The following is a 72,089-nucleotide window of genomic DNA, read 5'->3' as shown; positions in this document are numbered from 1 at the left end:
AAAAAAAAAAAAATGTTCCATAAATAGTAGGAGAACCCCAAGCATCTTTTCAAGATTGGGGGATTTAATACTGAATTTCCTCCCAGGTTGCAACTTGTATTTTTAGGGAAGCTTTCAATGATTTTCTTTCCAGTGTAAATGGCAACAGCTTGGGATGACAGCTGGGGGGGAAGGGGGATGGAGGGAGAGATTTTCTTTTGAACCACAATAGTGAGAAAAAGATCAAATTTTCCCTCCTCAACTTAACTGTTCCATTCACACAATAAAGGTGACATCAAGTTTGTCTGCCAGGAAGCTCTGAGTGATGTGTGTTTATTATACTCTTAAACGTATAAAAATGATTCTGCAGATATACTTTTCGTGTATTTACCCAAAAATGTGTCCATGAATTTGAAAGGGACATTTCAGATGAAATGCCTTAATCTGCATATTTTTCCATACCAAAAAGGCACTATTTTTTTAAGCCATTTGTTCCTAGAGCAAAGTAATAATTTTACTAGCCAATCAAGTATTATTTTAAAAAAGACTTGTTAATTATTGGAAAAATTAGGACATCAGTGTCAGACTGTTTGGTCACTCAGTGCAGATTTTAAGCAATGGAATCTTCAGCAGCATTGACTACAAAGATCCATTAATGTTAGAACAATTTAATGAAATTCTCCCATTTATTGCAGGGGATTTTTAATTAAATCTATTGGTTGTTGCTACCCATAAAGCTTTAAGAATAAACACCTGCAGTGTTTTATTATGTAAAGGTGGTTTAATTGCTTCATATTTATCACTGACAAATCAAGCTCTATTCAGAAGATAATAATGACATGGTAATTGGATCCGTAATTGGTTCAGGATGCTTCAATATTGTACTAATAATCATAAATACTTGTGCTTCCGACTTTCATACTGGGCTGACTTTATTTGGTAGACTGCAAGAAATAATATACCGGATCTGTTATCAATGACACAGCATTGGTTTTTGTCAGCCTTACTAGGTAGTTCCAGTAAGGAGACACAATCGGATGAGGTAATTCTAAAGCTACATTAACAGAATTTTGCAAGTCTGAAAGTACAATTCTCTGTCTCTCCGCCCCCCAATCTACTTTACAGGCCAAGAAACTAGGGAAGGTCGTTTCTGAGTCTCTTATCCCACCCACTATACAGCTGCAGGCTATGCTGTCTCTTATGTGACCATTCCCTAGGCCAGTGATGGCTAACCTTTTTGCCGTTGTGTGCCAAAAGCGTGGGGAGTATGGGCGGGGTTGTCCTGCACACATGTGCCCACACCCATAATTCAATACCGCCCCGCGCTCCCGTGCATGCGCACGTGACCCTCCCCCCGCACTCCCCCTGCTTTTGGCACACGATGGCATGGTGGGCCTGGGGAGGCCCATTTTTGCCCTCTCCAGGCTCCAGAGGCTTTCTAGGAGCCTGGGGAGGGCAAAAATGGCCTCCCCCCCCCCGGAGACCTTCTGGAGGCCAGAAACAGCTCATTTCCTGACTTCCGGAAGGTCCCAAAATCAGCTGGCCAGTGTATGCATGCATGCTGGAGCTGAGCTAGGGCAACACTCGTGTGCCCACATATATGACTCTGCATGCCACCTGTGGCACGCGTACCATAGGTTCGCCATCATGGCCCTAGGCAATGTCTCTGGGCCCAGTTTTCCAAGGTCTTTCCCACATACAGTATGAGTACAGTTTGACCATATGAATAGTCTGTAACAGATATAAACAAAAATTAGACTGCGGCGAGGGGAAGCGGCTCGAAAGTCTAAGTGAATGAGGGAATGATCTGTCCATGACAAGGGCTTAATATCTAAATCCCCTATTCCTAGATCATTCAACCACTGACCAGAGACAAAAATCAAGTCCAGAGTGTGTCCTCCTGTGTGAGTGGGGCCTTGAACTAACTGGGTCAGGTCCATGGCCGTCATGGAAGCCATGAACTCTCTAGCTGTCTCCGACGTCTCACCGATGGATGGCAAGTTGAAATCCCCCATGACAACAAGCCGCCATGTGGCAGGGAGCCAGTTACATAGTCAGCAAGCCCATCTGCACCCCACGACCCCACTTCACAAAGAGGGACTCACATCTGGTTATCTGAGGAACAGTGGTCTCCCTTGGGCAAAGACTTTCCCTAATAATCGCAGCCACCCCTGCCCCTCCCCTGGGCCCTCAGCTGATGAAATGCACGGAAACCCAGTGGACACATTTCTACAAGGGGGACCCCCCCCTCCTGGCCCAACCAGGTCTCCATAATCCCTGCCAGGTCTGCACCCCCCTCCAATAAAAGGTCACAAATGAGGGGGGCTTTATTAACCACCGACCTGGCATTACACAACATCAGCCAAGGACCCAGGGCCTGAGATTCTGTGCAACCCGGGAAATGAGACATGCATTGGGGGCCGGAGTACGCAATCGCTCACAAACAGCGCGTGCGTACCGCCTGAACATGATATGGCCCCCTGCGTCCGCCATACCTGCCCCTCCCACTCACCATTTCAATTGAGCTGCCCTTTATCTCACCCCCCGGCACCCCATCGCTGTCCCCTCCGCTGTGCTATCTTCAATATAAATATTGAAGATAGCCAAGAATCTTGGCTCCTAATGTCCTAATGACTCCTCATCCTCTGCTGAGATGACTAAAGAACCAAGATATTAGAATTCAAGGCAGAGAGCACATGATCAACTCAGCCTAATTTTGAGTCTGACTAGTAACAGATCAACTGTAATAGCAAGCCTTTTTTTTTTCCCCTTCAAAAGATTGTTCAAGAAGTGATAAGGAAAGTTGGAGCCAAGGCTTTAAAATAGTGCCACAGTAGAGTCTTGGACAATCAGATGAAAGAGGTATCCTTTTTGAAGTTCTCAGTTCCCTATTCTGTCTCCCTGAAAAATGGCACTCATATTGTACTTAGGATTAGTAGTATGAAGATGCTAGGAAACACTCAGCGGTGTGCTTCACATTTTGTTACCACCGGTTCACCCTGCGCACGCATGCTCACTTTGTGCATGTGTGCACCTTCCAGGCATGCGCTCCAGCCTTCCACGCATGTGCTTTGCTCACTCATACGCCTTCCGCGCATATGCCCAACCTCAAAAATCTGCCTAAATAGGACGGCATAGAGCCGGGGCTTCAGCTACCGGTTCGCCCTGGCTGAATACCACCTCTGGAAACACTGACAAATAATAAATCAGATACTTGAAGAAGGTGTTGGGTCTAACATAGGTGTTGGTCCCACTGGTTAGCCTTTTCATTGCTGATTAAGTCTTTGCTGGACTGTTATTTCTGTAGGCTTTTGGGAGGCTGAGAAGATCAATTTATCCAGATGAAAGGGTGTTCTCGATCTGCAATCTGTTACTGTGCTTTTCTTTCAAGCTTTTTGGCATTGCGTCACCTGTCTATCTTTCCAAGGCCATTCAGCAAACAACATGGACTGGCATACAGGTTTGAGGAGGTTTGGACTATCTTCTAAAGGACAATACTGTGCTGAGCCATTTTGTTTCCAGTCATTTCATTCACAGGACTAGCTTTTGAACAAAGCTATGAATGCTTGACCAATTCACATAGGAGAGTGTCGAGACGAATCTTCTTCACGAACAGGATATTTGAATTTGCTAAGGTAAAATTGGTAAGTGAAATATGATACGATTACAATTCCCTTCATCCATGAGAATTAGGGTATAAAATGATGGATGTGTCTCCCACGAGTGAATCTGTAAACTGAAACCGCATTGTAGTGAGCTGCACATGGGGTCTTGGTTACCTTTTGTTATTTTCAGTAGGAATTAATTAATTCAGTCAACCTGTATATAACCATATGTTTTCTGTACATTTCTAGCTACATTTGTCACACAAATTCTTCTTTTATGTATGGTATGCCCCCCCCACTCCACAAACTGGTGGATTATTTACCTATGATGGGGAGATTTTTTTAGATTCTGGATTTTATGCTGTAACATTTCCCAAACAGTGTTACTTAGATTATGGGTGAAAAGAATGTCACCAGCACTATACAAAATGTGTCTTCTTTTGATTTATAGGAAGTTTGGATTCTTGGAACTGACTCCACCTAATTCCAGTCTGAATTCCTTCTCTGAGTTTTGTTTAATTTAATAACATCCTAGAATTCAAACTACGGTTGAAAAAGTGTCCCAGGATTTTGAGGTAATCTCTTTCCTTTTAAGGGATCCATCAGCAGCTAGAAATATTTGAGCTGTTTGTGGTTTCCCTTGTGTTGTAAAAAGAGAATGCAAAAAATATAGATGAGATACTATTTTTCTTATAACCAGTTAAGCCAAATAACAGAAGTACCGGAACAGACTGTATTGAGAATATTCCACTGCACAGCCAGGAAATAACCATTAACATATCCCTAACTGACATTTTCAGCAAAACTAGGTTTCCTTTTCAGGTCCATAATCTTCGGTGTGCTAGTCTGTTCATTTCAGCTGTGTCCCATGCTTGGTAACTAGATGACACAGTTTCCTTGGCATATGCTCACCTAAATCCCTTACGTTAGCATCTATTTTGGCTCTTTTCCATGTATACACAAGGAGGGATGACTCCTTTGCAGAAGTCTGGGGTTATAGCCAAAGCAAGAAACTGCAAGAGATGGTTTCGATTTCTGAACTTGAATGAAAGGTTTGTGAGCACCTGAGTGTTAAAGGACCTGGAAAGCTGCAATGCCTTGTCCTAGATACTATACACTGAAAATCCAAAATCCGATTGAGATAAAATATATTGTTGTACAGGTTCTACTATAAACCACATATAAGATAATCACAGTAATGATAATAGTAAGGTGACCAACTTTTTTACAATGAGAAGGAGGACACAAATAAATTGAAGAAAAAAATATCATAAATAAGTAAACAAAGCCACTTGTGTGCGGTGCACTCTCTCAAAACAATTCTCCTGTGCGGAGCGCATGCGTCTCATAATCACATCTCGCCACACTGTACCAAGCCTTGACGAATCGTCATGTCAAATACAAATCCGTCACATCACACGCAACGGATTGGATCGGCATCGATCGAATATGGAGATTTACAGATTAGTCTTCAAATATCGAAAAGGAAGACATGTAGGAGGACACTTTTCAAGAGAGGACAGAACTTACAAAAGAAGGACTGTCCTCCCTAAAGGAGGATGATTGGTCACCCTAATAATAGTGAGAAAAATGAAAGGTTTTTAACAAGTTTCTGTAACAGGCAAATAAACTCTAATTGACACTTTTGATAAAAGCAAGAAAAATTAAGCATTTGATAATTACCTAAAGGAGAGGATTTGGCTTCAAATTCAGCATCTTATTCAATTTCAGGTATTCTTATATGTAAGTGTGTAGATAAACAAAACATAAGTAGCAACTGCTTCTTAGTGCTACAAATTGAAGTATGTGACAGTTATGTAGAGTTATGTGACTGTTTCCATTAGCAAAATGGGCCTAGTATACAGAGATTATGATCATTGAGATGTACATTCTAACTTTACTCCAGGATTCTCCAGTTTATGTCCTTAATGGCCATCTTATGAGGTCACTAGATTGAGAGGGCACATGATTTATCCCAAAAGGTAGTTTTGAACCCAAACTTCTCTGATCCTAAATTCAATACCTTAATGTATGCCTCATACTTGCTCTCAGATACAGATACACTTAAACAGGATTCCCACAACTTTGTTAATAAGTTGCAGATATTTGAAACTAAAATGCCACATTGCTTCCTTGCAAAGCTTCCCATTCAATGAAGTAAACTGTTTTCATATCTCAATTTCCAGAGTCACATCAATTCTACTTGATTTGGTTTAAGACAATTCCGGAAACTGACTTTATACAGAGGAGTGTGGATTATGTAAAGCTCCTGTATTTACACTGTTTAAACTTAATAATTATCGATGACCAAAATCAGATAGACTCTAACCTCAATAAGAATATCTGCAACTCTTGCTACAAAAACGATAGCAAAGCTGAAATAATTTCAAAACATTCTTCAACTGTTCTTTACCTGTCTATTTTATGTTCTTTCAGCTAGGGCAGTGATGGCGAACCTTTTAGACACTGAGTGCCCAAACTGTGCGTGTGTGCATGCCCAAACTGAAAGCTGCATATGCATGCACGTGACATGTGTGAACACACACATGCCTGGACTTGCGCGTGCACACATGCGCATGCGCAGCAGAGACCCGAAGACTAGCTGGCTGGTGGGAGGCAGGGCATCCCAACACTGGCAGAGCAGCAAGAGGTAAGATCTTTTTCTTTCGTGAGCTTCTGTTTCATTGTTTGCAGGGAAACAGAAACTTACGAAAGAAATGCCACAGAGATCTGACCTGGGGCAACGGCGCGCATGCCAGCAGAGAGGGCTCTGTGTGCCACCTCTGGCATGCGTGCCATAGGTTCGCCATCACAGAGCTAGGGCATCTACACAGGAGATCCATACAGTTAACATGGTAGCCGCAACCACATAAGTCTGCCCCCATTTTTCATGGCCATTGGTCCTTTGAAAAGGGTGAGCTTTAAAAGGGTGCAGCTACCATCTTGAGTTTTGGGCTGTCTCTGCAGATATCCTTGCCTCTTGCTCTACCTTACCAGGGTCTGGACAGAATTTCATAGAAGATCTGTCTCTCTGTGTGTGTGTGTTCTGTCCTGTCCTCCATTTCCATGAGAGAGAATTGACAACACATGCATTATAACTTTATGACAAAAGAAAGTGACATAGGTACTTGCATCAGACATTGTGATACAAGTACTAAGTTGCACACTTGGTGCAATTGTGTCATGATGCATCTACTGTCATTTTAAGGTCACTCCATTTTGGTATGGATGCTACTGTCTACCTGATGTCTGAAATGTGAGGTTATATCAGAGGTGGGTTTTAGCAGGTTCTGACCAGTTCTGGAGAACTGGTAGCAGAAATTTTGAGTAGTTCGGAGAACCGGTAGTAAAAATTCAGACTGGCCCCGCCCCCATTTATTGTCTGTCTCCCAAGTCCCAGCTGATTGGGAGGAAATGGAGATTTTGCAGTATCCTTCCCCTGGAGTGGGGTGGGAATGGAGATTTTACAGTATCCTTTCCCTGCCACACCCACAAGCCATGCCCACCAAGTCATGCCACACCCACCAAGCCACACCCACAGAACTGGTAGTAAAATATTTTGAAACCCACTACTGGGTTATATCATCTATAACCAACAGTCTTGGAAACTACAATCTTGGAAACTACAAAACCCACGGAGCCTGGGATATAACTATGAATGGTCAATGAGGTTTCACCTGAAAACATTGCCAAGACATATAACTTTGATGTCTCTATTTTGGACAGATATCCTGAAGAACTTTCTTCCCAGATCTCCCAAGGCATAGGAGGCAATCAAGATGCCAATCAAAGTGCCAATATTGGGGAAAAGAATCACACTGAACTAGTTTGAAATACTTTTCCAGCTATGCATGATAGAAGTAGTCATTACTTGATTTCTAATAAAGCAATGTATTATGAGCTGTTGGTAGGAGATATAGTCAATCACCTCTGGGGTGATTGGAAGAGCTGGGTCTGCCTACTGAATGCAAAGTGTATCTTTTTTAAGATAAGGACTCTTCCATTAAATACATGATTGATCTCTTCAAGGGAAATTTGGATTCTGAACTCAGCATTGCTCAGAGTGCTATTTTTAAATGACTGGATTTTCTGCATGTTCTCTTCCTTGTAATACATACTGCAGAAGACATAATTGCTTGATTTTTTTTTTAAAAAAAGTATTTCCTTTTTTGGCAGATGGAGATATAAAACATGTTATTTGACAGAGAGGTTTGATATTCAATATTAGTTTAACTTCAGTGAAACTAAGCATGTTAATAATAAATCTATCAAATTAAAAATTAATCTTTTGCTCCAAGTCACATTTGTTTGACAGCTAAGCAACCAATAGGATTTTGTGTGTGCTACAGAGAGACAGAATAATGATGTGATTATACAAGGAAAGAATATATAAAAAGCGTACATGCATGTGCAATTTAGTGAAGAGCTCTGAATCTTTTTCAAGATCATAAGCCTGTTTGCACACAGGTAAGTAATACTATAGAAGTTACTTCTAAGTATGACATTATTGTGTGCTCTCTTTTTTTCTTACACTTCTTCAGTTGTTCCAGCAGGGGAAAAAAAAGCTTAATAGCTAATTAACAACAAAACAAAGGAAGTCTGTCTATAAGTACTTACCTTGAAATCAAATGAAGAAGACAACCAATACTAACAACTAATCTGTCCTCTGGGGCAAGGCCATCTTCTTAGTTGCAATCAGACAGCAAATGTAGCTAAGAAGCCGTCAGAAACCATCATGTGACTGGGGGCTGAAAACTAATTAATCTCCATAAAGCTGTAACTGAGGCAGGCAAGATGACTTGAAATCTGATTATATGGTTGCATTTAAAAGGGCAAGATAGATGCCTGAATTTTTTAACCACCTGAGCCTTTCATGTCACTCTGACCCTTCTGGAAATAGTAATAATAATAATGTGAAATGATCCACACTGAGAAAACTCCCGTTCATATAGAGCGTAGTTCGAGCTGCCTAGCCGATGCACATTTAGGCCTTTGGTTTAAAATTAAGAAGAAGCTTGAAATAATTGCAGATTTCATTGGGGATTCATCATTCAGATACTTTTGAGGAAGCTTGGCAATGAATGAAAGATGCTGGATATGTCTATCATCTCACAAATTGAGAAACTGAGGACTTGAAAGTGAAAGTGCCAGTTGAGATATGCAAAGAAACAGTAGACTGATCAGAAGAATATCAGACAAATGTTTGTTTCAGGTAGTTAGAAATGCAAAAACAATATGCAGGATCTACACAAATTAATATCCACCCAAGGAAGCCCTGGGGGTTTCTATGTCTTTGGTCCAAACATTGCACAAATCATTTGTTGTGAGAAACAATTAGAAAAAGAATGTATCCATTTGCAGAGCTTGTGTGTTAAAAGAGATTTCTGTGTGAAAGCTTACATTGTAAAGTTTTATGTTTTTAAAAAATACACCCAGGAAAAAGTTATGTAACAAAATCATATGAGGGGAATTTGTATTAAAATTGTTAGATATTGTACAAAAAATAATTCTCTTATGAAATTAAGAAATTAAGAAAAAAATCAGATGAATATTCTATAATAAAGTCTTGTCCAACCTAACATAGGAATTGTTGAGTTAATGCAAACAAAAAAAAACAAAAACGCACACCAAGTTAAAAACGAGTCATATATTTTGTGCTTAAAGGTTTAAGATACCATGGATATATCCTTTTAAAATATTATCTATTAACAGGTATATATTAGTGAGGGCTGTGGCAGTCTATCTGTATGTGTGAATATCATTAATTACAGCTGCATCTAATATGCATAATTTAGCACTTTATGGATTTGCCCAAATATCCAAATGGAATGTCACAAAATTTCTTACAAGTGCTGTGGTCTGTGTCCCAATGATTAGATGGGATCATAGCCTGGATAGGTGTGCTTTTTTTTTTAACCTACACAATTGTACTAAAAATTGGCAGGCATCTTGCTTATGATCTCTTGGAGTATATTTGTCTTCTGCAAAGGAACTCCTGACAGAATAAGAATAAAAGAATAACAGAGTTGGAAGCCACCTTGGAGGTCTTATAGTATAACCCCCTGCTCAAGCAGGAAACCCTTCACCATTGCAGACAAATGGTTGTCCCATGCTGACAAAGCATAGAGAAAACATAGAGAATAGCAATAGCGCTTAGATTTATATACGGATTCACAGTGCTTTACAGCCCTCTCTTAAGAGGTTTACGGAGTCAGTATATTGCCCACAACAATTTGGGTCCTCATTTTACCAACCTCGGAAAGATCGAAGGCTGAGTCAACCTTGAATTGTTGACAGTTGGCAGAATTAGTTTGCACTACTGCATTCTAACCACTGCACCACCACGGCTCTTCTGAATGTTGTCCAAATGCTGGCAAAGTATAGAGAAAACAGGATATTGGACACCAAATATTCAGAACAGATCAAGAGCTTCTAAGATCATCTTCTCTATTACTCAATATAGGACTATCTTCATATGTGCATTCACAGTTTCAGAGTCCTGGAGGTGGTCCAATATCTGAGTCAAGGCAGAGCTTCAATACGCCCTCACAATGAGAAAGGTATACTCATTTTTTGGTCTGATGATGAAGCTGAATGCCTTCATCATTGCCTGTTGCTGTTGTTGTTAGTCATGAAGTCATGTCGGACCCATCACGACCCCATGGACAATGTTCCTCCAGGCCTTCCTGTCCTCTACCATCCCTAGGAGTCCATTTAAGCTCACTCCTACTGTTCAGTGACTCCATCCAGCCACCTTGTTCTCTGTTGTCCCCTTCTTCTTTTGCCCTCAATTGTTCCCAGCATTAGGCTCTTCTCCAGTGAGTCCTTCTTTTTCATTAGGCGGTCAAAGTATTTGAGTTTCATCTTCAGGATCTCACCTTCTAAAGAGCAGTCAGGGTTGATCTCCTCTAGGACTGACCGGTTTGATTGCCTTGCAGTCCAAGGGACTCTCAGGAGTCTTCTCCAGCACCATAGTTCAAAGGCCTCAATTCTTTGGCACTCAGCCTTCCTTTTGGTCCAACTTTCACAGCCATACATTGCAACTGGGAAAACTATAGCCTTGATTATATGCACTTTTGTTGGCAGGGTGATGTCTTTGCTTTTTAATATGCTGTCTAAATTTGCCATAGCTTTCTTCCCCAGGAGCAAGTGTCCTTTAATTTTTTGGCTGTAGTCCCCATCTGCAGTGATCTTGGAGCCCAGGAAAATAAAATGTGACACTACCTCCATTTTTTCACCATCTATTTACCAGGAATTGAGAGGGCCAGATCATCATTGCTTACCCTCTTCTTAAAGGCAACTTTTTTTTATCTTTAGAGTTACATCAACATAGATTTAAATGGAACCTATTAAATATGTGCATACCCAGAGAGGGTGAGTCAGCCCAGAGGAGAGAGATACCAATGTCCTGCATGCATGTTTCTGTGTGAGCGTGTAGCTAGCTATTGAAACCGTGGGCCATGTGAATGGCATGCTTTGTGCATTATCCCACACAGCACAGGATGTTCTGGCACTCTGCATCTCACGTATGAGATTCTAAATCTTTCGGGTGTCAGAGGTTGGCCAGAAAGCAAAAAAATGTGTTAAACAAAAGTGCTACTATTGGGAGTGTCATTTTTAAAGAAATGTTTTATGGATTCCACATTTTATTGAAACAATTATGCCATATATGGTCAATGCTATGAGTGTCCCCCTCTTAAGCTTAACATTCCAAACAGCATCCTTCCCAGCCTTTTGGGATTATATCCCAACACTGAAACATTCCTCCTCAAACTTAATTCTCATTTGTCCCAATACCAGTGCTGACCTTACATATATAGCATGTTTTGCATTATACTACTTGATCTCATCGCAATGAAATTGAAAGCTGAGCTCTCAAGATTTTTTTTTAAACATGATAAGCCAAGGCCCTACTATGACTGAAATCTACAGAGTAATGTTGATAGCCGTGGTGGTGCAGTGGTTAGAATGCAGCACTGCAGGCTAACTCATTGCTCATTCCAAAACTTTGATTCTGACTGGCGCAAGGTTGACTCAGCCTTTCATCCTTTCGATTGGTAAAATAAGGACCCAGATTGTTGGGGGCAATATGCTGACTCTGTAAACCTCTTAGAGAGGGGGTGTAAAGTGATATATAAGTCTAAGTGCTATTGCTATAGCAGTGTAATCACACAACGGGGCTATTTTTTCAATATGTAGCATGATATATCACATGTTGACTCAGACGTGTGTTCCAGGGATCACAGTGCCACTTATTATCTCATTAGGACATACAAAAGCAGCTACTGACTCTTAAATCAGGTTAAAAAAAATATTCTGTATCGTGCAATATGAAAGTGTGTATATAGGCACAACTGCACATGCATGTCTGTTTTAAAATGAAAGCTTTAACTTGTAGAACAAAAAAACCACATTAAAAATGCATGTGGATGTACAATTTATTTAAATACACAAGATTACAAATTTTTACCAACATAGAATGGAACCCACTGTATGTGTAAACCAAAGAGTGGCAGCAGCTTTTGTTTAGAAAACCATGTGTTACTAACAATAGTTAAAATGTAAATTCTGAATCTTAAGAAATACACACATGTAAGCCACCTATTTAACATATTAAGCTTTTGATTTGCCACGGTATTCTTTTCCCTCACCTTTTCTCCTATGCTTTGTCTCAACCAATGCACTTGGGCCACAATGAAAATAAACTCGCCTGAGTTCTCTGTAATAGGAGACAAGCTTTTACACACTTCTGCACCACGGGGAAGGCTCCTGGGATACCTACAGAGAAAAGGCATGCCCACTGAGCATGCCCAGACTATTAAAACAAATTGACATGTTAATACTGACAGAAAAAAGAGCACCAGAGAGTTTGCTAAATTACTGCTCAGTCAGGCACTAGGAATTCCTGAGTGGCCCATCCTTGAGCAAAACCTGCATCGAGAGGGGTGTGGGAGGAAAACAGGGAGGAAAATTGAAACTTTATTGTCAAATGCTGTAAAACAAACAAAACCTGAAGGGATGCCACGTTTGTAATACACCTAGTCATAAATCATATGGATTTTAATCATACCTGCCACATCAACCAGCATTCCCTTGAGAAATTCTTTTTCTTTTCGGCTTCCCTCCTTCGCTCGCTTTCAATTATCTGGAAGCTGTTTCATGTGTTTACTTATTTATCTAAAGTTCACCTACTGCATGTGTGCACAGATTGTCTCTCGGGGATAGGGAGCAGGGAGAACATGCAAAGAGGTGGCAAGAGCAGAGGCACCAAGGCTACAAAAGCAAAACAAAAGAGAAGAAACGTTGCCAGGCCTGGATGACAAGAAGGGGAGGGAGGAAAGCAATTAAGCAATTAAGAGGCATCCTGTGCAGTGCCCAATTATCGCATTGTCCTCTGTCCACCTACATTTTAGATGCCAGGTAGGTGGGCAAGTAAAGGGACCATGGGTAAGCTGGTGGAAAAAGGGATGTGGTGGCTCAGGGGCTAAGACGCTGAGATTGTTGATCAAAAGGTCGGGCAGTTCAGCAGTTCAAATCCCTAGTGACGCATAACAGGGTGAGCTCCCATTACTTGTCCCAGCTTCTGCCAACCTAGCAATTCAAAATCACATAAAAAATGCAAGTAAAAAAATAGGGACCAACTTTGGTGGGAAGGTAACAGCGTTCTGTGCGCCTTTGGCATGTAGTCATGCTGGCCACATGACCACAGAGATGTCTTCGGACAGCGCTGGCTCTTTGGCGTTGAAACAGAGATGAGCACTGCCCCCTAGAGTTGGGAAAGACTAGTACATATGTGTGAGGGGAACCTTTACCTTTACCTTTGCCAGTGGAATGACAAACCTAAACCCAAAATGCTCTCTGGGAAAAGCAATGTTGCATGCTCCTTGTACATGCACTTCTTCCCCACATATAACCATTGTACATTGGCATCCTTCAGTCTCAAGAGATTATGGTATCATGCTCTGGAAAGAGGTCCTAAAACAGCATCTAGTGTGACTAAAAAGGCCAATTCGAGAGTGGCAATCCCTTCCACACTGAGGGCAGATACATTCTATCCCTTGCCCAGCCCCCAGATTTCGCTTGCTCCGGGACTGCCTCTTTGCCTGAGGCAAAGACATATAACCAGAAACCAGAATTTGGTTAGCTATAGTTTTTTTTTTTCCTCTAAAAGTCCAAATAATGCTAGAAGCAAGATGTGTTGTGCAGAACTGACGGGAAGGAAAGATACCTCACCCCCCACCCCCCAAGTACCTCCTCTGAGTTATGAATAACAGGTGGTACCAAGCAGTATCTGCTGGTTAAAAAAATAGCATGTTTGCTTAGCTGCTTCCACCATCACTGGGCCCTAGTTGCTCTTCTGCAGGGCAAAACAGGAATCTCTGAAAACCTCCCAGGAGGACAAAAAAGGTTAAACACCACTTCTTGGGAAAAGTTGCCACTCCCCCTTGATTTGCTTCTAGGAGTAGGGAGAAGTCCTGATCCCATCATACTTAGCTAGCTAACTGGAGTTAGCTGATGTGAGTTGGCACAGTGCAAAAAAATCCAACACAAGGGGGAAAAAATCCAACACAAGGTTGAAAGGGAATAGAGACTACTTAAATGATTGAATTTGGAGGCTGCCAAACTCCAAAATGCATCTGTGTGGCTTCCAATTTATAACAAAAGAACCATATGATATCTGAACAATATCCCATATAACAAAACACTATCTTATCATAAGAGGGGCATCAGCAATATTATTTATATCACCACTTATTTATTAAACGACACCACATCTGACAATTCATCTGGTAAAGACTTATGTGAACTGCATATATGCAGAGGTAGGGACTTTCAGATGTGACACTCTGGACCCTGGCAAACTGTAACTCACAGCAATTCCATGGCCAATGATGAGGACTGGTAGAACCTGGGACTCCAGCAGTTGGGTATACAGTTAGGAGTTCCATGCTGATGATATCCAATTATATCTTTCAATCTAAGTCTGGCAAAGTGAGGCTGTTGATTTATATCCCAGCACGTGGAGGTTGGGTAACCTCTGATTCAATCCACTAACCTAGAGTGAGTATGCTTGTTGGGGCCAATTAGGTCTGGGCATATTCCATCTTTAACCTTGGATGGGGTTGCACTTCTCCATTCAAAGGTGGTGCTTAATCTGAGGACACTCTTGAACTCCTGCTCAAAAGCAGAGGGCAGTTGTTGTAATTTCCATAGTAACATCATGTTACTATGTTAACCATAGTAACATCATGGCTCCGCTATTACAATGAGCTCTACATGGGGCTGCCCTTGAAGATCGTTCAAAGGTTTCATCTAGTCCAGAATGCAGCAGTGCAAGCAGTAATGTGTGTATGTGATATCTCTGCTTTGTGAGCTGTATTGGTTTCCAGTGTGTTTCCTGTGCAATTTTAGGTGCTGGTTTGGCCTATAGAGACCTACATGGATTACAACCTGGTTATACAAGAGATTATCTATCTCCCATCCTATCAGCCTGGCCAGTTCAATCTGACAGATGTGCCACCTCTGGGTTTTCAATTAAATAATATCATCTATCGAAATTCCAGAGTTGCAACACTTGCCTTTCGGAATGAGAATCTTCCTGATATCAATATGTTGGAATTACAAAAAACTTTAAAGATTTTTGTTCTCGAGGCCTTAGGATGGGCTTCTTGGGTCTCCTGCTGGATTGTGGGTAGCTATGGTTGACCAAATTCACTATTGGGCAGGTGTTATTTTTTAAAAAAATTATTGTGTTCTAAGAGCCCCGGTGGCGCAGTGGTTAGAATGCAGTACTGCAGGCTACTTCTGCTGACTGCCGGCTGACTATAATTTGGCAGTTTGAATCTCACCAGGCTCAAATTTGACTCAGCCTTCTATCCTTCTGAGGTGGATAAAATGAGGACCCAGGTTATTGGGGTCAATATGCTGATTCTGTAAACCACTTAGAGAGGGCTGTAAAGCACTATGTGCTATTGCTATTCTGTTTTTATGCTGCCAATTTTCTTGTGCACATCCAGACTTGATTGGCATCAGGTGATGTCTGAACTGAATTAATTAAATTAATCCTTTTGGAGCTGCGGGGGACCAAGATCCAGAAACTCGCACATTTTATTTCAGGTAGATGCGTCGAATGTGGATGCTTCCGTCATCCACATTCAAAACATTATAATCATTGCAGGATGTCTGCCTGTAGACATCATCCCCTGCACCTAACACACAACTAAACAATCTTAGATTACAGGAATGAATGCAGCTTCCCCAAACCTTGAGCGCAGTGCCAGAATCCCTTCAAAGTTGCTGCCAAACTGTAATTTTGAATGTGAGTGAATGCATTACACATGGCTTTTAATCATATTAGCTGGATTGGATTTGATATTGATTTGGACTTTGTCCTGGCCCTGCCTTATTTTTGGAACGTGCCTCCCCACACGCACATTTGCTATTTTCTTTCAAAGTTCTCTTACTGGAGGTTTTTTTGAGGTTACTTTCAGGTTGGTCGTGGGAGAAGGCCTACTGCTGGAAGTGCTGAATTGATTTTTTTCCCCTGTCTCTTTGATTGGCTACTCAAATATCCCCAAAGAGAACAAGAATCCTGGGAATAATTCCTTCTGGATGTCTTCCCTTGGGATCAGAGTGAAGCATTGGGACCCTGGAAGATGACAGACTGTGAGTGAAATCCTTGTGTGATGGAAGAGGAGACATTTGCATACCTCTTGGGAAAATGTATGCCTCAAGGGAATTTCACTAAAATTCTTTCTTTACTCCAAAATAAATTTCAACATTAAATTCTCCTTCATTAAACCAGGTAAAAAATTGGTATTTAAAAAAAAAAAACCTAGGGTTTTCCCTTATGTCAATTTCCCTTATGTCAATATCCTTTCCTTTATGTCAATATCAGATGGCCTTGGCTATAATTACTAGATTTGTATCCTTAGCAGACAAAGGCAGTATCCTAACCCCATTTCTCATATTTCTTTTTCAAAAAGCAAAAGTTTGCAAGTTCTCCCTGGGGTATCACCCAATTCTTTGCCAGAACAAGATGATGCGCAGGATCCCAAAAGAGGAAGGTGCTTTGCATAACCTTTGTTATGTACTACTTTATGTATGTGGATATAAATTTAGATTATTTGCTTTCCAGCTGTTTGTTCTCATTGTCTGTCAATATGATAAGGATCTGTCAATATGATATGAATCATATGAATCATATGAATCATATGATATGAATCAACTTTCACCAGGAAGTATAGGAGAACCCCCCTTCCCAATTCCTTGCAGTCCAGATCATAGCTGCAGAAATCCTGGCCCACATGGATATTCACCACCGAGCCTGGAAATTCTAGAAGGTGTGGTTGCAACACATTTGGAACCAATAGACTTCTAGTATAACTTATTAGCCAGTATAAACATATCTGACTCAGCAGGCTTACCCCTAATTATGCTGTTGAACTTGCTGATTGGGTTCACGCATCATGCTAAACCAGCTCTCCTCAACCTAAAGGCCTTTTGGATGTGTGGGTTTTAATTTCCCAACCAGCACTGCTAAGAACTTTATGGGATGAAGTCCAAATACGTAGAAGTGACCCAGAGCTTTGTTTGATTTTGCCTCCAGCTATTATAGGAACCCAGGCTGTGCCTTTTGGAAACTATGATTTTAGGTTAACCCAGCCTATGCTGATTTAGTCAACAAAACATGGGTAACAAACCATGATTTGAGCACAAGTTCAAGTGCTTCACAGTACATTCTGATAAACAGTTTCCTACTGAATTGGACCCCTGGCCCATTTAGTCTCACAGTCTGTTCTCACAATGGTCAACCAACTGCACAAGGAAGCCTCCTTCTCACTCAGCAGATCGCCATCAGAGGCAGTCACCCTGTCCTTAAGGCTAAATAAGAAAGGAGATACATGCTTTTGAGACAGAAATTCAATTCACTTGCTTCTGAGTAAATAAATATAGGATCGAAGTATCAAGTTTTAAAGAAAACCAATGGCCCTACCCTTACATTCTCTACTTTTGGATTTGTAATCATGACAAAAGAATGGTATTAAAAATGAAGGGGCAGGGGAAGATTACCTGATGAGTTTTTGGAGATTTAGAGAGATTTATGATGCATTTGATAATAAGATTCAGAGACTTTTTTAAAAAAAATTGCAATACTTTAATTATTATTTTTGCACGTTTAAATCGACATGTACCACAGAGTGTACCGTTCGATTAAAAGAACATCTAGACAGCTCTCTAGTTTGGGACACCCATAGAAATTAAAAGGATCATAGGGAGTTTGACATTTTGCAAAATGAAGGAATAATTAGTGCACCATATTGGGTTTTTCCCTTTTTAAAAAGATTGCTCAAGCAACCCTTCTGTGGCTTAGCTGGAAACAAAATTTAGGCCCTGTTTCTATTGTATTTGCTCAGAAAAAGATAATAAATGAAAGAAATCATAATTAACTCTCTCATTACCTAGGGTGGGACTTTGACTTCTGCTATTTCTAGAGGAACATGTATTCCTCAGTTACAATGCCCCAACATTGCATTAATTGTAGGTGACATTATACAAACACATTATGTGCACTTCCATTCACATATACGTAGCTTGGATCATGGATCATGCAGATCCATACCGATTGGATTTTTAATACCTACGGCAAACTATAAAGTACAGAGCTTCGGCTGAGGAGCATGGACACGATTCCAACTTTAGAAGAAGCTCAGTGAAAACAGAGAATTTATATGTGTCTTTATTTTTTGGAACAGCTCCACTCTTTCTCTCCCCTCAAATACTACCAGATATCGTGCCTCTTCTTCACACAATACATTTAGAAATAAGCAATGAAACCCCATCTCCATCATTCTGGATTTTCAAGGTGGTGCCAGTGCATGGAAAAAGCACTCCTTGGTTCAAAATCTTACCACACACCATCACACTTTTTAAAATGTTTTTAATTGTCTGTTATTGTTTTAATCATGGGGCCAAATTTATATATATCTTTTTAATTGTATTTTAATGTTTGTAGTTTATGTTTTTACTTGGCTGTTCACCGCCCTGAGTCCTCAAGGAGAAGGGCGGTATATAAATTTAAAAATAAATAAATAAATAAATAAATAAATAAATAAATAAATAAATAAATAAATAAGTAAGTAAGTAAGTAAGTAAGTAAGTAAGTAAGTAAGTAAATAAATAAATAAATAAATAAATAAGAGAGCCTTGGATGATAAACACACCATAGGGGGGAAAAAGATATATATATAGGATTCCATCCCACAAACCAGCCTTCCAATTCACTTATTTCCCAACAACATACATATTTTGTTATGTTTTTCTTGACAGAGGATAACCATTTGGGGACCCTCCAATTTCACATTCTTTTTTCATGAAGAAGTACAGAAATATTTTTTGTCATTCTAAACAAGGACATGGGAACTTGCTCTTAGCACAACTAGCTTAAGAGTGTATTTTTACAATAATATGTTCTCATTCTTCCTGTGTGTGTGTGTGTGTGTGTGTGCGCGCGCATACACACATGTCTTCAAGTGTGTGTTGGTTCCTGGCAACTTCCTGGGCTAGTTAGTCCCTGCAGTTTTCTTGGCAAGAATTTTCAGAAGTGGTTTGCCATTACCTGCTTCTTAGGACTAAGAGTAACAAGCCCAGGGTGACCAAATTGGCTTTGTGCCCATGGTGGGACTAAAAGTCATAGTCTCCTGGTTTCTAGCCTGGTGTTTTAACCTCTACAACAAATGCTCTGTCTCTCTCTTTCACTCTCATTTTCCTTACAAATGAGTTATCAGAGTTGTAGTGACTTACATATCCTCCTGTACTATACTATCCTGACCTTTTTAGTATGCTAAATTTTGAAAGCCTGACAAGCCTACCTTTGCTTTGCAAGTTAGTAGGACTGTCGTGCAAATTGAAGAACAGAGAAGATGAGTGAGCTGAGATTCACGGGCATGCTCTCAAGTTGCTTTGTGTTTTAAATAATTGAGCATCAACCTGTCACTTGCATTTCTCTTAAGGACTCCATTCTTCTTTTCCTGGCACCCAGATAGCAGGGATCTAAAAAAAAAAATCCATGTAGTTTCAAGATGTAATAAAATGGCATATAAGCTTACAGCTCAGAACTGAAGAGCCTGTTAAAAGCCACCCTATGTGATAAAGGTAATTGCCTACAGCAGTTTGGAGTTTATGGGAAGCATAGTCCAAAACTGTATTAAGCCATTAGACTGCCTAATTGTGTTCTAGAGAATTAAATGTTTCCAGAACAACTCTAGAATACTGTTGCCAACATTTGAGGGAAATTATCCAGGAAATTATCTTCTACCAAGTTTTTATTTAATCTAGGTCAGGATTATATGTATGTATAATAGATGTGTATGTATGTATGTATGTATGTATGTATGTATGTGTGTGTGTGTGTCTGTGTGTGTGTGTGTGTATAACCAACTCTAGGTAAAACTATAATATGAGTTGTCAATTTTTGAATAATGTACAAACCCTTTCCTTGTGGCTTGTACAATCTCATTTCTGATGGGGATGCAAAATTATTTTTCAGACTGAGATTCATGCTTGTTCTTGGAATAGTTAACAGAGATGGACAAACAAGTGGTTGAAATTAAGAAAAGCAATATGAAATTAATCTTGTGTCATCAACTTTTTTCCAGCTCTTATCATGGATTGCTTTCTCCCGTTACTCCCAAGTTACACCTCTCCTGCGCGAGCTGCACTGGCTGCCGGTGGTCCTTCGGATCCGCTTCAAGGTGCTGGTGCTTACCCATAAAGCCCTTCATGGCATGGGCCCAGAGTACTTGCAGGACCACCTTCTACTGGCCTCCCACCGCCCAGTGCGCTCACATAGGACTGCCCTCCTCCGGGTGCCATCAGCCAGACAATGTCGGCTGGTGGTGCCCAGGATGAGGGCATTCTCTGTGGCCGCACTGACCCTCTGGAACGAGTTACCCACTGGGCTCCGGACGGCCCCTGACCTCCGCTCTTTCCGCAGTGACTTGAAGACATGGCTTTTTCAGCAAATCTGTTTGGGAGCTATAGTTTTAATTTGGGGATTTAAATTGGATTTTTAACATTATTTATTGTCTTGTTTTATTGCTGTGAGCCGCCCCGAGTCCTTCGGGAGAAGGGCAGCATATAAATATTATCAAATAATAAATAAATAAAATGATCTTATATTCTTAACCAGGTCTTTCAAATCATCACCAGTGTCTGTCTGTCTCTCCCTCTCTCCCTCCCTCCCTCCCTCTATCTCATAATTCTAAGAACCAGTTTTGTAGAATGGCTAACATACTGGTCTAGAAACTGGGAGGCTGTGAGTTCTAGTTCTCCAATGGGCATAAATACTGGTGGGTACCTTTGGTCAGCCCAACCCACCTCACAGAGTTCTTGGTGTGGAAAAACAGCAGATGGGAACATAAAGTATGTATGTTGCCTTGATCTGGCCAAAAATAAAGGTAGGATGCAAATTATTACTTTATAAACAAATTTACGTAGCCACCCAAGACACACATAGGGGACTCCAGATGGCTTGCAGCATTTAAAACACACCACATAATAAAAATCCATAAAAATCCCACCCCACCCCTCCACATGGCAGCAAAAACATTGTGAAATCAGCCACTTGATCAGCTCTACCTCCATTCATGGTCCCAGAGCCTGCTGACAAAGCCACATTTTTAGGGCCTTTCAGAAAAGCAACAGGGTAAAGGCCAGCCATTTCCCCCAGGGGAATGTTTCTTTCTTCCTGTCACATGACAAATCAATACTTCATGGCTTCTTTCAGCAGGATTTTTGGTGACTTATCAAAGGACTTGAGAGCTAAGCTCATTTACCTCTGTTTTATAGCTGAATATGTATAATTGTATTCAACTGTGGTTATTCAAGGAACATCTGTTCAAGAAACCATGGCGTGAGATGTTACATGGGCCTGGCCACCGATGGGAAATGATACTGAAGGATTGTTAGGGACCAATTTTACATCCATATTTAGATTCATTAGAGATTCAATTGAATAACTATTCTATGGAATTTACATTTATCACAAAGCAATTGTCCTTTAATCTACACTAATTTTTTGTATATCACTTGCTCTAACCATTGGGAAATAATCGTATATTGTGGTTCAGTTAAATAAAATTGATTAAAGAAGCCACCATTGCCCAGGTTCACATATTGTTCTAACCATAAAACAATTAAAGCAGAACCGAGTACTGCTTAGTGCAACGTCTTAAACCAGCCAATATCCATAACCCATAAAAAGCTTCATGTACTTTATATTCTGTATATTAAGCTAGAGTGTACAACTGAAGCATGAACATGTTCTCTTTTTTTCCCCTATTAGTTCCCAGCTCATATTTACAACTTATACAGTACAATCAGCAATAAGGGGGGCTTTGAAAGACATTTTTCTTCATTTTGGGATGGGAACAAAATGAAACGTTGAGATTTTGGGTTTTGCTGCTTAGATAAGTTTGTTGTTATAGAATAGGCTAGCACATATTAAGTACATAAAAGTAAAAAGTTGAAGCTGTAATGTTATGTTTTTCTGCTGTGCTAAGGAGTCAGAAGTGAATGTTTTTTCCCCTTCTTCCTATCTCCTTTTTCCCTCCCCCTTTCCCCCACTATTTTCATTTCTGTTTTATACTTTGATAAGTTTAATGAAAAAAAATTATTAAAGACATATTTCTGAGATGAGCAATAAACCTTCTGTAATATAAAGAAAATATGTCCCCACCTTAATATTATTTCTCAATCACCAACACTGTTCAATCTGAGCTCTTGACACTTAAGAATCAGTTCTCTTTCATCAACTTACTGTTAAGACTCTTCAGAAAAGACTTCTCTTGATACAACAGTAGCCTACTTCTGTAACAATTGAGGATGTTTGACAATGTGTGCCCCCCCCTTTTATAACTAGTCTTGTTTGCTTTGACTTGCAAATCAACACTGGGACTTAATTCAGTTTAATCAGCATAATACGGTACCCTGGGCTGCCATATTTTATAAGCAAACAGTACAGGCACAGCTGTGTTCAAACAGGTTCTACTATAAATCATATAAGACATGCAACTACAGCTCTGGGGTTGATACCTTTCATTTTGCAACCAAGGTCTTTCACAGCTGAGTAATAAAAAAGAAGAACCCCAGCAGATTGCAAGTCCCCCCCCCCTTTTTTTTTTTATTTTCAAGCAAAGAGAAGGCACTTGTTGGATTGCTATTCAAGCTGTGGTTAATGTAGCCTTCTGGTGCCCTCCAGATGTGTTGGTTTACATTTTCCAACGTACCAAGTCATTCTGGGGATGGTAGATCAACACATCCGGAGGGCACTTTTTTGGTGATAGTGACTAGTTTATATATTTTACTCAATCATAGTTTGCCAGTAGAAGATAACATTTGTAGTTTGGGGTTGAAAAGTGGAGTCCTTGGTTGTTTTCTTGCAGACATTTCATTATCTGTCTAGGTAAGATCAGTACATTGATGATATTGTGTGGCTGGATAATGAAACATCTTCAAGAAAATAATGAAGTTCAGAGACCACTAAGGACCCCATAATCATAATTTGCCTAAATATGGTTTAAAAAGAAATCACATGGCTTAAAATGTGCAGCTTCACATGTCATACTAAGCCATCTCTCAGCTCCCAACAAACCACAATATATCATGATGGATGAATTAATAATATAGAGAGATTGTTGTAGAGACATGAATCCTTTCCCTAACCTTACCCATAACCCATCCTCTAGATCTGAAGAGATAGGACATGGGAGATGAAGTGTTAAGGATCCTTGGGTTTATTTCTCATGGATTATTTAGAATACCAGGTGCCTGCAATGTTCTTAGCTAGCTGGAAGTAGAGAAAAGATGAATCATTGTTGCAGCTGTGGACAAGAACCCTCTGGAAACTATAAACTAGCAGCATTGGAAGGTGGTAGAGATCTCAACTTTCTTGGAACTCCTTTTTGTGTGTTTATGTAAATATCAAATATTTACTTTTAGGGAAAAAAACTCAGATAAGATGATTTCAGTTTAGTCTGTGGATACTCACAACTCTTAGCTTTACTGTTTCTTTTGCCTTGTGTTGAGTGTTCTGATGTTCTGCCAGGGTGAGGGAAGTATTCTATTTCTCTTGAAGGTGGTAGGGAGGAGTGATGATTAAAGTGTTGCTAGGAAGGTCCAGTTTCAGGGTAATAATCCATAAAAGAAATTTACTTTGCAGGGTTTCTGGATTACTTGCAGGAGGTTACATTATTTCATCCTAATGTACAACACCTTGACTTTTTGGAGTAAAAGAGAACTATAATGACTATCTTCTGGTAAGCAAAGATGTATTGATGCAAATATAAAGATCTTAAGGCTTTTTAATTCCTAATTAATTTTCTTGGTTAACTAAATGCCATTTTGAGGGGGAAATAGGCTCATTAGTGACTAAAATAGTCTGAAATTTTCTGGCTCAACAAATTGGAAGGACAAGTTGGAGAAGATTGAACAGAACAAACTGCTTCTCAAGTTCATAAAGAATAAGACCTTTGGACTGACTTGAAACTACAAAACTTTGATTTTAAACATATGCCTTCATATTTTGATTTTTTTCCTTTACTTTAAAATCGATCTATAAAACTAGTAACTTTATACATCCTCTTGTATAAATTTGTGTGGTCTAATACCTAAAAGCTACAGAATTTAGAATTTTTCCTGTATAGATGAACATGGCTATCCCTACATTTTAGGGATTTTTTTCCTGATTTCTGTAAAAGAAAGAAAGAAAGAAAGAAAAAGGATAGTTATACTAGCCAGACATAATAAGGTCAAGGATTTTATTGGTTTAGTTACTAGTAATAAAGTGACTGGGCTTCAACTCCAATATTCTTGGTATTCTTGCATACCATTTCATGGTATAGTAACAAGATCTGACTTTTTCTTGGAGATCAGGATGTTACTGGGTGCCTGATGATATGTCTGTTCTGGGTTGTAAGATGGAATTGCCAGGAGCCTTTTTTGAAAAAGTATTATGCCTTATTATTTTTGTATTTTATCCATTTATGATTTTGTTGACCACCCAGAGTTATTTGGCTAAAATGGGTGGCTGTATAAATGTGCTATATGAACAAAATAAAGGTTTTCAAAGTCTAGTCATGAACTCTCCAAAGATAGCCATATGGTCACTGTTGGAAAAATAACATGATGCATCAGGTAATGCATATGTTGTTCTTCTGTTCATCAGAATCCTTTTTAATAACTTTTGCTTTTTCATGAGATTGGCAGAAAGCAATAGAGCTACATATAGTACTACATGAATTCTAAGTTTTATAGTTCTATAAAATGTCCTTGTTTAGAAATTTAAAATGCATTGATGGAATGTTTTCTGGGCCTTTCAAAATTTCAGTTATAACCCAACATCTTTGATATAATGAATCTATGGAGTGTAAGCTTGAAATTATTTATTCTGGTCCTTGTACTATTGAAGTCTAGATTACGAGGTATTATAACAGTGTTACTTTTAAAAACAGTATGCATGATTCCTTTCAATGGGTTTATGATCTGATTAGAAGCCACAGGGGTTGCAAATAGCAATAGCACTTAGACTTATATACCGCTTCACAGTGCTTTATAGTGCACAGTGCTTTATAGTGCACAGTGCTCTCTAAGTGATTTACAGAATCAGCATATTGCCCCCAACAATCTGGGTCCTCATTTTACCCACCTCAGAAGGATGGAAGGCTGAATCAACCTTGAGCCTGGTGAGATTTGAACTGCCAAATTGCAGGCAGCTGGCAGTCAGCAGAAGTAGCCTGCAGTACTGCACTCTAACCACTGCGCCACCACGGCTCGTATAACTCTAGTCTTCCTGTGAAATTTATTTCCTGATCCGGTTTACCCAAAAAGCTGACAGTATCTTACCTTGTACAGCTGTGCCACTGAGGCAAATGAAGATGGCGCTTCATCCATAAGCATCCCAATGAGGAAAATGGTCTCAAATTTTGTAACATGAGCATAAGATCTGAAGCTCTTTAGGTAGCAAAACATGTCCCTGTAAAGGTACATTCTGATGATATTTATTACCACTAATGATTCAGCAAAGTTTTACATTGCTGTTCAACACCATGTGCTTACATAGTGCTGAGGCCTTCCATATGATCCTCCATTGGCAGGGCAAGCATTGCCAACAGAGAATTAAGATGAATGAGGGCTGCATTATACAAAGTGAGTCCAGCAAGTATTTTCTCCCAATTTAGAGGTAGGAATTGCCTGAAGGGTCCTTGGTGCTCTCTGATTTTCTTGAAGACATTTCATTACCCAAAGTAGGTAACTTCATCAGTGCTAGTAAGGAATGGGGTTTGCTCTCTGTTTATATTCCAGTGGCCTGCCCTGTCAGTGTTGGTGGGAATGGTCTTGGATGTTCCTTGGTTGTGCTGTTTACTGTTAGCTAATTTGGCAGTTCTTTCACTGGGGTACTGTTTACTTCTTGATTGTTGGTTTGATGTTAATCTTGGAAATAATTAATAGTCATCTGGGTTCTGATTGCTGGTGTTGTGTGTGGTCTTTTTGTTCCCTTTTTGGCTTGTTGATTGTCTCTTTTGCACAGTATGCAGATATTAACAGAACAGAATAACAGAATTGGAAGGGAGGACCTTTGAAGGTCTTCTAGTCTAACCTTCTGCTCAGGCAGGAAACCCTATACCATTTCAGAAAAATGGTTGTCCACTGGCACTGATGATGTTAACTAGTTTGGGTAATGAACGACTGCAAGAAAACAACCAAGCTCAAACAGCACCAAGGACCCCTCATTTCAACCCTGGTCTTCCTAAGGAAAATAGTACAGCTGCAATGTTTGGATATCGGCATATGCTTCAGGGAAAGAGTTGATGGCCTGGGTGTGACCAGAAGCAATGAGTTTATCACAAACAGTTTTGAAAAGAATATTATTAAACCAAATCCAGTGAGCTACATATTTCTGAGTGGATGGCCACTTTTCTCAAGAAAAACTCAAGATGGCTATACACAAAGGCAAAATCATGTTTTAACCATTCTCAGCATGCCTAATAATCAAACCAAAAGAAAAGGTATATTTTGAATATATGGGAAAGGCATTTATATAAATGACTTCTGGACATTATCTGCCTTCCAGTTTTGATCTAAATTTAGATGTTGTAAGTTTATATTACTGGTTGGAATTCATTGTTGGAATGTATTTCTATACTGTAGCAACAACTACAGTAGTATTCAGCCAATAGATGGCAGTATTTACAAGTTTGGATCTATGGTAGATACTCTATGTTCTAAGCAGAGTTTTCTGTTACAGAAAAATAGTAGAGCAGTAAAGCACATGGTGACTGTACTCTTTGTTTGCTCTGTGTGATGATTTATATAAACATAATTTCTAACACTACTGTGACAAAAGCATTTATTTCAGTTATTTGTCTCCAATTTGATTTTGTGCGGAGTGTAAAGTTCTCACAAATCAGAGTGTATTCTTGTCTTTACCTTAGCTACAAAGTGATAAAGGGGTGAAAGTGGATGTGCTCTCTTTAACCACACAATCCACTCTAGCAGTCTAAAACTTCTCCAGTTTTCTGTCCTTTACATTTCAAAAGAATTTAATTTCTCTTTTTGGTTTTCTTCTGAATTCATATTATTATGAGGTGGCAGAACATACTAGTTTTCTGGTACTGATCTCTTCATTGTACAGTCTCCCTGGCTGACCTTGCTTCACATATTTAAAAAAAACAACAACATTTAAGCAGTTGCTACTTGACATTGTCCCTCTTCTCCTGTGGGCCCAACTGACCAACAAGAGCCTCCAAAAGCTGCATCTAATTGATGTTTCACTCAAACTACAAGTTTTATTATATATTGTCTTCTGGTACTAGTTCCAGACCAGCAAAACCATTCTTACTCTCACTTTACATTCCAAACAGAATGAAAATACACTCTTATCACTTTCTTGAGGTCTTCAATGCATTTTCTGGGCCCTTGGTCATTTCTAAAAGAAAGAAAGAAAAGCATGTTTAACAGAGGGAAACTGTCTTGGTACACCATCTCAATTGCTTCTGTTTAACCATTTTGTTGAGAAGTGAGAAGATAAAATGATAGTCCTATCATCCAATGGGCGGTTTTCATAAATGCTTCTAACTATGGTTGGGGAATGGAGACGGTAATAAACCAAATGTTTATGTACTTTTTAAGCACATAAGAATTCAATGTAATTGAAAACCATCATGATTCTTTTCCCTTCTCTGGAATAACCATGTCACTCCTCCACACAAAAGGTAAAGAAAGGGGGTGAAAATCCCAAGAACTCAGAATATTTGTACACCCACTTGTCCTCTGCCAAAATGAAAGTGGGAAACATATCAATTTTTTTTGCCAATTTGCTTGTTGCTAAATTAAGCCTGTTTTCCTTTTTATTACATTTTAGGAGGTGACTATAAACATACTTAATGTCACAGTCTTTTATTGGTTTTGTGTTTTCTATTTCTTGTTTATAATTGTTTTTATTGCATGTAAAATAATAAAAACAATTATTTTATTGCATTTGTCAAGGGTACTGAGCCGCTAAGAGAGTAAGCAGCCCTTTTTTTTTTTTTTTTTTTTGCTAAATAAATGAAATCTCTTCAAAGGAACTGCTGGAATCAAGGAAGCTAAGAAGCCAGGAGGATGGGAGAAATAAAATTGACCACTATTAAGTTCTGCAGAATTTCACTGCTGTAAAAAGGAAGGCCACTCACATGTGTGCGTGTGTGTGATTTGTTATATCTGTTATATCAACTCAGTTATATCAACTGAGAGGAAATATATCAGCCCTGCTGAGCAATGGGATCCTATTTCCCATTGTTTTCAAACTGGCAGAGTTTATCAGAGTTGGAAGGGACCTTGTAGGTCTTCTAATCCTAAACCCTATACCATTTCAGACAAATAGTTGTCCAATCTCTTCTTTCAAATCCCCAATGATAGAGCAGACACAACTAAAGGCAAGCTGTTCCACTGATTAATTGTTCTCTCTGTCAGGAAATTTCTCCTTATTTCTAAATTGCTTCTATCCCTGATTTGTCTATGGAGGCTCTCAGTCATCCAGGTCATGGTTGACCCAAAAGTGCTTTTTCAAGAGGCAAGTGGACTTTCTGGTTTTTCTTTGAAGACGTTTCGCTTCTCATCCAAGAAGCTTCTCCTTTCTTCTTATCTGCTTTCAGGTCCTTTGGAGAAAAAGGTTGTCCCCTATTCACACAATTCTCCTGTGAATGTGCTCTCTGTTTCTATAGCTTTCCTCTTGCAGCTGCTCATTTCATAACAAAATTCAGTGGCGCTTCATGATAGCCTGTGTACCTGTAAGTCAACTTTTCTCCTGCAATTGCCCTGCATTTGTACAAAAAAGGAAAAATGTGTTTTCCTCTTTGACCCAGACAGATGCACATCACTGTGTTACAAAAGCATGTCAATTGCTGTTACTTAAGAAAAGGAAGGGAGCACGAGGGTTGTGGAGAACCCTTCATCCTGCCAGCGAGTGAGCACAGGTAAATGAGATGCTTTGTGCCAAACTCAAACACTTAACACCATTTACTCAGCAATAGCACGATGTACCACAAGCTGAAAAGTGATCATCCAGGCAGCAGGAAATGAAGAGGTTAGGAAGCACTGTAAAGAAAGCTGCTGTGATGTTAAGGTAACAGATGTGGTGGAAGGATTTGGACTGACGTTGCAAATAGGAGTGAAAGAGAAATGGATTGATTTCTTCGTAGAGCTGAAATTAATCGCACTTCACCTCAGTCTGTGCATCATAGTCAAGCATTCATTTCCTCAGAGGACTATTTAGCTTTGAATTGGGTGTCTTCTGCCCAAAAAATCTGCCCTAGATGCTCTATAGGACTCAAACCAATTACAGTTGTCAAACTTGTGGCTAACAAACTGAATGTTTGTCAGAAATGCTTTCGGCTCTGCCCTATGTAACTCTACACATTTCTCTGATTTTTTTAAATTAGAGAGATGGAGCTTTTCACTTCTTTCCTTAAATCAAGAGGAAATATTACAAAAAAAAAACAACAGATTTTTTTATTATTATTTTTAAAGGATAGATGTATGTTTTGACCACACTATTTTTAGGTCTGAGAAACAATACACAACTATTGGTTAGCAAATTAAATGTTAGTGGGGGCAAAGGATCTACTTTGTAATATATTCCATTCTAAAATATATCAAGATGTTTTCTAATAGTGAGCATTGGAAAGTTAATACAGTCTTCTATACCAAAAAGATTGCAGATTGTCTTCATTTAGTGACCCCTCACACATGGCTCCATTGGCACAGCCAAGCTGCAATGTGATTCATAGAAGGGTAAAAAAAGAGAACTAACCCGCAGCATTTCAGAAGGTGAAAGACATGTTCCAATTGTAATTTTATTTTATTTTATTTATTTTATTTTATTTATTTTTATTTTTATTTTTTTTATTTTATTTTTTATTTTATTTTATTTTATTTATTTTATTTTATTTTATTTTATTTCATTTCATCATTTCATTTCATTTTATTTTATTTTATTTTATTATTTTATTTATTTTATTTTATTTTATTATTTTATTATTTTATTTTATTTTATTTTATTTTCCCCATTTATTTTATTTTCCCCATTTATTTTATTTTACATTTACATTTTGCAACCGCCCATCACTTTTACAGATTCTGAGCAGTGTACAATAATATATTTAAACAAACAATATATAAAAGTTAACATTGATAAAGAGGCAAGGATGGCTAAAAACAATGCTAAAAGTTAATTAAAGCTGTGGGGAGGACTTTCACAGCATTAGTCTGACCCACAGTTGTATGCTGCGCTGTGCAGTCCCCAAGCCATGTTCTTATGCCTTTTTGGAAGGCCAGGAGAGGGAGGTCCCATCTCGCCTCTGTAGAGTGTTCCACTGAGAGGTGGGGGGGTAGAAATGGCTGAGAAGGCTCTCCTCTTGGACCCCACCAGTCAGAATTCTTTAGCTGATGGTGTCTGCAAATACCTTCCCTGCCTAACCAGATGGGATGAGCCAATATGAAGAGAAAAATTTGGAAATACAATGTCTGTCTTTCTCTCTGGGGAGAAAAAAAAAATCCAATCTGTTTTCTATCTGGATGGCCACCAAAATGTCTTTCCAAAGATTAGCATCCAGTGATGTCCTGAATCCCTGCTGACCAGGCCATTTAACTTGGCTCCTTTGTCCCGACCACCCCGGTTCTAATAATACAGCCCTTCAGCTTTTCAGATGTATCTGTTGTAATGGAAAAGTGCTCCGAACTTCAAATCAAGAGTCAGGCTTCTGAGCTGGCAAGGCGAAGGCCAGCCGTGGCTCCAGTGCGAACACTGAGCCTTGAAACAGGAAGAGGGGATTTACATAATAATTATCTCCAATGGACTTGGACAACTCACTCTCTGTGCCATCGCTGCGGATGATTCCCCTGTACGCTCCTAAAAAATCTGTCTAGCTAACGAGTCCAAAAATCAAACACCTGTGTGTCAGAGCGAACAGCTGCACACTTGCTCCTGCTTTGCTGTCAGGCGAAGAGGCCACATGCCAGTTGCTGTACTTGGAGTATTTGGGGAGGGCAATCCATTAGAGAGAAAACACCGCATAATTAAGAAGCAACATGTTTTCAGCTTCCTGCTGCCTGATTTTTTTTCTACCCCTTTTTGTTTAAATGTCTGAGGGTTGTTGTTTTTTAACACGACAACCAACCCAATTTGTATGGTAGGCAGGTTCTTCCTTCCAAACGGGGCTGGATAACTTTTCCCCAAAGCTGTGACACTAACCCTATTCCTAAATGTAATAAGATTGCCGAGGCAGGAGCATTCTGAATCGGGACCAAAGAATGACTAAACCCACCCCTTCCCCCAAATCTTTTTTTAAAAAAAGAATACTCTCCCAAAATCTATACTGGAAATCATTCCAGCAAGATACAGATATTCAGGTTTAATTTCAGCATCTTCCAAAAAGCAAGGCTAAGGAGAAAGAAATAATATAATATTGACACAATTTAATGTCAATGGCTTTGTGTAGTCAAAGGAAATGCTTTAATTCATGTCATTGTTAAAACTGTACATCGCTATAGATTTGAGTTTAAGTGCTTGCTTTAAATTGTATTTTACTGTCCTTTAAAAGAATGCCTTCTGAATGAATGTTGTCATTCTTCCCCCCCCCCCCACCACCTTTATGAAGAATTGATGCTCAGGTTTTTAATTTGTCAAGCATAAACTCTGGTACCTTTTTGTCTGCTCTTAATTCCCTCAGGGCTACCTATAGTTGTCTTCCTGCACACTGGATCACCAGGAGTGGAAGCCTGGAAGGAAGGGGGGGAAAAAAAGCATCTCTCTAGCCATCTTTAATTCATGTGATTAAAAATTCAAAAGGAGCCCTTGTACCAGCTGTTAAACTATGTTAGTAAGCTGTAATTCAGAGTTCAAATCCCAGCAAATTGAAGGTTAGGCTAACAGGATCATTCAGTGGAACTGCATCCTATCGTAGCAACTGGAACAGTAGGTGGACTGTTTTATACATGCTCATTTGCAGCCGATCAAGTAACGATGAGCAAACACAGTGCACCGCAAAACCTTGCCACTGGATTTGATCTCCTCCTCCTCCTCCTCCTCCTCCTCCTCCTCCTCCTCCTCCTCCTCCTCCTCCTCCTCCCTTATTTTCTTCTACAGCCGGCTTTCATCCCTCCGAAAAGAATGGCAGACAAAACTAACTGTGGGCTTTGTTTAATTTGTGTGCAGATAGGAGCAGAATAAAAATTAGCAATGGAGTGTTTTGTTTAAGATTATCTGGAACCTGAGAAATATGTGTTTCATCTCTGCGACTAATTAGTTTAAATAGAACAAAGGTGGAATGAGTTTGATGGTCTTAACTCTAATGCACTTTCCCCTTCAACTGCACGGAAATTATCTGTATGAGATGAAAAAAAAGGGGAAAAAACCCATGCTATTAGCACAGTTTGACTTGATTATTCTTTACTCAAACGGCTCCCAAGATAAATTTCTGGGAAACTTGCACTGCTATTCCGCATCTTCATTTATTTTAGCCTTTCCAAAAGGCTTTGTAACTTTGGTTACAAAGAAATGATGGCAAGAGGTCTATTTGGCAAACAAATAAAGGGCACTTCGGGGCTGCCCCACCCAAAGAATAAAGGCACAAAATGTCTGCTGTAGTTTTGTGTAAAAGTTCTTCCAAGAGAAAATAGCGTGCCCCAGAGCACATTTTGCCGAGCCATAAATCCAGCCATTATGGTTTCTAAACCAGGGTTCGTGGAAGAAGGCTGCACCTTTCCTTCCAAACCATGGATCACACTTGGCTATTGAATAACATGCTGGTGGCCATCCTGCAAATGCTAGTGGAGAGAAGACCAAATGTAAATCTTCTTTTATTTTACTCACAGGATATGGCATGAAACTGGAATACGAAGGCTAGGAGTACTCTCTCATCAGAATTTAAATATCCTTTTAAAGTGTCTCCATGAAACCCTTTTGGCAGCCTTTTGGAACAGTGTGCAAGGTTTCTAAGAGTCCCATGTGAGCTTAGCCTCAGGTCATCCACACCTGGTTTATAGCTCAATGAACTTATCAGCTATGGTTTATTCAGTAGACAAACCATGACTTAGCAACAGCGTCCATGCCCAGCTGCAATGTACTGTTACCTAATCATTTTTCCGAGATAGCAAAACTAACCGATATTATCATATCTCTGTTGGACTCTCGTTGAACTTCAGAAATGTTCTACTCCGACACCAAGTGCCTTCAGCTATGTTAAGAGCATAGTCCAAGTCCAGTCAAAGGTTCATAGCATAAAGTTTGGAATATTCTTGTAATGTGGTCAAAGTTCTAGAGATAAGGCTACTTTATCAGAGGATAAAAACAATCAAGGATTGTTTTCAAGGGACACAACCATCCAGCTAAGGATCACAAATGTTGTCCCAGAATTCAGTCTTTTGTCTCAGAATACTCTTAGTTGATCCTAAAATGGAATTGTGCTTGCTGGCTTCTCCAAAAAAAAGCAGGTAATCTGATAGTGGAAATAAGGCACTCATCCTGGAAACCTGGCATTCATTCATTCATTCATTCATTCATTCATTCATTCATTCAATCATTCAATCTTTCTTTCTTTCTTTCTTTCTTTCTTTCTTTCTTTCTTTCTTTCTTTCTTTTCTCTATTCTTCAGGAACTCATTTATGTATTTTCTTATTGGACTATCCAAATCTCCAAGGGTTGCTAGCATTTTACAACAAGAAGCATTAATAAATATATAAAATTAAAGCATCCACAGTAAAGACTTAAAAAGAAGAGGTCCATTTTAACTGCCTTCTGGAATGCTATGGGAGACAACTTGATTAAGAGGTGCTAAAATTCTTGCAGATTCAGTTGCTGTATCCTTGCTTCAGAGTCTAAACCCTAAGTTGAGGGAGGCAGAACCTTAGCCAAGGTCTTAGCTTCTCCAAACTACCCTTGTCAGTGTCTTCATCCTGCTGTTTCTCAGGAGAAGACCCCTCTGAGGGGTTATGAAAATAAAAGAGAAGGAGGCAAAGCAGTGGATTAATCAGATGAGCAAGAAGCTAACTGACAGGTTTGATTTTGGATTGAATACTACAAAGACTAATGTTGGATTTCTTACAGGCACATTGCTGAAAGCTGATGAACCCTTAGAGGAGGAGGATGTCGTTTGACTAACAGACCTTTAACACTTTCTATTCAATGAAGAGGGACACAGTGGCTCAGTGGCTAAGATGCTGAGCTTGTCGATTGAAAGGTTGGCAGTTCAGCAGTTCAAATTCCTAGTGCCGTGTAACGGGGTGAGCTCCCGTTACTTGTCCCAGCTTCTGCCAACATAGGAGTTTGAAAGCACATAAAAAATGCAAGTAGAAAAATAGGGACCACCTTTGATGGGAAAGTAACAGCGTTCTGTGTGCCTTTGGCATTTAGTCATGCTGGTCAGATGACCACGGAGATGTCTTTGGACAGCGCTGGCTCTTCAGCTTTGAAACAGAGATGAGCACCGCCCCCTAGAGTTGGGAATGACTAGCACATATGTGCAAGGGGAACCTTTACCTTTACCTTTATTCGATGAAGAGATATGATACACACAATCTTGTTAACATGCCAGGATTTAAACTGTCTATGTAGATTACCATGTTGCTCTCAATGTTGCAGCCAATATATTCTGACTAACTTCTTGTACTTGGGATAAGAAGGCATTTGGGTTTCTTTTTAATCAAGAATGATCTATTAAGAAACATTCATTCTTCTCTTCTTCTCACCACTTTGTAAAATACTGGTCAGTAGCCTATTTTTATTTTATTGAGAAAATCCATATGATCTCCCAACTTATTTTTAATGATTCTAGGCAGCTTACGAAGATAAACCCCAGTAGAAAAAAACAATAACCTCCCCTTACCTGCTTGGTGACAGCAATCAAATCAGCAACTTGATGGGCTCAGTATCATTCTGAGATCCCAAGGCCTGTTGGCAGAACCATGTCTTCGTGGCTATGTAAAAGAATGTCAAAGTTGGACCAATCTTATCTCTGCAGAATGTTTGTGAAGATGGAATAGAAAATCCATAAAATTCCACTACAGTTTGTGCTTGCTTTGCCATGTTCATATGGTAGTTACCGAAGCAAAAGTAACAATGCATTTACAAATACGCTATGCATATTATTAAAAATACAAACTGTTGAAAATGTCTTCATCTCTTTGCACTTTTGAACCTGTTTTGACCACTAGGGCAAATGGAGAGAGATAGAGAAGGGGAAAGGTCATCATACACTGAACCTGTGTGTTTATTTCTCATCTGATCTATTGTTAATTAAATAGGTTCTGTCTTTAAGGGGGGGAAAAGGATACTTTCTGTTTGTTTTTCTCGTTCTTGTACTCATTGTTTAAAAAGAAATGAGACATTTTATATTCCTGTACCTTTTGCTTCGAATCCAATGAAGGTCTCTTAGCTTTCACTGATTCATCATTTTGCATCCAAGACAACTATACTACATTTTTTTTCCCTTTTCAATGGAAATTTTTGCTCCATAATTACTCATTATTCCTTTTGCTCTCTGCTTGTTGTATGTTTAGAATAGCAATACAATAGCCCTTAGACTTATATACTGCTTCACAGTGCTTTACAGCCCTCTCTAAGTGGTTTACAGAGTCAGCCTATTGCCCCCAATAGGGTCCTCATTTTACCCACCTCGGAAGGATGGAAGGCTGAGTCAACCTTGAGCCTGGTGAGATTCGATCTGCCAAACTGCTGGCAGCCGGTGATCAGCAGAAATAGCCTGCAGTACTGCACTCTAACCACTGTGCCACCATGGCTCTTATCAGGTCCGTGGCACAATCACATCTGCTAACAAAGTTTTTAGTTTCCCTGAATGTAAAATTTTGCAAAAAAGCTTCATTTCTAAAATTCCCATGCCAGTGCATTGCCAGAATTTGGTCTCTGAATCTGTTGCCATAGTTTGGGCTACACTTCCTTTCATTTTGTACAAATTTTGAAAAGAAAAAAATCAACATGGGGTCATTGGCAAAAATAACACACATGTTATTGTAAAAATAGCCTATTTGGACTGAAAAAAATCCACACGACCACATGATGGCATCAAAGAGGTACAGAAAAGTGTAACTCTTTATTGCCATCCTATGGTTCTTCAGAGATTTGCAGCTCAAATATGATATTCCTAGTTAATACAAATGTCGTATTTTGCTTGTCTGACTTTTGCTTGTTCATTTCCCCTAGCTGCCCATAATGGTTTTTATGGGCTACCATAATCTAGAAAAAACAATGTTGAGATACTGCTGAAAACATACACATAAGGCCACTGGGGTCCACATAGTCTGGATTGCACAATAACCCATTAAAAATCAACATTTGCAACCGCAGATAGCTTGATTAAAATCCCCGCTCTGATACAAATAGCATCTGGACAGCTTTTTGCATTACATCTTTCTGCATAAAATACCTGGGGTGGAGAGAAGCAGAAAAAGACAAAGGTACACAGAAGATTTGATTATGCTTTGGGTGCGGCACTATTCATTTCACGAGATTCAGGGAACTACACTATTGCCAAACCTGAATTTAAACAGTATGTTGTTTTTGAGAGCTGTAACACTGATGATGAACAAGTCAGTATTCTTACATAATTAATCCAGCGTGAAAGAAGGAACTGCAAAGCCATCCAGCGGTTTTAAAATAACTCAATCATTTATAAGATTCCCCAGAACTGTGGGCTTTAAAACATGAAGGCTCAGGAAGTGCACACATCCTAGCAATGAGCAGATTGCATTAATTCTGCAAATGGTCTCCGAAGCCAGCTTAAACAAGCCAGCTTGCACAGGGCAGAGACAGCTTGGTGATTTCTTAAGAAAGAGTTTAGTGACCCAATCATTTTTTTTTAAAAAAATATTATTTTGTTTCTCTTCTCTCCGTTCCCACCTCCCGCCCCGTGACACTTTAGGATCTGTAAATACCAAGAGATGCCTTTAAACAAACAAATGCATGAAAACACTCAGGGAGAAGTAAGAAAGTCAATGTCGGAGAAAGAGTCTTGCAACTGATGAATAATGGAGACCTTAAAACAGCCTATCGTAATAATGCTATGACTGTGAAAGCTTTTTACATTTTACTGTTTGTTTAGTCATTAGCCTGGTTTCATATTGACCTGAAATAGTGAAACACAGGCATTATCACAGCTGATAAAAGGCAGCTGCGAGTCTAATGGTCAAGTAAATAGCTAAAAGAAAAGCTTATTTAGAAAAAAAAAAAAACCTCTGGAATGTCACCCACTCTGATCTTGATGTGTTTCTTCTTAAAAACATTCCTGCTTTTCCATCATCTTTGCCTGCAGTCACACAATCTGTTGCTATCTGTTTAAGAACAAGAAGTCTTGTTGCTGGTATCCTTAAGATTTATATTGACTGTTTCCCTATGACTATCATTAAGTGTTGTACCTTATGATTCTTGACGAATGTATCTTTTCTTTTATGTACACTGAGAGCATATGCACCAAGACAAATTCCTTGTGTGTCCAATCACACTTGGCCAATAAAGAATTCTATTCTATTCTGTTCTGTTCTGTTCTGTTCTGTTCTGTTCCATTCATTCTTGCAGATACTGTATATTCCTCTTGCTCTTTCTGCATAGGTAGTCCTTGACTTACAACAGGGTCCATGAGCCAGTACTGCTCCGCAGCATGGCAGAAACCAGGCCATGCAAACAAGTGAAACCCTATCCATGGGATGAAGGCAGCATGTAAAACCATGGCCCTTCTGGTTTGTGGAAAACCTCTCTCAAAACCTCTCTTACACTGTAACCACTGGTGGCCAAAAGATTGGGAGCCACTAACTTATAACCATCAATGAACCCAAAGTTATTGTTGTTAAGCGAGACAATTGTTAAGTGAGTTTTGCTCTCTTTTATGACCTTTCTTACCACAGTTGTTAAGTGAATTGGTGCAGTTGTTAAATTAGTAACACGGTTGTTAAGTGAATCTGGCTTCCCCATTGATTTTGCTTGTCAGAAGGTCGCAAAAGATAGCAATAGCAATAGCACTTAGATTTATATACTGCTTCATAGTGCATTACAGCCTTTTCTAAGCAGTTTTCAGAGTCAGCATATTGTCCCCAACAATCTGGGTCCTAATTTTACCGACCTTGGAAGGATGGAAGGCTGACCTTGAGCCGGTCAGGATCGAACTCCTGGCAATGAGCAGAGTTAGCCTACAATACTGCATGCTAACCACTGTGCCACCATGGCTCATGGTCACTGCAATTGTCACAGATATGAGCCCATTGCCAAGCATCTAAATTCTGACCATGTGACCATGGGGATGTTGCAATGATTATAGGTGAAAAACAGTCATAAGTCACTTTTTTCAGTGCCATTGTAACTTTGAATGGTCATTAAACCAAAGTGTTCTAAGTCAAGGACTATCTGTATCAAAGAAATGGTCATCACAGGCCTTCATCAGCATGCCATTTTTCAATTCTTCCCAGAGTAAGCAATGATTCTTTTGTAGAGGGAAATTTATAGCGTACATGTGAATTATACTATGGGCATTTCCTTCCACAGTTTACTAAGACCTTGTTAGTGTGCTATATGTGCATGCACACACAACCACATAAATATTTTGTACGTACTGCTTTTCAAACATAATCTTATTTCTTCTGAACTCAGTCTAAGGAGTGTTATTCAAAATGACAAGGAAAGAGAATTCCAGTATCTTTTCTTTTCTTACCAATAACTGTTGTGTTTGGTTAGCCAAAGCATCGAACAAACTCCAGTTTTCCTACAACGGACAGTTTTATGGAGCCAGGACATATTTCTAAAAGAGGGTCAATCCACCTCAGATAATATATATTCCCCTTAATTTCGAGTGATTGGGGAGTGGTGCAAAATGGAGCTGAAGATGGCACAATAGCCCTACCGATCTATCTATTAAATCTGGCTCTTTCTCTTCCAGCTTTACATGTATTTAAATAAGATAGAAATAGGCTTCTGAAAATTTGAGAGCAAAAAAATTCCTTTGAACTTCTCTGGGGGAAAATCTCCGTTGAGTTCTTAAAGGCAGATATTTCTTGGTGTCAATAGGAGCATCGTTACTGAAAAAAAGCCCAATGGGAAGAATTCCCTCATGATGACTTCTTTGGGGACTGAAATGAATCATGGGAAGTCATTGCTGGTTGCTAGTGACATGTTATATAGCAAAAGAAGATTTCATGCACATACGCCTTGCCTTTTAAAAGCAAGGAAATTGCATTCTACCTAAAGGTAGTCCTCGACTTACAACCACAATTGAGACAAAATTTATGTTGCTAAGCAAGACAGTTCTTAAGTGAGTTTTGTCCCATTTTATGACCTTTCTTGCCACAGTTGTTAAGTGAATCACTGCAGTGGTTCAGTTAGTAATATGGTTGTTCAGTGAATCTGGCTTCCCCATTGACTTTGCTTGTCAGAAGAGCACAAAAAACCAGTCATAAATACATCCCAGTTGCCAAGTATCTGAATTTTGATCATGTGACCATGGCGATGCTCTAAGTGTGAAAAACATCACAGGTCACTTTTTTCAGTGCTGTTGTAACTTCAAATGGTCACTAAATGAATGGTTGTAAATCAAGACTACCTGCATTTTTTTTTCTGGAATATTGATCATTAAAAGAAATATCCAAAATAAATTCCCTTTCATCAAATTGAATGAGAACTATTATTAATAATTAAAAAAAATCTGGCACTAATATAAAGGTTCTCAATTAGATGATGACAATTTATTAGTCAAAAATATTTGGCTTATGCAGTCGTCCTATGTAGATATATTTGTTTTTCTATTGCAGGACAGTTAAATGTTGGTTTTTTGAGCTGGTCTTCACATGACAGCTGTTCTTTTCATTCCACAAAGATAGGTGTTTCCACTGGAACAAAGCTAGTTGAGATAACTTATAGTAAAGCCTGTGACTCCAGGAGGAATACACAGAAGTAAAAGAGGGCAGAGTAAATATTGTGAAGGAGAAGAAAGCCTTAAGAAGGAGGATGTTGCTTTTGATTTATCTTCCAGTTAGGCCTAGCACAAAAATAACAATGATGGTTTCAAAGTCATCCAAATGTGGTTTTCAGTTTGGCTCTTCTTTTATTAAATAAGTAAGAATCTGTTGCCAAAATTATACAGAAAAATATAAACAGGATAAATTATTCAAAAAACAGAATGAAGGATTTAAAAGGTATCCCAGTCTCCTCAAATCCTCCTTTCTTGACAGAGGAGTTGATGTGTCACAGAGGGATCTCCAACACGTCTTATAAGCAATTCACTTTCTTGACGTAACAGAACTTCCTCCTAAATAACTATGATAATAAATCATCCAAAGAAGTTAATGGGGGTGGGGGGGGGGGAAGAGAAGGATTTGAAAACTTTCTTTTTCAGCTGCTGGGTGTTAACAGAAAAAGCCAGCTATGTGGGGACGGGGGAGTCCATCCATTTGGGAATGGCCTAATACATTTTGTCTCAGTAGCTGCCAGCTCCTGGCGGACATTGTCTTCAGACTCTAAAGTGGGTTAGGGCTGGTTGGCTTGGATGGAGACTCCAAGAAAAATCAGGGCTGTAGGAGGTCAGTAAAAGAATATCCCGGAAGAAAGCAAGGACAAAGCACTTTGGGTAGCTGCCAAGAAAACAATATGGATGTTTCTATGGAGTGTCCAGTTTGACCTGCAGCAGACTGACCTTTACTCATCCATGTTTAATAGCTGTCGCAAGAGTTACAGAATGCATCTCCAAATTTCAGCTGTTGAGTTGCATGAATAGATGGCCTCACTTCTACCTTTTCCAAGAGTTATCTTAAGAATCCCCATCTTTCCACATCTTGCATTTCAGGATGGCAACATTCTCCCGCTCCTAAAACACTTGCCTTTGGAACCTTCATACATTTTTAGGCTCCAGAACTCCTAAAACAATAGTTGAGTTCCCACAAGATGCTAGGTTAAAAGCGATTGGCTCATATGTGGCTCAGGGTGTTGTGTGACCCCCCCCCAGATAGATAATTAATTATGAGTTACCATGGAAAAGAGGATGTCCCCTGCAAGTACTGTTGTATACATGTAGCATTTTTATGCCTTAACGCAGGGTGAACTTTACAATTGCAACACACCCACTCCTTCTGTGTATTTTACTGCATCTGCAAAGAATCTGTATCTGTCACTTTGCTTACAGGAGCTGACATACAAAATAGGTTGTGGATCCAGAACCAATTCAATTATCAGAGATGCTTTTTTCCCCTGGAGACCTGGGAAAGAATAGTTTTGGAAGTTCCTACAGCCACTTTTCCTTCCCGTACTGCCCAGGAATTCCTTTCCACCAAGAACAGATGTTTTCTAAGGCAAATTGAACTCGCCTAGATCAAAGTCTTCCCCAAAGATTTTGTTCCAGTTTATCTATAAAATAAACCTCAAGACAATATTCCACCAGTGACTGGTCCAAAGATATGCAAACAGCTTTCATGGCTGAATGTGGGTTTCAACATGAGTTTCTCCAGTCTTGATCCAACACCCTAACTATAGGATGGCCCTCACATATCAGATGGCTAGTGAATCACAGTATATTGCAGCTGAGAAAATTCCACCTCTTTTCCTCCCAGCTACAATATATTGTAGTGCATTCCCTGCCATGTTAAGATTGCAGCTAAATTCAGAGGCAACAGATGCCAACATTACTGATAATAAACAAGTCCCAGTGCTTCGTCCCTGTGAGTTTTGGCTCCACTACAGTACTGATCATCAGTCATCTTAATCCAATGTTGGCTATGTCAGGTTTGATGTAGTCCCTACATCAATTTTACGGGAGAAATCTGTTACATGAAGTTGATGTTTGACTGGGCTGGCTCAGATTTTGACAGGAGTTACTAGATTTGTATGTGGCTGGCCAAGCTGAAACAAATGAACATCAGGTAGAGGCCTTCTTGCTTAGGAATCTTCTGGTTCTGGATTCAGCCCATTCATCCATTTAAGCCATTGAATACTTCTACTCAAGCATATCTTTTATATACTTCCAATGCCAATTTAGACTTTTAGAGTTGTATTTTCTTTTTGGACTCTATATATGTTCCAATATATTTGATTGTTCATCATTATAGAGTTCTTCCTTGCTCCTGCCTCCTATTTATCCTGTTTTGAGTTTAGTTCTTCCCAAGGGTGAAATGCTACCGGTTCGGGCTGATTCGCCGAAACCGGTAGTAACAAATGTGACTGGTTCGCCGAACCGGTAGTAAAAATGCTTTAAAAAGTAAAAAAAAAAAAAAAGTTCCGACAATGGCGTGGCACAGCTGATTGTCTGAACTTTTTTTTTTTTTACTTTTTTTAAGCATTTTTTTAACTACCCATTCAGGCAATAGATAGTAAAAAAAAAAATGCTTTAAAAAAGTAAAAAAGGGTTCAGACAATCAGCTGTGACAATCAGCTGTGCCACGTGATACTTGGAACTTTTTTTTTTTACTTTTTAAAGCAATTTTTTACTACCTATTGGGGGAAGTCCATTTTTGCTCCCAGGAGGCTTCCCTGAGCTAGGCCAAAATTGGGGTGAGTGGGGGTCCATTTTTGCTCCCAGGACGCTTCCCTGAAGCCTGCTAGGCCAAAAATGGCAGATGGGGTGGAAAGAAAGAAAGAAAGAAAGAAAGAAAGAAAGAAAGAAAGAAAGAAAGAAAGAAAGAAAGAAAAGAGGGAGGGAGGGAGGGAGAGAAGAAAGAAAGAGAACAAAAGAAAGAAAGGGAGGGAGGGAAAAAGGAGAGGAAGGAAGGACCACAAACCTGGCACTAGACGGAGCTTCAGAGGATACCTTGAAAAAGCACAGCAATCAATCCAGGGCTGGAGGGGACCTGGAGGTCATCTAGTCCAACCCCCTGCTCCGGCAGGACATTGTTAAAGTGAGTTTCTGTATTTTGACCCCCCCAGTCACATGACTACATAGCCACGCCCACCCAGTCACATGACCCCGCCCCCCCAAGCCATGCCCAGCAAGCCATGCCCACAGAACCGGTAGGAAAAATTTTTAGATTTCACCACTGATTCTTCCATGATTTCTGACATAGGCCTGATTCAAACAGTATGTTAACATATAATTTGCTTTGCTTGTTGTTGTAGGAGATGACCAAGCTGAGCCTGACGGAGGAGTCAAATGCATCATAAATCATGAGTCCCTGCGTGATCTAAATCCAGCCTACCTTGAATGCCTCTCTTATCTCCTGCTCATTTCCCTTGACTGCTAGTTGGTCAGATTCTTGTAGAGAGCTTAAGCTTGCAATAAATCTTTGTACTCATTTGAACTGCCTGACTCTCCTGATTTCCCTGGCTCTTGACAGTTGTTTGCTTAATCTCTTATGTGAGCTCCACCCAATTATAGTTTATTTTTAAAAAACCATGTTTAAGCAAACCATAGCTTATTGTGACATGGGAATACAGAAAGTGTTTCATGTTCCAGAAATGAGACGAGCTTTTTAAGGGTTCTCTTTCACCTTTCTGTGCTCTTTGAGGTTCCTACAAGAAATTTGAAGTATTCATTTTTGTTTCAAATATAGCTCAGCTTGTTGTGTTAACCAAGCCCAGAGGACTGAGGTAATATAATTGTTGCTTGAAATTGGAGTAGTTCCATTAAACACAACTTTTGAAGCTGCCCTTCTCTCCTAAACTGTAGGTAATTAAGAGAGAAAATAGAAGATTTAATAATCCTTGCAGCCATGCTAGAAAAGTGTGTGATTCTCCAGAATACTTTCCAAAAATACCTTCATGTAGCAGTAAACCGCAGTTTAATGTATCCACAAACTCAACCATTTAGTTACCTACTTCCAACCATTTTTTCCCTGGGAATCACATTAAAATCGATAAAAAGAAAGGAATTGTTCTTATTGCCTTTAGTTTCTTTCTTTTTTTCTAGAAGTATCAATATCTCTCCCCTCACTCTGAAATTATTTATCTGAGGGGTCTCCCTTTCTTAATATTTTCCAGACAGAATCTCTTGCATTTAGCATCAATGGGCTTCATCCTATGCCATAAAACGTCTCTCACAGATGAGAGCAGAAACTCTGCATATGGTAAACCTTCATGATTACACTATGGTACAGAAGAAGCTGCATGCAGCTTAGGGAGGGCTTACTTGATGACAATACAAATCAAATTTAATTAAAATGCTCTAATGTGAAGCACTAAATTCAACAACAACCCATACCCTACCATTTGGACTGAATAGACTACATGGCTACTGTTTCTAACTGAACATTATTTAGAGACTCCTGAGAATAGTTCTCCTGAAGAACATCCAAAGCTGAATACACAATTTGTTGGGCGAATATCTATATCTGCCACCAAATCCTTTCAAAATATTCTTCCAGGTCTGGAAACAATTTCACCCATGTTATCCACTTAGGCCTCCATAATTTTCCAAAGGACCAAATGTATCTTGCGTTTCTTTATTGATCCATACGGTTCTCTTGTTTGAGCATTAGTTTTGGTTTTAAACGTGAAATATGAACGACTTTCACTTTTGTTACATTTCATAGGCTTATCATAGCCCACACTTCTTGCTCAATCCTAGTTAATACTGCTAGAACCCAAGAGTGGCCTGTGACTCACTCCTAGGCCTGGAGTCTTGCTGGAATGGAGACAGATTGCTTGGAAAATGCATCTCACTCTCTTCTACAAGTCCAGGTTGTCCCCAAGGAATGTGTATGCAGTGAACTTTCCCATTTCTGAGGCAGAAACCAAAGATGTTTCTGATAATGAGAGCAAGCCTGTCATTAAAATGAAATGGTAGAATTAGAACCGGGAATGGTTTAAAATGGTACTTTATTGAATCCCTTTTACAAGTCATACAAGGCAGATCTACCAAAGTTGGAAAAGAAGTTATCTACTGAAGATGACAGCTGGCAAATAGCTCTGAATGATGTAGGCCCAGAAACAAACCGCTTTTGGTTAAACCATGGTTATTAAAAGCCACAATTTCTTAAGGAAATTAGGAAGTTAATCCTGGTTTGTTGGGCAGCTCCTGTTTTGTTTTCTTTGGATCTCTAGGAAGCCAAAACTTTTCTGGCTTTTTTTTCCTTTCCCCCTCCTACTACACTACACATACATACACACACACACACACACACACACACTATTGATCGCATAGAATTTTGAAACTAACAAAATGTGGTGAAACCTGAGTACAGGTAGTCCTCAACCTATGACCACAATTGAGCTTAGCAATTGAGCTTGTTAAGACGGTCATTAAGTGAGTTTTCCCCCATTTTCCCCCATTTCTTGCCACAGTTGTTAAGTGAATCACTGCAGTTGTTAAGTTAGTGACATGGTTCATAAGTGAATCTGGCTTCCCCATTGACTTTGCTTGTGAGTAGGTGGCAAAAGGTGATCACATGACCCCAGGACACCGCAACCATCATAAAAATGAGTCAGTTGCCAAGCGTCTGAATTTTGATCATGTGAACATGGGCATGCTGCAAAGATCATGAAAAACGGTCATAAGTCACTTTTTTAAATGCCGTTGCAATTTGAATGGTCACAAAATGAACTGTTGTAAGTCAAGGATTACCTGAATTTGGGGCTGAGATTTCACAACCTTTCATGATTTTCAAATAGCCCAATGACTTTATAGTTATTCTATGCAGAATTAGAGATGACAAGCAGTGTTTGTTGCTTCTTAGTAAGGATATGAGTTTTATGCACCGATATTCAATGCGTGATATCCACTTTGATGATATAGACAAGTGAATCAACTTGTGTAAGTACATGTGAGTAGTAGTGCAAAGAAATACAGTTTCCTCAAAATAAAACATCCCCTATAATAAGCCCAATCAGGCTTTTGAGCGCATGGCAATAAGGCCAAGCATTTATTTCAGGGTTCAAAAAAATATAAGACAGGGTCTTATTTTCGGGGAAACACGATAATGCTCCTGCCATTTAGCAAATGCAGCCTCTGGACAAGTTTGTCTTCATAATGCACTCCTCCTACAAATTCCACATGGCATGTTTAGGGGCTGAAGAGTGATGAGGAAGCTAATCCGTTGCAGCAGAAACCATGTGGCTCAGCCCCTCGGTGAAGAAGTTAGCTCTCTCTGCTGATTTTCAAAAACTGTCAAAGATGTAGTTGTTTTAATGAGGCTTCCTCTGATTTTATGACGTCCTTTAAACTTTATTTTTATTCTCTTTATTGCCGTTTTTGGCTTCTATTGTGGCTATCGGCGCTTTGGTGCAGGTTTTTTTTTTATGTCACCGTGTATGTTCCAAATTGTCCTTTTATATTGTGTTCGAGTCACCGATAATTATTTTTATTGTGGCAGGATAGAAACACACTTACTCTTAGTCCTCGACATATGACCACAGCTGAGTCCAAAATTCCGGTCGCTGAGAAAGACAGTTGTTAAGTGAGCTTTGCCCCATTTTACGACCTTTCTCGACACAGGTGTTAAGTGAATCACTGCAGTTGTTAAATTAGTAACACGGCTGTTAAGTGAATCTGGCTTCCCCATTGACTTTGCTTGTCAGAAGGTCTCAAAAGGGGATTATATAACCCCAGGATACTGCAGCAGTCATAAATACAAGCCAGATGCCAAGCATCCGAATTTTGATCACACGACTGTAGGGATGCTGAAAGAAGTCCTACCGGTAAGTGTGAAAAAACAGTAACTTTATTTATTTACTTATATTTCATGTTTCTTCACCGTACATCTCCCTTCCTCCTTTTGCCTGTCAGAAGGTTGTAAAAGGGGAAATCTCATGACTCCAGGACACTGCAACCATCATAAATATATGCCAGTTCCCATGTGCCCAAATTTTGATCATGTGAACATGGGGATGCTGCCACAGTCATAAGTGTGAAAAATGGTCATAAGTCACTTTTTCCAGTGCCATTGCAATTTTGAATGTTTCCTTAATGAATGATTGTAACTTGAGGACTGCCTGTAATTATACATTTAAATATTTGAATCATAGCCTTGAGTAGACAAAGTTCCCAGAATATACACAAAAATATATACCTATAGATATCTAAGATATTCCAACATTAAAAAAAAAACTTAAAACAACAATTGATGCACCATGGTGTATGTGTGTATCAGCTCCCCAAAAGCAACACTGAAGCCAAAAGGACTTTCTGGTTTTTCTTTGAAGACCTTTTGCTTCTCATCCAAGAAGCTTCTTCAGCTCTGAAGAAGCTTCTTGGATGAGAAGCGAAACGTCTTCAAAGAAAAACCAGAAAGTCCAGTTGCCTCTTGAAAAAAGTACCTTTGGGACAACCATGACCTGGATGACTGAGAATCTCTGTAGACACTGAAGCCAAAACATTTTTTTTCTCCAAAATAAATCGTACGTAAATGGGCATTTATGGGCTTATAAAAACCATGGTGACACAGTAATTAGAATGCAGTATTGCAGGTGAACTCGGCGCACAGTCAGGAGTTCGATCCTGACCGGCTCAAGGTTGACTAAGCCTTCCATCCTTCTGAGGTTGTTAAAATGAGGATCCAGAATATTGTTGGGGGCGATATGCTGACTCTGTAAACTGCTTAGAGAGGGCTGTAAAGCATTGTGAAGCGCCTTTAAAGCATTTAAGTCTAAACGCTATTGCTATTATGCAAAAGAAATATAAAGAGAATAGCCCAAAAAGTAATTCAGGAAACAATTGGATGTTAGTTACAGGTCATCTGGATTCTGTTCTGTTCTTTCTCAGACTACAGAAGACAAAACTGTCTGGGAAATAACACCGCAGAGAGCAGAGGACTGGCTCAAAATGGAATTGGGTAGCATCCTTCCCCAGGCACCCTCTTGAAGTCAAGGTGCATAAAGCATAGGCAGAAGCTCTTATGCGATGTGCCTCCCTCTAGCAGCAAGTAGGCATTGTGGTTGCATTGTACAGCAAGAGTAAATGAAATGACTAACCATTTGCCTGAAGCAGCCGACTCACTCTTACTTAATGAAAGGGTCGGTCCTGGAAAGATAATAGCTTGCTTCAGATCACCCAGAAAGTTTGCAGATGAGTTCCACTTACAAGTCTAGCATTTCGCCTTATAGAAAAGCTTATAATTTGCTGTGCATCACACACCAGCTACTTCTTACAACTAAACAAACGCAGCTAACCAGTAAGAGAATGTTTGTAGACATGTGTGGCTTGTTTGTTTAATGTTGATGTTTGTCTCTCCAAATTAAAAAAAAGAGAGAGAGAGAGAGAGAGATGAAGCCTTTAATGTTTGCTATTGAAGCAAGTCGTTAATATTATTAGCCACGTAAGTATCAAGCAGAAAAGGCGAAGGGGGGGGGGACTTTATTCCGTAGTCGTAACAAGATTCAAAGAGAATATATGTAGCTTAGAGTAGAACTGTGAAATCCTTGGTTCTCGCTGAGCCTAGTTGTTTTATTTTTTTGCCAAAGTAGTCTAATCAGGGTATTAATAAGGAGAAAAGAATTTCCCTACTAATGCCAACAGGGCAAGTCATAGTATATACAGTAAATAGAGAGCAAGCTCTACTCCCTTTTAGCGCTGATGATGTTACCAAGTTGGGTAGTGAAACGTCTGCAGGAAAACAACCAAGCTCAGAGGCCATCATAACAACATTGTTAGATGTAGAGGTTTATATAGGAATAATTCTTCGGAGTCAAGCTCATTCTTGAATTCGAAGAAGCCCATTAAAACTTCTTCTCTTCTCTTCTCTTCTCTTCTCTTCTCTTCTCTTCTCTTCTCTTCTCTTCTCTTCTCTTCTCTTCTCTTCTCTTCTCTTCCCCCCCTCAAGTCCTTTTTCAGCATGACCTCAACCTTTCAACACAGATTTGGAATCATTTCAGGGATCCTAAGAGGCAGTGGAATACATCTTAGTGAACATTTGTAGGTGATCAGCTTTTTTCGTTCTTTAACTGCCAGAAAATACTTGCGAGGAGGAATCTGATCATAGTATAATCATTTGTGAAGTCCAGACAGATTAATATATAATAATATAGTAGCATATGGTGCAGGGGTGGGTTCTACTTACCTTTACCACCGGTTCGCAACGGGATCGTGCATGCGCGTTCGTTTCTCTCACGCACACCCCTTGCTTCTGTGCATGTGCAAATAGCTGATGACAACATCTGGGGCGGTGGGCGGGGCCTCCCACCGGTTTTACTACCGATTCTTGTGAACCAGCCCGAACCGGGGGCAACCCACCACTGATATGATGATGGGGATATTCATTATCTTTTTAGAAAACTGTATTTGCTTACTAGATGGAGAGGAGAAAATAAGCATCTAACCATGGCAAGTTAAAAGTCTACATTTTATTTTGTAGTTCTGTTTATTAAGTATAAGGAGACCAGGGGACAAAATCTTTGTAACCTAACTAAAAGCTCCTTCCTTCCTTCCTTCCTTCCTTCCTTCCTTCCTTCCTTCCTTCCTTCCTTCCTTCCTTCCTTCTTTTTTTCCGGTATACCATACCGTAACTTTGGAGTTTACTCACCCAGCATTATTTGTTTAATAGAAATATTTTCTAAGCCACCTGGTTCTGGCATAAAGTCAAAAATTTGCATTTATATGAGCTAGTTTATCAAATATAACATACAGAAGTCTGTTAAATACACATTGCATTTTGTTTGTGAGAAAATCTGTTCATATTTAATGTAGCTTTTTTTTTTTCCTAAAAAAAAAAATTAACCTTAATGAAAGCTTCTGAAAATTGTTGTTCTAAGCATTTGAAATATGCCACAAGAACTGGTGCAAGACATAAACATGTTTCCCATTATATGTTATCAGATAGCCCAAAATTACTTCAAAGAAGAAATGTGGGACTATGTTAAATGAGAAAGATAAGAAAGCATTTAGTTAAAAAGCAAAGGTTTTTAGAAGAGTCAAACATCTCACAGTGAACCCCAGCGTTTTGTAATCTCCTACTGGGTGGGACAGAAATGGGATGGGGGGATGGGGGGGGACAAGAAAAGAATTGAGTTTTCTATGTGTAGATTCATGCATTCTGAATGGACAAAATACTCCCAAATGCAGCTAATCAGATATACCCAGAAAACAGATATTCTTTGCTCATATCCAGCAGATTCCAAATTTAATGATTTGCATATGTATAATGCAGTAACATTTGAGCTGCCAGGCCTCTGGCTGAACATCAAAGTGCATGCCTACAGATAGGCAAGAGAGAACATAGAGAAATAGGTCCATCAGTGAAGCCTGGTGACAGCGTTCCGAGTAACACACCCATTGAAAGCAGAACTGTGAGGCAGGTAGATTCCTCAAAGAACATGTTTATTGGATACATCATATCGGCACAGCCGGTGAAAACCAACTCTAAAGGTTCCCACAGTTTTCACCCAATTAAAAGAGTAAAACTTCCTCCCTCCCAGGTGTCATCAGTCACATTGTCCAATGAATATAGTTGGCCGGCTCCTCTCCTGCTTCTCCAGCCACCTGTTACGATGACCTTGGTTCCCACAGGAAAACTTTTTTATTTTGACTAGCTGGGCTATTTCCTTCCCCCCTCCCTCTTCCCTCTCTCAGGCTTCATGGCAACTATGAGGCAGCACAAGATGGCTTCAGCCAGGTTCGCTTCAGAGTTGACAGCTGGTGTTTCCATACCTATCCATATCTCAATATTTCCTTTTACAAAAGTTCCTAATGCAGGTAGTCCTCGACTTACAGCCATTCATTTAGTGACCATTTTGAAGTTACAACAACTCTAGAAAAAAGTGACTTACAACCGTTTTTCTTATTTACGACCATTGCAGCATCCCTGTGGTCATATGATCAAAATGTGGATACTTGGCATCTGACTTGTATTTATGATGGTTGCAGTGTCCCAGGGTCATCTGATCACATTTTGCTACCTTCTGACAAGCAAAGTCAATGGGAAAGCCAGATTCACTTAGCAACTGTCTTACTAACCATTGCAGCGATACACTTAACAACTGTGGTGTCAACTCTGAATCAAACCTGGCTGAAGCTATTTTGTGCTGCTTCATAGTTGCCACCCACTATGAGAGGAGGATGAGGGGGAAATGGTTAGACTGTCTCGTAGACAAAATAAAGAGCTCTCTCCCATGGGAATCAAGGTCATCCCAACAGGTGGCAGTAGGAGGAGGCCGAAGTGATCGAGGGAGCCTGCCAACTGCTTTCATTGGACAATGTGACTTGTGACACCTGGGGAGGGAAACTTTTGCTCTTTTAATTACATGGGAACTGTGAGAAACTTCTAGAGTTGGTTTTCATTGGCTGTGCCGATGTGATGTGTACAATAAACATGTTCTCTGAGGAACATTCCTGCTTTGGGGTTCTGATTTCTTTGGATGCATTCCTCGGAACGCTGACACATGGCAAGAAAAGTCATAAAATGGGGCAAACTCACTTAACAACTATCTCGCTTAGCAACAGAAATTTTTGGCTCAATTATTGTCTTAAGTTGAGGGCTATCTATATATCCTTACTTCAGACTCAGTTTTATGATTTTAGAACAAAGATTCATATTCTGTGTGTGTACAGTACGTGGGGTTTAGTAGCCCTTCCACTAACTGTGTTATCAGATGCCTAAAGTTTGAATTTACTACATACATGTTTTGATAAGTGTATATAATGGTTAATCTTAGGCCATCGATATATTTAACCTTGTGCAGTCTGTAATCTTTAAAAATGTTATGGTTTGAAGGTCAACTTCTTTGTCTTTCTGTAAAGAGAAACCAAAGAAAAGATAAAATTAGAAAGAATTAATTCTTCAAAAAGTTTATACAAATCAAAACCCTGCTGTTTCACACTGAGAACAAAAGGAGCATATTAAACACCAAAGTTTATCAAGACAAATTAGGTCCCAGTTTCAAATTTTCTTTAATCTTTTGCATCTGAACCTTTTTTTTTTTGCCTCATACTGTTTTCACTAGTTAAATGTTAAAATGAATTCTAGCCAATACCATTGACTCCCTCCTCTAAAAAATATTGAGACACATAATAAAAAATTAATTACTTCCCCTAATTTCCGTGTGATTCTTTAAAAAGATGTAAAATTCATTTAAAGTAAGTAGTGACTTTGTCTTTGAAGATCACGACAATTAACATGGATCAAAGCGTAAGTTCTGTAACGATGATAGCTTATTAGCATAATGAAATTAACTTAGAGACAAGAATCTTTAATAGGTACAACAAAAACGCTTTAATAATACTTGAAGAAAATTATGTATTTTCTAGAAGTACAATTTCAGACTTTCGATCCAATTAATAAGTTGTTAATTAGCTTTTTTTTTCAAACAATGTGCACTTTAAGTTAATCTGGCCATTGGATAATGCTCTTTAATGGTACATGTTTTGGAACAGTCCATAGAATTTTAAATCTATTTTATGGGAAATGCATGTTGCTATTTTACATGAAGAAACGGATCTCATATTCCTAGTTCATTTCTTTCATCCTAGCCAATTAAAGAAGCGGACTAACTCAGTGATCTAGTGAGAACAATGAGAAATGTCCTTAAACTCTACTTGCACTGTGTTACTATATGCAGCAATTCATAGGTTGGTATGTGTGGCTTCATACTAATAGTGACAAAATATAAAATAAATTTGGAAATGTGAATTTAGCCCGTTTCAAATATCCAGATTTTTGAAAATGATCTTTTATTACTATTATGTTCATCATTGTTATCAAGATTATTATTTTTTTGTTTTAAATCACAATCCACTCAATTGGATTGTGGATCAAAAATATTTTGGATAAATACACTCCCAAAAGAACACCATAATTAAGCTTCTGTCTTAAATACATTGTTGCATGGACTCAATGTTTCTATCATATTCCCATCCTAATATATATAAATACTGTCTTGAGGTCCAGAGGCCTGGCCCATGCAATCTAAGGATACATCTTTTTTATATCTATTTTTTTACACACAGTTAGGGATAGGACCCCATACACACAAATATATACATGATGAGGGCTTTTGAAGAGCTACATTGATTTATCCCCTCCAGTGGTGGGTTGTTCCTGGTTCGTTCCGGTTCTTGTGAACCGGTAGTAAAAGCAGTGGGAGGCTCCGCCCACCTACCCGGAAGACAGAAGTCATTAAGGAACAATCTGCGCATGTGCAGAAGCTTCTGTGCATGTGTAGTAGCGAGCCAGCATGCAGTCCCGTTGCGAACCTGTAGTAAAGGTAAGTAGAACCCACCCCTGATCCTCTCCCACCACCACCACCAAGAACAAGGTGGCTGGACACAATCAAAGCTGACACCAGCAGAACATAGAACAACTTTAAAAAGTAGTGCACGATTGGAAGATGTGAAGAGACTTGGCCCATAGAATTGCCAAGAGTTGGCCATGACTGAATGGATACTTCATCATCATCACTCCCTCAACAGATGTGTTCTTTCCTATTTGAAGTCTAGACTTAGGATCTCTTGCCTCCTCTATTAGACCCAGTTCATGGAACGCAACATGGTAAAATTCCATCTGGTCATTACGTGTCAAGAATAGGTACCCAAATCATATTATTTCCTTTTTCCACCCTTATCCTTGTTTCTTTTCTGTGTTGTCTCTTTCGAGTTTGTCAGCCTAAGGCTGGAGACTGTCTCTATTGATCGGTCAGCTACTTTAAACCCACAAACTAACTCAGCTAACCCTCTGGGGAAAAAAAAAAACACGTCACACAACTCTAAAAGAATTAAATGCATCATCTTTGTTATTACTTCATTATGATTACTTCTGAGCCTACCAACACAACCAGGGGTGGGTTCTACTTACCTTTACTACCAGTTTGCAGTGGGAGCGCATGCGTGCATGCACAGAAGCTTCTGTGCATGTGCAGATCATCAGTGATGATGTTGGGGCGGGTGGACGGAGCCTCCTGCCACCATTACTACTGGTTCGCAAGAACTGGACCAAACCAGGAGCAAGTCACCACTGCACACAACCATGGGGAGTTTCTCCTATCAGCTTAGGAAGAGGTTTATGCAATTATTTTACCTTCATTTCATACAGACTGAATTCGTCTGAATTCTCATTGATATTAATAAATTGTTGTTATATTGATAACTATATTAATATAATCCATAAATGATATCATTTACATTAATAAATAAATGTATATTAATTAATGAATAGATGCTCTCTTGACCATCGCTGGCCTGTTAAGTTGAGGGTTGCTTTTAAACAGTGAAAAAAGCAAAAATGTATGTGTCTTTCTCTCAGAGATATATGTTTATAATTAATGAGTTCTTATTTTTCTCCCAAAAGAGGATTTACCTTATTCTAACTTTACAGTAGAATAAAGTTCTGTTTATTCTAAATACAAGTGATTATAGGTCTCTGTGTATGTAAATTTATGCATGTGTGCAAGAGCGCATGTTTGTGTGTACACCTGCACATACATATGCACACAGACAGAAAGATACACACAATAATTTTCTAGGATGGCTTCTTTCTCAGTAAAGGGAGATGGATACACTCAAAGAAAATGCAAGAGTTATGAAGTTCACCTTCTGTTACAGAATGACAGTTGCCAGAACAAAACAATACAAAAATAAGACACTCTTGAATAAGTTTTAGAATATGGTGAATATGTGGACAGAATTGTCAGATTTTTTTTTAGTCATTGTTTTGCATTTAAGAACAAACCAGCTCTCAAATACATCTGAGCCCAATAAAGAGTGAACAAATGCTGTCATCTACTGTGACTTTATATCCATATTGTCACTGTTTTGACAATAATATGGAGTTGGCAGCACAACATAAGTCAAAGATGATAGCACATACCCTAAAGCCAGCATTACATGACTTCAAGTCTTTCTAGACTGTGTTAGAGGAATTTAATCTACTTGGGAGACACTACTGCCTTTCAGAACAAATCAAATCATTGTTATGACCATAGCACCAGCAGTGAGATACAGGTAAAAAACATTTTTAAAACAATGAAGCTAAAAGGCAAAGAAATTAATGCAATTCTGCAGTTGCAAAGAGAGATGAATGATCAACGTAGAGGCATGAAACTGGACAGGAAATTTCTTAAGGTAGGATGGATGAAAATAAATAAAAAATAATCTGGGATTCCCTATAGAGAGCATTAAAGATAAAGGTAAAGGTTTCCCTCGCACATATGTGCTAGTCGTTCCCGAACTCTAGGGAGCGGTGCTCATCTCCATTTCTAAGCCAAAAAGCCAGCGCTATCCGAAGATGTCTCTATGATCATATGGCCAGCATGACTAAATGCCAAAGGCACACAGAATGCTGTTACCTTCCCACCAAGGTGGTCCCTATTTTTCTACTTCCTTTTTTTATGTGCTTTCGAACTGCTAGGTTGGCAGAAGCTGGGACAAGTAACGGGAGCTCACCCCGTTATGCGGCACTAGGGATTCGAACTGCTGAACTGCCGAGTTCAACAACAAGTTCAACAAGGGACGTGGTGGCTCAGCGGCTAAGATGCTGAGCTTGTGGATCGAAAGAGAGCATTAAAAAGAGCATATAATTCATGAACACTACTAACCATCACTATAAGAACATACAGGTAGTCCTCAACTTATATCCACAATTGAGCTCAAAATGTCTGTTCCTAATCAAGTCAGTTGTTAAGGGAGTTTTGCCCCATTTTACGACCTTTCTAGCCATGGTTATTAAATGAATCACTGCCGTTGTTAACTTAGTTACACAGTTGTTAAGTGAATCTGGCTTCCCCATTGACTTTGCTTGTCAAAGGTGTTCCTTTGACACACCAGGATACTGCAACTTCATAAATTCATGCCAGTCGTCAGTATTCAAATTTTTGACTATGTGGATGCTGCAATGGTTGTAAGTGTGAAAAAATGGTCATAAATCATGTTTAATTTAATTTAATTAAATTAAATTAAAAATTTTCAATGCCGTTGTAACTTTGAACGGTCACAAAATGAATGGTTGTAAATTGAGGATTATCTGTATACACTGGTACAAGGCAATGCATCCAGTTCAGACAGACTGAAGACCTGGCAAAATGTCCAGATACAATAATGGAGACTAGGAAATTGGAACACTCCTTTCTGAAAGAACCCAACATGGGAGAGTAGGAACCCAGACTTTGATTGGAAGATGAAAATTCCAGTTACACTGCTTAGGAATATTCCTGATGTCTTCAAGGTATAATGGGCAAACTATTTTCAATTCAGTGGCTCAAAGTTCTCTCAAAGAACCAGTGAGTCCAGAACCACTGGGAGAAAAAGTGTTTAAAAATAGCACCAAACCCTAGCATCCATGGAATCCAAAACTATCTCTAAATGTACAACGTCATTCTTAGTAGACTTTGAGATTACAAGGAAACTATAATAAATATAGACCGAATGGTTTCAAGGAGACCCAACTAAAAGTACAGTTATATCGTAAAGAAGTTAGGAACATATCTGGAGAACTATGTTGGGAAATATTTCCTCACGCAGAGCCTTTTCTTGCTTTGATACAATGACAAATGTCAGATCAGGCTCTGACGACTGTGCTCATTCAATTATTAGTTTTGCATGAACTTTGGAAGAAATTGGGCAATTACATAAGAGTCAAAAGTCATCCCTTTGGACTTTCTGAAGAATGGAAGCTTTTTCCTCTGTGCTTCCTTGGAGGAGCCTCCCACAAGGCAAAAAGCACTCAAAATAATCGTATTCTTTCTGTGTGTTTTTTTGTCAAGTAGGCTGAAGCTTCCCACCATGTTATTTCCACATGACACATGCATGACGACATCATTATGCAAACGATTCAAGTTGCATGCTTGCCACTGACCCCAAATAACATGAATATATGGGGGCAATGATACATGATGCACGCAACATTATGTACATATCACTGTGATTTGTACATTACATCTTAATTTCAAGGCTAAGAGAACCTATTTGATTTTGTTTGATGCGATTGACTTTATCATAAAACAGAGAGAAAAAGCTGGCAGTGAACTTTTTGTGAAGGCTTTTGCTTGTTTACCATATTTCTGGAGTTAATTATTATCCTGCACTCCTCTCACCTTGGGTCTTTTCACTTTCCAAAGGGAATAGCAGTAGGTTGAATGACCAAGTTTTTTTTATTTTAATATTGATAAGTTAATATTTTTTTTAATTTTTTTTTTTATTTTTTTTATTTGATTTATATGCCGGCCTTCTCCGAAGACTCAGGGCGGCTTACAATGTGCTCAGCAATAGCCTTCATCCTTTTGTATATTTATACAAAGTCAGCTTATTGCCCCCACAACTGAGTCCTCAATTTACCTACCTTAGAAAGGATGGAAGACTGAGTCAACCTTGAGCCTTGGCAAGATTCGAACCCTGCAGTAATTGCAGGCAGCTGGTCTTAATAACCAGCTTAATAACAGGGTGCCTTAAACCCCTGTACTACCAAGGCTCTTCAGGAGAAAAGAAAGTAGTCCAAGTGGATTATGTTCCTATGGTTGTCAGTGGATAATTTTGGCAAGGCATATATTCAATTGTATGACGTGAATGTGTATTTAACCTACAGTATGTACTGTATATGCATGTGTAGCAACAGTGCCTTTTTATAACGCTACACAATGACATTTGGTTAAAACATCAGCCAGAATAAGAGAGTTGGAAGCAGTGGTGAAATGTAAAATTTGTTACTACCGGTTCTGTGGGCATGGCTTGGTAGGGGTAATGTGACTGGGTGGGTGTGGCCAACTTTTTTTTTTTTACTTTTAAAAGCATTTTTTCTACAACCTTAAGAGGTTGCAGAAAAAAATGCTTTTAAAAGCCTCTGACGATCCCAGCTGAGTCGCGTGATCATCAGAGGCTTTTTTCTTTTCTTTTTTTTACTTTTAAAAGCATTTTTTCAGCCGAAGAGGTTGCAGGAAAAAAATGCTTTTAAAAGTAAAAAAAAAACAGGCTCCGATGATCGTGCGGCTCAGCTGGGCATGGGGGTGGGGGGCAGGGATTTTTGCTACCGGTTCTCCGAACCACCCGCCGCCACCGCTACCGGATCAGGTATCCGGTCCGAACTGGGAGCATTTCACCCCTGGTTGGAATGGACCTTGAAGGTTTTCTAGTCCAACCCCCTGCTCAGGCAAGAAACCCTATCAAATGGTTGTTCAATCTCACCTAAAAACCCCAGTGATGAAGCACCCCAACTTCTGGAGGCAAATTGTCCCACTGATTAATTGTTCTCACTGTTAGGAAGTTTTCCCTTAATTCCAGGTTGCTTCTCTCCTTGATTAGCTTCCATCTATTGGTTTCTGTCCTACCTTCAGGTGCTTTTATGAATAGGTTGACTCACACCCCCTTCTTTGTGCAGCCAGGAGTTATCAGACAGATGTTATATTGCATCCACAGAGAAATTCACTGGAATACTTCTATGAAGGGTGATGGATAGATAGGCAAGCATTCCAAAGCCTAATGTTGAAATATCATAGCACTCTTCAGATATTTAAGGCAATTATTAGGCAAAGGGGGTACTGACTATCTTTGCTAAAACTTTGCTATCAAGCCATGCCCACCAAGTCATGCCACGCCCATCAAGCCACACCACAGAACCAGTAGTAAAAAAAATTGATTCCCACCACTGTCAAGGTTCTATAAAGACTTTGGTGGCATTATAGGTGAATTGGTTATTTGAAAGATGTCTGTTTTCAAGAAGAGGTCCCGACTCAAGAGAAATTAATATCCAAAATTATGGAATGCGCTGAGATGGATAAACTTACCAAGGAGCTCCAAGGAAAGGAAGAATCTGAATATTATCTGGTCTGGCAAAAATGGTATAAATGGTTAGAGGGAAGTGAAAAAAAAAAAAAGAGAAGAAGAAAGAAAGAAAAATTAAATAAAAGAAAAGATATTAATAGAGTAAAATAATTTTTTACATCAAATGAAATTTAAGAAAGAGACACGAGATATCAATAAAATAATATCATTATATAAGGTGAGAGAAATATTGTATATTGAAGAATATAGGATATTTATATTGTAACAATTCAGATATTATAGGTAGATGTTATTAAGATGATGCTTGTTGTAAATTGTTTTACTTGCATTTATAAATGTATTATGTGGTTTCTTAAATTAATAAAAAATTTAAAAATTAAAAAAAAAAAAGATGTCTGTTTCCAATTGCTTCTGTCTGTCTGGTCCTGATGGACAGAAGAGGTGAAGGTCCCTTCAGTCAATTGTCATCCTGCAGGACTGAAGAAGTGTGCTTTCTTTATTGCAGCACCTGTTTTTTCATCCCCAGAAATATGCAATGCTCCTACCTTACAAATGTTTTAAGAAGTCTCTTAAAAACTGAAAAGTTGCCAAAAAATTATAATCACCAGGGGCTATACCCTACCTCTAGCCTGAGAAGAAAGGCTAGAGGTAGCCTTAAGACTTATCTTTTTTCCCAGGATAGATGTAGAGTATTTGTAGAGCCACTGGTGATTTTTTCTTGAATATTATTTATGTGCAGGTAGTCCTCGACGTACGACCACAATTGAGCCCCAAATTTCTGTTGCTAAGTGAGACATTTGTTTTCGTGAATTTTGCCCCATTCTACGACCTTTCTTGCCACCGCTGTTAAGTGAAACACTGAAGTTGATAAGTTGGTAACAAGGCTGTTCAGTGAATTGGGCTCCCCCGTTGAATTTGCTTGTCGAAAAGTTTGAAAAAGACGATCACATGACCTCCAGGACACTGCAACCATCCTGCATCAGTTGCCAAGCTTCTGACTTTTGATCATGTGACGATGGGGATGCTACAATGGTCGTAAGTATGAAAAACGGTCACAAGTAACTTTTTTCAATGCTGTTGTAACTTCAAACAGTCACTAAATGAACTGTCGTAAGTGGAGGACTATCTGCACTTTTGTCTGAGGAATCTTGTTCTTTTTTTTTTTTTTTAATATTCTTTAAAGTATCATGAGCTATCCAGTGTGTTTTGGGAGTTGGGCAGTCTCAAAATCTAATGAATAAACAAAATAGCCCCAGAAGACGTGTCTAATGTTGCTTAACAACCATTTCAGCTTTGTATGCAGGTGGGTGAACTTTTCTTTGCTCTCCCTTCAGTCAAAAGAGAGCATTAAGCAACCCTGAAGCTGCTCTTCTCTCTCTCTCTCTCTCTTAAAAAAAGTATTTTTGTTTCAGTTAAATGTTACAACTTCAGTCTTCCCTTGAGAGTGCTGGAAAGACAATCAATGCTTTGCAGAAGCTTTTGTATTTAGAGACAGTGTTTGCAAGCAAAAGAAAGAAGGAAAGTAATAAAACATAGAAAACCCAACAGTCATCTAGATGAAAAATGCATATGCATGCAAGGAAAAGAAGATGCTGTTTGAAAAATGAACTGTTAAACGTGGTTTGATTCTTGGCTTTTCTATCAGAAGTTGGGGTGTAATATTTCAAGGCTTGTTTGAAGGAAACAATTATGTGTGGAGTGTATACATATATTTATTGTCCCAATCCATTTAAAGTGTCATTCAAAATTACACCTCAGTGGCTTCAAGAATTATAAAATAGAATTGTACCATTAATTGATTCGAACATAGATGAGAGCCTAGAAACTAATGCGGAAATTATTTTAGGTCCAGCCTAAGCTAACTCCAACCCTAAGACGATGTGCAGATTCTATAAAACTAGCTTGCAGTAGTGAAAGAGGAAGAAATCTGTGTGAAATTCCTCTGAAAGCAAGTACGGGTGTGTGGAACATAAAATATACCCCATACCAAATGGTTCAACTTTAAAAGAAGAGAACAATCAAGGATATGACAAAGAGCAGTTGCAAAAATTTGGAATGAACCACTGCAAAAGCATGTTGATTGAGAAATAGGTATATTTCAAAGGAAATAAGAAATCAAATTGACCCATTTCTTAATTGTGAGCAATTATTTTCTGGATTATTCTCCAAATCATCCAGATTTTAAACAATAGGATTTCTGTCCCTTTCATAATTAACCTGCCGGAGTGAATCTGAATGTCTTCTATGAAACCTGAAAACATTTATAATATTAATTCTTTATTGGAATTGGAATTGGAAGCGTTTTTCTTTTAATTTCTGTAATGGGCTTCTGAAGGGTTTTTTTTTTTTTTTGCTGAGGGAATGATTTTGTAGCTTGACTTCTATACCTTAATTTTTGGTACACAGTAACAGAGTGATTGCAGTTGTTAAATGAATCTCTGCAGTTGTTAAGTGAGTAACATGGTTGTTAAGTGAATCTGGCCTCCCCATTGACTTTGTTTGTCAGAAGGTTGCACAAGGTGATCGCATGACCCACGACACCGCAATCGTCATAAATATGAGTCAGTTGCCAAGCATCTGAATTTTAATGACATGACCATGGGGATGCTGTAATTGTAAGTTTTAACTTTGAATGGTCACTAAATGAATTATTGTAAATCGAGGACTACTTCTAGTCACTTTATTTTTACCAGCCAAGTATAATGAAACAAACTTTTATGGCCCTAGTATAACATTCTTATCTCATTACCTAAAAACAAATCTTATTCATCACAAGCAACTTTCAAGTAACAAATAGTTATCTTCACTTTAGAGTTTGAGTTTTTTTAACAATATAATATACTCGGTCACTTATAATCAATTAATGAATTATTGAAAAACTTTAGCTTCTGTGATGTTTTCAAACCCCCTTTGTGTCTTGTATTCCACTTTTTAATCCTTTTAAATTTTTATGTTCATTGTGAGAAACGAAATACTAAATTAAGCTTTGACCTGTCCAGCAGGACAAAGTTCTTATGGATTCTGTGGTTTGAGGCTTTGGAGAGTCTAACAAAACTACTTTCAGCCCAGAACAGAACCTTGCATCAAAAATTTGTACTTTATTAGAGGAGAATTGTTCCCAAGAGAAGGAATACAGAACACTTTTACAGTAAATAATCATATTTTAAATCTCTACCAGTTCAGTGAAACAAGAAGATTGAACAGAGACAACACTCCTCTGTGAGGCATTGCAAACAGAATGTTCTACAGGAAATATCTTGTCCATTTTTTAATATCTGAAAATAGCTTTAAAGGGTACTTTCCTGCCAAGGAGGTCTTTGCTGAGCTCTTGGTTTAGAGCAAGGATCCCCAACCTGTGGGCCACGGTCCACTACCAGGCTATGGCCTAATCACCACTGGGCCACATGAGTGGCTGGCTGGTGTGCGCGCATCCATCTGTGTGCATGGCCCACTCACGCGAGCGTCACCATGAGTGTCGCAGGCAATCCAACCCCACACGCACGAGTCTCACAGGCGCTCATGGCCCCACGTATGTGAGCATTGTCACAAACATCACAAATGCATGCATGCATGTGTGTACACGATAGCTTGCCCCTCCCACAAAATCATCCCCTCTTTCGCCTCTCCCCCCCCGCTCTGGGCTGCCAACACATAAAGATTGGGGAACTCTGGTTTAGAGTATTTCTCCTTTCTGTCCACCTTATTTTTTGTTTGTTTGTTTTGATGGCACTGGGTGCCACAACAGACCATTAGAAAGGAAAAACTCCCAATTTTGGTTTTTTTTCTCCCTCTTTTCAATATGGGGAAAAGGTGCAACTTTTTAAAACAATTGTATTTATTTATTAACTTTGTTTGCTGCCCATTTTGCTTCAAGGCGAAACAAAGGCAGCTTAGTTTCATCACATTCTAAGCCTTAAAAGTAGAAAAATTCTTTTAAAAATTGAAGTATTTAGACCCATACATGCAGTATGTATTTACTATGTGGGCTTGGGTGTATCCTATGTAATAAAGACTCTAATACTTTACAGGCCCAGCTAAATGCCCTAAAATGGAGATTTAAGGCTTCTCGGTCTTCCTGTTCCTAGCTTTCAAAGAGGCCAGAGGAATTAAAACATTTTATTATGTTATAAGGAATGTCCCAGGAATGAGATGGCATTCTCAAATGAACACTTCCATCATACTTCGTAAAGCTGGGAACTTGCCATGATCATTGCACTATCTGGCATACGTGCAGCTGGAAAAAATGAGAGACTCCCATATTTCATGTTGACTTCACATCCCCCATACACACACACACACACACACAAATGGGCACGATAGGAAGGCTTTCTAGACTATTAAAAATAGTATATAAGAGAATAGGTTTTTGCTGATGACAGTTGCACAGCTTTATGAGTTTGTTTGGCTGGATTCGTAATGGCTAAAGTGAGCTCAGAATTTGGCTGAAATGTTAGCCAGCATCTATTAGATGGGATACCATGGGTCTTGCTTCATCTTTTCCGGGATGATTTTTTTCCCTCCCTGAATGTTCACCTACTGAACAAGAGATGAGTTTGTTTTATGGAAGCTGAGTCACATTCTGAGCTGTGTTCCTGTTTCAAGCTGAGTAAGAAGTTTAACTGCTCAAAGGTGCTTTTCCAAAAGGCATCTGGACTTTGTTTTTCTTTGAAGATGTTTCGTTTCTCACCCAAGAAGCTTCTTCAGAATTCATCTTTGAATTCATCTTTGAATTCATCTTTGAATTCATCTTCTTCATCTTTGGGGCAACCATGACCTACATGACTGAGAATCTGTTATTTAACTTCTGTGTCCCAGTCGTGTAGTTTTGCTTGGTTCTGGTATTCTGTCACCTGGCTCTCTTGTAGTTCTTCACACAAGAAGTAAGTGGGACTCATTTATCTGAAACATTCTTCTCACACTCAATGAATCTAGAGGGCACCTCATTTTTATGTGGACAATCACATGGTATACTCAGTCACATGACTTCCCCCAAGGATCTTTTCTGAAAATTGTTGTGGGATTTAGAGTGTTACACCATGTAGATGGAACCAGAATAGGAACTGAGGATTTTAGCTTTGTTTTGCCTATGGATTATATTTTGTGAATCCCATTTAGCAGCTGACTGAATCCCATTTTCTTCATTTTATTTTGAACACTTATTTGCATCTGAGTTGTAGCCTTCCTGACATCATTTCTACAAATCAAGAATACTGATACATATTGCTCATAGTTGACCAGTCCATCTTTCCATTCCAGTTGTGTGCCCTTTTTTATTCTTAGATGTTCTCAAAGCTTTTTGTTCAACCATATTGGCTCATATATTTAATACAATAAAAATAAATGTAATAGAATTAGACTTCTGAATGCTCCATTTTTCCCTTATTAGGATGGTTGTCAATTCTCCTTTTAGAATCTATCTATCTATCTATCTATCTATCTATCTATCTATCTATCTATCTATCATCTATCTATCTATCATCTCTCTCTCTCTCTCTCTCTCTCTCTCTCTCTCTCTCTCTCTCTTTCTCTCTTTCTCTCCCTGTCCCTCTCCCTTTTTTAGGAATTTCCAGATATCTGGGGCTATTTTTCCCATTAGCTTCTTCTGACATGGAAACTACCAGTATTTATTGCAATTCTCAATCTCGGTAGTTCCCATTGAGGTTTTCATTAATAATGGCATGCAATGTGGGAGGATGAAATACTTTTTTCCTCAAGTTTTGTCATTTCAAATACCATAATGAATCAATACAGATTTTGGCTTCCTGTTCAATGGTGTCATAGAGACCACACCTAGATTTTTCCACATCTAAATGAAATCTCATCCTGTTGCATCACATTAAACATCCATTTGCTTCAGTCTTTTAGTATCAATGTGTAGCAACATTGAAAGACCTGAAGGACCAGGTTGAGAATAGATCCTCCTGGAGAAAATCCATCAGTATGGTTGCTAGGAGTTTACACTGACCTAATGACACAAAATCAATCAACTTTGCTAAACAAAACAAAACAAAACAGCCCTACCAGATTTTCTCCTCTTTCATTTATACATATGGTGCAAAACCAATGGAAAATTATTTAACTCTTAACAGAACTGATATCATGTATAAAAACTGCACAAGAAAATGCTTTTTCCCCCCGATATATATCACAAATGTTTTTCTTTTTCTTCCCTTAATTTTAGTCTCTCTCTGTGTCTCTCTGTGTGTGAGAGCAGATGGGTATATAATCTTATCTTATCTTATCTTATCTTATCTTATCTTATCTTATCTTATCTTATCTTATCTATCTATCTATCTATCTATCTATCTATCTATCTATCTATCTGGAGTGACAATGGATGTGAGTTTTTTTAAAAAATGTTTTTACTTTTTTGCCTATTGCTTTTAACAAGATGCTGGTCACAAGAGCTACACTTTGAGTGGGGCAGCCATATAAATTGAACAAATTATATAGATCTAAATATTCTGTAGATATAGACAGAGCTAGAGATAGATGCTATAAATGGTATAGATATACTGTATATGTAAGTCTGATTCATTACAACTACCATATCTACTGGTATTTCTAGACACACACACACACACACACACACACACACACACACACACGTTTTTCTGTCGAAGCACCTAGTGCTTCGATATGGGAGGGAGCATACTGCTTCCCTTTCACCTTTCAGCTTCAATCCAGGAGCCCTCAAGCAGTTGCATTCACAACAAACCATTTTATACCAAATATATATTTTCTGATAAAGAAATAAAGGGAAACTAGTATAGATCTATTTCAAGCTATTTAGCTCTCATCAGCAAGCCATACCCTTACTCGGATTCGAACTTGGGCTGCCTGCATATTATATATATTATGTTGTTTTTCTTAAGAACACAGGGTCAAAGATACAAAAGTAACTGAATACCTAATATGAAATTAAGAAACCTGTTGTTTCCTAGACCGAGTATCATTTAAGCTTTGCCTGTCTTTCCTAATATCAGGAGGCTTGTCGGACTTGTTAGGCATTTGTTAAATAACTTCTTTTCCTCTTCTGGGTCTTCACCTGCAGAACATGATCTTCTGCATTGTGTTGGCTTGGCTGATGTGACTCTGAACCCATCTTACACTTCCAGCTCATACCTCAGTGACCTTTCCAACCCGATGTTTCTAATTATTCTCCAGATGGGACCATTATTCCCTTCCTCGGAAGAGTAAAGCTGCCATTTGAGCTTGCAATAAATGACTTGAAATTTCAGACAGATGACTTGGCTGGCACCTGGCTACGTTTCCCCCTCTCCCTTGGAAGACCACACGACTTGTACACACTTTTTCTATTTGCCAATGCCTCCCTCCCCCCCCCCGCCCCTTTCTTCCCTTGTTTGCAAACTGTAAAAGTTTCTTTTCCAGATTGTGAAATCCATTCATAAGTCATCAGCTAATATAATTCAAAACAAACAGCCCTGATTTTCCAATAGGAGTGGAAAGAACCTAGAGCTATTCTTTGTGCTATGGACGGGGAGAAAACTTTGCCATCTCTGAACTGTTAAATGATTGAAAATGAAAGGTTACAATATATGAGACTGTTATGGAGGTCACTGAAGAATAGTGAAGCAGCAGAGGAGAAGGACTTTTCAAAGCCTGGTAGGAACCCACAGACTTTTTCGCAAGCATTAAGTGACCTCCAATAAGTAGCATAATTGTAGGACTGATCTGCTAGTATCTGAGAGGTCCATCCATGCTTGCATGTTTTAAGATGAGCCAAAATCTACTCCAGTGATCACAGATTGCGGTGATTCCCATGCCTAGAACATTCCCAACAAATTCTCTCCCTTCACCTTCTGAAAATCTACATCAATAGGATGCAGATGAATTCATTCTGAGTGACTGATGATGGGAGTGGGCTCCTTAAAAACAACCAGACAAGAGAGAGAGAGACAGATGCATTAAGTTATTCCCTAGCTACAGTTTATTTGTAGCAACCCTTGCCCGACTTCCAAAACGTACTTTCTTGACATCCCCGTAAAAAGAAAAAAGGGTTTGTATGTTTCTAGTAATACTGAACCTGAGATTTTCTAGTGTAAGCTTCCTATTTGATCTTGCTCTTATTTGGGAGAGCTACAATCTGAGGAACCAGATTGTTGGGGGGGTGATATGCTGACTCTTGTAAACTACTTAGAGAGGGTTATAAAGCACTGTGAAGCGGTATATGAGTCTAAGTGCTATTGCTATTGCTACTGGGATAAGCAGAAAGAATGATTTCAAAGGGACACTGATTAATTTGGGAGGAGAATTTAACAGGATCATTATGCTTTCTTTTTCTTTCTTTCTTTTTTAATTGTTTGGTACATATGCAGATGCTGCTACTGCAAAAAAAAAAAAAAAACAATCAATCAAATTAAGAAAAAATGGCTGCCTTTGCTGGGCCAGAATAAACCAAAAGCACAACTCCTGGGACAAGTTTTACCTAACTCCTGATATTTTCAAAATCCCACCCTTCCAGTTTTCTTTCAGAAAGCGCAGGCTGAATTTTGCAGGAAGGGAAACCATTTCATTCACTGCACTGATTTAAGGATAATTCCCTTTACTGAACAAACCAGAAATGTGTGGTCTAAGTTTTCATCAAATTGTGTAGCACTGTAGACCTTCTACGTTTATAGGCCACAACCTCCAAATCCTCAGGCAGTATTTTAGCCATTCTAAAATGAAGGATGCTTTGTCTTTATTTAATATAGATGGTACTCTTCTGCTCAAACACATTTGAGCCAACAGGACTCTTTTTGGTCCAGTTCAGATATGTCTATTTATGATTCTAGCCTGAGACAAGTAAAGACATAACTGTGCCAAATCAGCATATACCAAGGGGAAGTACAGTATGTTGATTCTCAGGCATCCAGGTACAGTGGTCTGGAAGTTGAGTCATGGCAACTGAACTTCTTTTCTTGTCTGAAATGTTTCACTGTTTATTCAAGTAGTTTCTTCACTCTGAGCAAGTTAGTTAGGGATAACCAATTTGCTCGGACTGAAAAAGTTACTTGAATAAGCAGCAAAACATTTCAAACCCACAAGGAAAGAAGTCCAGTTGCCATGACTCAACCGCCAGACTCCCAAGGGGAAGGGAAGGATAAGGCTCAGGTCTCACGTGGAGGATACTCAGATCTTATTAGCTTATGTTATGTGTGGGTGTGGGTGCCTCAAGTAAGCTTTGACTACTGGTGACTGCCTGAATTAGCCCCTGCAAGTTTTTTTGACAATGTTTTTCACAACTGGCTTCCTTGCCTCCTTCCTAGAGCTGATAGAGTGACTGGCTCAAGTTCACCCAGGTGACTTTGTGCCTAAGGCAGGAGGTCTAAGGCAGGAGGTGCCTAAGGTCTCCCTGTTTGTAGCCTGATGCCTTAACCACTAGACCAAACTGTCTCTTTAGTAGCCCACTGTATCAGCATATTAACTCAAAGACTAGTCTGTACAACTTCTGTGTAAACATGAAATGTTATTTGCTATTAGAAATGAACTAACTCGCCTTTTTATTACCACATATAATCTTTTTGCAATTTTTGGATTCATAGAAAATGGAAGGAAGAACAGAATTCTAAAGTCATCTCAGTAAATCTGCCATTGCTGAAGGTAAAGAAAAACATTTGATTAAGCAGCATGGTCTTTTCAAAATAAATATTTACATTTTTATTGGGCTTTAGATTAATCAAAGGAAACTTCAGCTTCTTCAAGAGGAGAAAATAATGAAATCTTATTTTTTTCACCGGGAAAAAGAATATTTCCATACTTGAGACATAAGTTTCTAATTTAGGAGTAGCATAAAAGTTCTAGGCTGTATATCACCTTCTAGCTATACAAGAACTCCTAATGTTGATAGGTGGACTTATAGTCTGAAGGAAATGTAAAGTAAAATTTAAGATTTCAATTCAAAAACCAGTCCCTTGCACATGGACATTCTTACATGGATTAACCCATGATTTATGAAAGCTTTCCAAAACCTGGGGACCTCCAGAAAGGTTGTCATAATTTCTCAGCTAATGTGGTCATTGAGACAGTTGTAATTCTAATGCACCTGAGGGGAAAAGAAAGGCTGATTTATGTAATCTGCCGTATTTACCTATAGTGCAGGCAAGCCTATTCACCCAAGAACAGACTTAATGAAAGGCTACGACAACTTGAAATGTTCATTCAACCTGTGCACTTGAAAACTAAACTGAGAACATAATAAGAGCTTGCATTTAAGTTGCCTATTTTGCTATCCCTCTGAGGTTTCCATAGGGCACTTCTACATAGTGATAAAAAAGTAGAAGCTTGATCAAATGGAAACTTCTACAGAAAATGCATGTACATAAAGCAACCTCTTAGTATTGAACCTAGAAAATGTATGTGTACATCACTTAATTGAGGCAACGGAAATCTAGATGACCACCAGAAGGTAGCAAAATGATACAGAAAACTGTCATTTATTGCTTCCAGATACATTTTTGTGGCCTAAGTCTGGTAGCCCTAATTCAGACACATTTCATTCTTCTATAACGTGATAATTGATTACATGTTTCCTATTTAAAATTGGTTACAGATCTGCCAAAATTGATGACGTAGTTTGTATGCTTATTGGAGCTATTCTATGAATACAGACGTTCTTCATCAAGTTTGCACATTACAAAGAACTGTATATCTACATGTCTGTCTGTCTATCTGAATCTCTCCCTCATCTACCTATCTATCTATCTATCTATCTATCTATCTATCTATCTATCTATCTATCTAATCATCTCTGCTCTGCATCCTGAATCATATGCTGTCACTCATATGCATTTACTTGGGGGAAAAAAATCTGATTTTTTAAAATCAAAATGCAAATCTTATAGATTGTCCAATATCTCTGAATTGTGTGCTGACACTTTGGAGTCTGGTACACATTAAATTATTTTCCAGCAGGCCACTGAAAACTTTTTGCCTAGCGTTTTGCCAGTAAAGTTGTTCAGATTTGCCAAATAACTGATTTTTCATGAGCAAGGTACAAATCCTAAAACAACATCCTTTCATACCATCATTGGATTCCAATTTAATCGATAGGATAGGATTCTGTACATCCTAGCATGACCTCTGTCATATGTATGCTAGATGCATGCCTTCATGGCTCCTTCAGGGCTGGCAAAAGTATTATTGGCAAGGACTGGTCAAGTCCTTGTTGTATGGTTGATGCTGGCAATCTTGAAGGAAGCTTTGGAAAGATTTGCAGATTATCTGCAAACTGTGGCTATTTCCTTCTGGGATCCCATAGGATCAGTGGTGGGTTGCCCCCAGTTCACATTGGTTCTAGAGAACCAGTAGTATAACTGGCAGGAGGCCATTTCCTTCTGGGATCCCATAGGATCAGTGGTGGGTTGCCCCCAGTTCACATTGGTTCTAGAGAACCAGTAGTATAACTGGCAGGAGGCTCTGCCCACCGACCCTAACATCATCAAAATGCTTCTGCGCATGTGCAGAAGAGTGCGCGAGCAAAGCATATGCGAGCGCATGGCCCTGTTGCGAACCGGTAGTAAAGGTAAGTAGAACCCACCCCTGCATAGGATGTTGTCTTCTCTCCAGTACAATTGGACATCTATGTGATTTTACTATGAGTGATTCATTATCACTTCAGGGCAAGTAATGCTGGATTATATTGATGATACTCTGTGTACCACCTCTGACCACTCAGGAGATGCCAGTGAAGACTTGACCCAGTATCTGGAAATTGTTAAGGATCAGATGAGATCAAATAGGCTGAAACTGAATCCTAGCAAGATGGAAATGCTGTTTAGCAGAGAAGATCTCTGATGCCTCTGATGTTAATTCCTTGTGGAGAAAACCTGCTTCAGAAATAGTAAAACCTTTGATTAACTTCAGCTGGTACACCAACTGCAGTCATAATTAGAATGGGAAGATATTGCAATGGTAACTTGTGTCCTTATCCCTACCTGCCTGGACTACTGCAATACACTCTGCGTAAGCCTTCCTTGAAAACCACTTGTAATAACTGCAACTTGTAAGGAATGCAAGAACGAGCTTGATTACAAGTGTGTAGTTGTAGGACATGTTAGTATAGTATTGCAATCCCTCATTGATTTTCAAGAACTACACTTAAGATATTGGTTTAACCTACAGAGCTCTCTATGACTTGGGATCTTGAACCACTGGTAGGAGGTGCTTATGGTTGCCCACTTTCACCAGGCCTAAAGGTGCTGTTTTTCAGTTGTTGCAATATTCTATGGGACAGCCTCCTTTTGGAAGTTGGATTAACCCATTTCAAATGTGGAAGCTAGTTAAACAGAGCTTTTCCAGAGAACTTTTGGGGTAGATTCAGGATGATACTTTTTATTGCTTCAAATTATTATTTCCTACCATGGATATTTTAATGTTGGATAGTTTTCAGATGTTTTATTGTTAGCTGCCAGGAGACTTTGCAGATTTTTCTGTGACGAAATTCCAATAAACATCATTTTCCTGAATGTTGCTCTAACAAAGAAAATGATTGAGTTAGTAAAAGTTAAGCAACAGTTTGGTCAGATTAGTTCCTGGATGAGAAACCTCAATGGAATCCCTAGACTGCAGGATAGATTGAGAAGTCAAATGGCTTAAGAGAAGACAGTGGCAAATATTTCTGCACTATTGCCTAGGAAATAGTATGTCCATGTCTTTATTTTGATTCTGATGCCTTGACTGAAATGTCAAGAGATTCACTTAATTCACCTAATGAGGATCAATATAAAAACATAGTCACCTGTGAAAAAGCATACAATCCAGCCAAGAAACTGGTAGTTCATAGTGCATCCATGGCAAGCATTTATTGAACTTAGCACATGCATATTCTGATCATCTACACAGCCTAAGGCTATAAAGCTTCAAAGACAGTGACTGAATTCGTACATCTTTTTGAATATCCCTAGTAGATATGCAATAATCAGAAAAGAAGGGCCTTAAAACAAATACATTATTACACAATAATAATAAGCAAACTGAAATCTGGTTGTTGTATATTTATGTAAACATAGTGCTTGCAAAACAGAAGTTTGGTTTAGGGTTAAGGTTTTTCCTTAAAAAAAATTAAAAGTTGGAATTGAAGATGGTCCAACTTTTGGGTTTTGGGGTGTGGTTCAGAAATAGATACTGGATTGAGAATTGTATTGAATAGAAAGCCCAAAAACAAAATAAGCTCATGCTTCATTTTATCGGTATCGCCTCCATTTGTTAATACAAAAGGTTTGCAAGAAGGAAAGGAAAATCCTTGCTGTGTTTGCAGTTCACCCCTACATCATGCTTTCCAGGAAACACCCAAGAGACCATAGCAATTTCAGAACAGTCTTCTTTATTACTATCATACATAAGGAAACACTAACTT

The 72,089-nt window shown here is 39.0% G+C and overlaps 2 long non-coding RNA genes across 2 annotated transcripts; one reads left to right on the top strand and one right to left on the bottom strand.

The window, feature by feature from the left end:
• The first annotated feature begins 16,054 nt into the window (after window positions 1-16,054).
• LOC132710638 (uncharacterized) lies at window positions 16,055-43,400 on the top strand. Its single transcript, XR_015733669.1, has 2 exons — window positions 16,055-16,389; window positions 43,219-43,400. It is a non-coding gene; the product is annotated as an uncharacterized LOC132710638 (long non-coding RNA).
• LOC117674704 (uncharacterized) lies at window positions 27,405-35,094 on the bottom strand. The gene is made up of 3 exons (XR_004593955.3): window positions 35,006-35,094; window positions 31,826-31,901; window positions 27,405-27,570 (listed from the first exon to the last, which is right to left on the bottom strand). It is a non-coding gene; the product is annotated as an uncharacterized LOC117674704 (long non-coding RNA).
• Window positions 43,401-72,089: the final 28,689 nt, after the last annotated feature.

The sequence above is a fragment of the Pantherophis guttatus genome, chromosome 1, assembly GCF_059756535.1.
Source record: "Pantherophis guttatus breed Tessera chromosome 1, ASM5975653v1, whole genome shotgun sequence".
NCBI lineage: Eukaryota > Metazoa > Chordata > Lepidosauria > Squamata > Colubridae > Pantherophis > Pantherophis guttatus.
This window is presented reverse-complemented; position numbering and strand designations above follow the sequence as displayed.